Source organism: Melitaea cinxia, chromosome 19 (assembly GCF_905220565.1).
Source record: "Melitaea cinxia chromosome 19, ilMelCinx1.1, whole genome shotgun sequence".
NCBI classification, from domain to species: domain Eukaryota; kingdom Metazoa; phylum Arthropoda; class Insecta; order Lepidoptera; family Nymphalidae; genus Melitaea; species Melitaea cinxia.
The window spans coordinates 2144104-2216192 of NC_059412.1; the positions used below are offsets into that span (position 1 = coordinate 2144104).

Sequence of the window (72089 nt, forward strand, 5' to 3'; positions counted from 1 at the left end):
TCGTTCACATTATAATACCCTACACATATCATTTCTTTCATTTCAACTCAATAACATATGAATATATTTTTTATCAGTAAACATGAATCAACGATATTGTTGCATAAAATAATTCATTGGAACTAAAATGAGGAAATCGACTTATTTTGTTATTTCCACATTCATAACTTACATTGACAGGTTTTATGTTCGAATGTCAGTATCATGTTGTTTCGAACGTTGTAGGTTTACCATGAATTGGAAAAAATATGGTATAATGATATTATTAATTTAAGAGAAATAAAAACATATTTTATGTTTCCTTAGCAAAGAAGTAATAAGCAATCAGTACCTGCTATTTACCTGTTATTGCAATTATTACCTGTAACAAAAAGATATTTGAAAAATATATAGGGAAAAAGCAGCTGTCGAAATTAATTTCTTTTCTTTTATAATTCTATATTATATTATTTAGGTTATTGGTAATGATATTTGTTCTACTGAGTCAAATCTGTTTCCCCATTAAGATTAGTATAATGTGCTCCTTCAGTCAGTCAGTTAGTTCAGTCTATTGCAGTCCACTGCTGGACATAGTCTTGCCCAAGTCCGCGCCAGATATTCCGGCCAAAACAAAGTGTATCTCATTTCCAAGTGATTTCTGTAGCCGATGGATCCTTGCAACACTGAGAGTATAACAAGCGTTGCCTCTTAATAATTATCATTGGTACACCTTTTCGCATCATTCTCTTCAAATCCTTTGCCCAAATGATGTGTGAAAGAGATCGTTCTTTCAGCGACAAGGCCTTTTGTACATTTCTATATTTTGTTACTGTTTTATTCTTTTTTTGTCTATAATAAAGGAAATTTATAAGCGCGTTGCTTAAACTTACCACTCTTTCAATATAGTTTATTCACAGGAGATGTATGATACTTTATGTATTTCAAAATATCTTGAACGTATCCAAAAACTAGGTGTAAAATGGCGACACTATTTGATATGATATGGATTGAAATCAGGAAATGAAAGTTAGTTCCGATATAATATAGATATACGACAACGTGAAAATGACGTAAATAATTGTATACGAGTATGTGTTGTATTTATATTTACTAGTGGTAACCTAGTGGTCGAAAGTCGACCATAAATAATTAATTTAATTATTTTATATATTTATTTATACGTTATTATACACCAGATTTTTTATTATTATATCTTTGATAATGTAAAATATTGTGTAATGCGATGGGTGCACTGATGATTTATTAGTAATTTCTTCCAGAAATCCAAACTTTATCTTTCTTAGTCACAAGTCGTTATGAAACGTTTTAGCATAATGCCATAACTCGCTATAAATCTTTAAGTAAAACTGCAATGCGATGTAAACTACATACGAATATACCGTGACTTCCTAAGACTAGTAAGCAATTTCTATAGTAATATATACAAAGCTTTTCTAAAAAAACTCATTGACATATAAAATTATTGGCTGACACTATTTATACGTGAACTCATGTGTGTTGCCCATAGTCACCACGCCGGACAGGCGGGTTGGTGACCGTAGGGCTGGCTTTGTCGCACTGAAGACGCGAGAAACACATGAGTTCACGTCATTTCTGGCGTAAACTTGTGGAGGCTTATGTCCAGCAGTGGACTGTATAGGCTGTAATGATGATGATGATGATGAACGACTATTTATACAACTTTTTTTCTTTCTTTTGACTAACTAGCCCGTTGGTGCAGTTTGTAGTGACCCTCCTTTCTGCTCCAGATGTTGTCAGTTCGATTCCCACCCCGAGTCTGAGTGTAATATATATATATATATTTATTTATATGCATATTTATAGAAAAAAAAATGTAGCTATACCAGTCGGCTGTTACCTACAACACAAGCATTAAGTTGCTTACTTTAGAAACATATGACCGTGTGTGTATGTTGTAAATATTTAATTATTTATTCATTAAATATCAAACTCTGTGTAGTATTTATGAGGATCTCATAATTTATCGCTTCCGTAATGTTCAATAATTTATTAAATATCATTGAGTTGGAATTATGGTCCCTTGAGGATTATATTGAAGACGGATTAAGGGACTTTATGAAGATCAGAAGCTGTAAAAAACGACGATGACAAATATTAATGAACAATATTAATCGTTCGAATCCCGCTGGAGCGGTCAATTTTTGATATGATATTCAAAAATGTTTAGAACAATATTAAGTTTAAAATAACTTTTTTAAACTCTATTAATATATAGTAGCAATTCGTGCGATTTATTTTTGTGCTACCCCACACATTAGGGAATTCTAAGCAATTTTTAAAATCATATCAAAAATGGACTGTTCCAGCGGGGATCAAATTGCATCTGCGACTTACCGTGTCGGCGCTCTAGCCAATTAAGCTATGGAACGATGTACCCGTTAGACCGAAATTTTTGATATGATGATTTTCTATACACGGTCCTAAGCGACGGTGGCGCCGTCTATAGTGAGTTCTTTATAAAACTCGTAACTATTCAAAGTTTCATATTACAATGAAAATTTTGAGACGACGCCGGTTCATTAGTTGACCAAACAATGACATTCAACAAGGCGTCTGCAACATCTCCGAATATTGGAATTCTTAAAACAATAAACATGTTACGACAATTTCTATGCTACTTTGGCTTTGGTGCAAACCCTCAGGAAACAATGAAAATAACTGTAGCTGTTTACTATTTCTGCCATTCCTTTGTCTTAACCTAGGTTTTACAAAATGTTGAATGTAAATTGAAAGTATACAAAAGGTTGTCTGCCAAAATTTAGTAGGTGTTGTAAAAATCACCTTTAAAACTTTGTAAACTTAATAGTAAACGTAACACTAGATACCTTACCGGATAAGTTTTGTAAAATTTTAAGGCGTCAGAAAATAAATTTCAACCTTGTCTCTTTCAGATGTAAATAGGTCTTAGTAATCTCGGACGTCGCGTTCCCGCAACGGTTACAGCCATGGTTTGTACCTGTTGCGCTGGCGGTTGCGGGTTAGATCCCCGCACATGACAAACATTTGTATTGGGCATACAGGTATTTGCCGTGGTCTGGATGTTTGTGCAGTCCTTGTTGGTCTCCCCACCGTACCTCGGAGAGCACGTTAAGCCGTCGGTCCCGGTTGTTATCACGTACACCTGATCGCGATCGTTACTCATAGTAGAATATATCCACCAACCCTCATTGGAGCAGCGTGGTGGATTAAGCTCTAATCCTTCTCCTACATGGGGAAACATTAGAAAACAATATTATAATTATATCGATTGTTAACTTCATATAAATTTGCTTGCAAAGAAATCAGGAGACACATTATTTATACGTCTACTACGACTGTCTCTTGTACTGTTACTCGATTTAGTACTGCCAGCCCTCTCTACTACATACCTCGTTTTGGCAACATTTTTCATTGATACTCCACCTTTTTTTATTTTAGCGTGATATTATATAGCCTATAGTCTTCTGCGGTATGCACTAAAAGAATTTTTGCTACTGAAACCAGAAGTGCCTGAGATTATCTCGTTCAACCAAACAGATTCTTTAGATAATATAGTATTTACTTAGTAACTTTTTATCGTTTGCTTCCACTTTCAAGTCTGAGTCGAACCCCAATCGACGTGGAATCTTTCACGAAGGTAGCTTAAGACCCCAAAAGGGGTCAAATTGTTCACCCCGGAAAGATGAGTGGTTCCTTAGAGCAAGTGATAAATCGCTTAGCGTGAAACCTTGCATTGGTCCAGTATATTATGTGTGAGAACTAAAAGATCGCATTACTTTTATCGAAATAGAGAAAAAATCGTAGAAATATTGTACATATATACGAAGATCATATTTTTATAAATTCAATTTCTTAGTTACTTATTATTCAATATAGTTTCTAAAGCAAGTTTGTTTGTTTGTGCCATTTTCGTGATATAATATAAATTAATAGACGCTTCACACTCAACGGGCCCCAGTAGGATTTTCTCCTGTGTCGGGGATCCGGAAAAACACAATACACAAGCACAACGCCCAGACCACGACAAACATCTATATGGCCGATACAAATGTCTGTCGTTAGCGGGAATCGAACCCGCGACCGTCAGCGCAACAGCCAGTGCTATGACCGCTGCGCCAACTCGACGTCAGTATAATACCTACATTAATAATTTTTTTGACGTTTTAACGTCAGGCTTATTAGTTACTATTTTTTATATATATATATATATTTAAAAATGAACAACCACAGACTTTTTAATGCTCGTGCCTTTCGTTTAACAGCGTGCATTATAAATATGCTTATCCAGATGTTATTTTAACAGTTATTGAGATTGAGTTTCTTCACAACCTTTATGCAAAATTTAATCAAATTAGACTTAAACTTGTTATAATTAAGAAATAATACACACCTGAAGCAAAGGATAACGGTTATTTAAAATATTCTGATACCCATTTTTTAGGACTATTAATAATAATAATAATAATAATAACCTTTTCACTACCGGGATCACTCACTTAGCTCCTAAGTCCACCAACACCGCAGATCCCACCAACTACCGCCCCATAACGTGTCTGACCTCCATCTACAAGACACTGACGTCCGTTCTGAGCTGTAAGATCTCACGACATATTGGTGAGTTTAATATCTTGTCTGCAGCTCAGAACGGATGTCGTGGAGGCGGTCGCGGTACAAAGGAGCTCCTTCTCATCGACTCTGTGGCGGGCCAGCTTGTCAGACGCAACCGTCGGAACTTTTCGGCCGCCTGGATCGACTACAAAAAGGCTTTCGACTCGGTACCTCATTCATGGCTCCTGAGGGTCCTCGAGCTGTACAAGGTTGACCAGGCAGTTCGAGACTTCCTCGGAGTATGTATGGGGCAATGGAGCACGATCCTATCTCTCCAGGGCGAGCGACTGACGGGTGCGGATGACCCAATCAGGATACGGAGGGGTATTTTCCAGGGTGATTGCCTGAGTCCACTATGGTTCTGCTTGTCCTTGAACCCTCTAAGCACCCTGCTGGAGCGTTCGGGGACAGGCATTATTATTATTATTATTATTAAAATCACTACGGAGTTCAGCAGTTCCATCAGGATGCAGCTTGGAGTAGATAAGTGTGCGGTCGTGCATGTGGACAGGGGTCAGGTGACTCAATCGTCGCAGCTTAGTCTCGAATTAACATCATTCAAGACCCTTTCCGAAGCTGAATCTTACCGGTATCTGGGTATGTCACAATGCATAGGGGTGAAGGAAGTGGACATGAAACAGGCAGTTTGTGAAATCTTTTTTGGACGGCTGACAAAAGTTCTTCGGAGCTACTTGTCTGGAGCCAACAAGGTCCGAGCCTATAACGCTTGGGTCATGCCCACTCTCTTGTACACCTTTGGCATACTCAGATGGACTCAGACCGAACTTGACGCCCTGGACAGAAGAGTCCGCACAACTATGACGCACCATCGCATGCACCACCCTAAGTCGTCGGTCATGAGACTGTACATCTCGCGGAAGTGTGGTGGTCGAGGCATGTTAAGCGCTAAGACTATGCATAACCGCGAGGTGTGCAGCCTCAGGGCCTACTTTGAAACGAGACGGGACAGCGCTTTGCATGGTGACGTTTCAATGTGTGACAAAGGACTAACCCCCCTAGCCTTGGCCAAAGAGAACTGGCAGAAACCGGTCGTACTGAGCACCTCTGACCGGGAGACCGTATGGATGGAGAAGGAACTGCATGGACGGTTCTACAAGGCGCTTCACGCACCACACGTGGACAGTAAGGCCTCCGTGCAGTGGCTGCGATTCGGCGACCTCTTTGGGGAAACCGAAGGTTTTGTCTGTGCAATACAAGATCAGGTGGTCAAGACGAACAACTACCGAAAGCACGTCCTGAAGGATGGCACTCCCGACTTCTGTCGAGCCTGTCGTCATCCCGGTGAGTCACTCAGGCATGTGCTTTCGGGTTGTTCCGTGCTTGCTAATACTGAGTACTTGCACAGACACAACCAAGTGGCCAAGATTCTCCACCAAGAGCTTGCTCTTATGTACGGTCTCCTGGAACAGAGGATGCCGTATTACCAATACTCACCGGTGCCAGTACTCGAACGCGACGGAGTCCGGCTCTACTGGGACCTGCCTATCGCCACAAACAGGACGATACTGGCGAACAAGCCTGATATCGTGGTGATGGACAGGGCACGGTCGAGGGTATTTTTAGTGGACATCACCGTCCCGCATGACGAGAACCTCGTGAAAGCCGAGACTGAGAAAAAACGTAAATATCTGGATCTGGCGCACGAGCTTGTCGACATGTGGGGTGTGGGGTCTGCTGAAATAATCCCTATCATAATATCTGCCAATGGTTTGATCCCGGTTAGCCTCGCTCACCATCTGAGGCAACTGGGGATCCGGGACGGTTCGCTCGCAGCCAGGATGCAGAAGGCGGTGTTACTTGACTCGGCTAGGATTGTCCGTCGGTTTCTCAGCCTACAGCCCTAACCCCCGGCGTTTGATCTCCCTGCCGGGGCGTATTCCTCCACCCGCTTATATTTATATATGTAAGTATAAGTAAATTTACTATATTATTTATATAAGTAGTTATTATAATATATGTATCTATTATGTATTGGGCGGGCGGAGTGACATTCAGTATAATAATAATAATAATAATAACCCCCCCAAGGGACCACCTTGCCGTGGTGGGGGGGCTTAAGGAAGGCTTGAACAAATTGTCATTAACATCTTGACCATACCCTACCTCGTTGAAGTAGCAGGCACAAATACCTTACAAAGACACCAACACCTAGACACACCTTTCCAACCAACGGTCCCGACAACCCGTTCAATATGGAGACACGATCAATGAAGAAACGTAAAGGGCCGCTTCCCGGGGGCAATCGCCGGGGCACACCTGGAGCTGGCGCTGGGTGTTACAGCATGCGAACCGCCAGCGGTGAGGAGCTGAACAGGCGGGCTCCCACCGGGTCATCCGAAAATACTACAGCCGATGCTGACAGACTGACTGACAGGACAACTTCAACAGAACCCTATAGTCCAAGTACCATCTCATATACACCATCAATTCCCTCCTCACCCCTTTCAAACAGAGATTCACCCACACCGACCTTGGATGTTGCGCGGGAGGCAAGTGCCTTTTTACCCACGTCCACCAAAGCCGGTAAACCGAGAGTGCGCATGAAATGGAGTAAAGAAGTAAACCTATTTATCATGCGCACCTACTACTACATCACTAGATTAGAGACCGACCTAACCACCTACAGAAAACAATTGCACGAACTTTTTTTACGAAAATATCCGGAATTAAACGTCACAGAACAGAGAATCGCAGATCAAAGAAGAGCAATAGTAAAAAACAACCTTTTAAATCAGGAAGCTTTAAATATAATTAAAGAAGAAATAAAGTCACAACTAGAAACAGAAAATGAAAATCAAATCTATATTAATAGTAATGTATCAACAAACAATGATATTCAATGTTCCTCTACTCACCCAAAACCCAACACAAGGCACACTTCGCCATCAAACATATTCACATATAATACTCAGTCAACATGCACATTTTCTAATAACACTCAGACATCACACATGTCAACACAGACTGAATTTGTTACTATAATGATGGATAACGACATTGATACGGTATTAGACCATAACCTAGGAACGAACACTCAAATAGAAGAAATCTGTGACAAATTCAGGACAGCACTAACACAATATTCAGGAATGGACCCACGAGTCCGACCAAAATTACCTAAACTTAGATACAGTTCTCACCTATTTCAGCTAGTCAATATGTTTAATCAAGATATTCTGTTCCAATTTATTTCCGACGACACAAAACTAACCGACATACATACAATAGTGTATTGCGTAGCCTTAGTTATCTCCGAAGAACTTAACTATAAGGTCACAGAAAATATTAGAAGCACAAGGCCCAAAGACTGTAATAAACCACCATGGCAAATAAGATTAGAAAAGGACATAGAAAAACTCAGAGCAGACTGTGGGCGAGTCACACAGTACATAAATAACAATAGATCCCGTAAAATCATTAAGCATGTCAAAAGAATATTTGAAACAAGAAACACACACACTAAACACGAAAATAGGAATACAAAGCCGGAAGAGTTCTTAGACACTCTAAAACAAAAGTTAGCACTAAAAGTTCATAGACTTAAAAGATACAAAAAGGCACAGCAAAGGAAAAACGATAACACAATGTTTAGCAAAAATGAAAAAACTTTCTATAGAAACTTACACAAACCAAAAATAGACACAGATACAGTAAACAGTCCTATTATGCCCACACAAATACAACTGGAAACTTTTTGGTCAGGCATCTGGGAACAACAAGTACATCACAATGATAAAGCCGATTGGATAACCGAAGAAGAAAATAAATGGAATTCAATTGAAGAAATGGTATCACAGAAATAACTGAGACAGAAATAAATAACATTACAGCTAGATTACATAACTAGAAATCACCAGGAATAGATAAAATTCATAACTTTTGGTTCAAAAAATTATTTTCTTTACATAAGATCATTGCTAAAAATTTTACAGATATCATTATTGGTAAACAAAAAATTCCAGATTTCATTGCCACTGGAATAACCTATATGCTGCCTAAATCACAGATTTCTCCACAACCTTCACAATACCGACCTATTACATGCCTACCAACTATATACAAAATCTTAACATCAGCAATAACAACAAAAATAAATAAACATGTTGAACAATATAATATAATAGCGGAAGAACAAAAAGGATGCAGGCGAGGCCACATGGGATGTAAGGAACAGCTAATAATTGATTCTACTATTCACAAACATGCGACTTCAAAAAATAGAAACCTACATTGCACATATATAGATTATAAAAAAGCTTTTGACAGTATCCCACATTCTTGGCTAATTAAAATATTACAAATATACAAAATAAACCCGAAAATAATAAACTTTTTACGTGATATTATGTCCAGATGGAAAACCACACTTTACCTGACCGCGAATCGAACTAACATCACAACTAGAGAAATAATCATTAGAAAGGGGATCTATCAAGGCGATTCCTTGAGTCCTCTGTGGTTTTGCCTAGCCTTAAACCCCCTGTCATATTTGCTGCGTGGTTGTCGGGCCGGATATTGCCTCAAATACGATAAACAAGATACAATAGTTTCTCATCTCATATATATGGATGATATTAAGTTATATGGAAAAACAGAAATGGAAATGCAAAAATTAATAGATACTACAGCACAATTTAGCAAAGATATTAATATGGAATTTGGTTTGGATAAATGTAGAACACTTCACATTAAACGAGGCAAGATACGGCCAGGCCATTATGTAGTTAATGATACCGATATAATTACAGCCATGGAACCCACCGATTTGTATAAATACTTAGGATATAAACAACTTAAAGGATTAGATCACACAGAAATCAAAAACACTTTAACAATAGAATTTAAAAAACGAGTTAATGCTCTTTGTAAAACTAAACTAACAGGCAAACATCTCATTAAGTCTATAAATACATACGCTATCTCAATTCTTACTTCATTTGGTATAATAAAATGGACAAAAACAGACATAGAACAAATAGAGCGCACGATACGCACCACACTCACTAAACACAATAATCTACACCCAAAATCTGCAATAGAAAGACTTACTATCAAAAGAGAATATGGAGGAAGGGGCCTTATTGATTTGAATCATCTCTGTCAAAAACAAGTCGGCAATTTAAAAGCTTTTTTGCTCTTAAAATCACAGACTAGCGAAATACATAAAGCCATAGTTCAAAATGATTTTAACTATACTCCACTAAACTTACACGAAGATATAAGCTCTCTAAATACTGAAAGTAACGATCTTCAAACACAAAAACTAGATAGCTGGAAACGAAAAGTATTACACGGCTGCCATCCTCACGATCTAGAACAACCCCACATAAACACCGCAGCCTCAAACAAATGGCTTAAAATAGGAAACCTATTTCCAGAGACCGAAGGATTTATAATAGCGATACAGGATCAAATAGTCAACACTAAAAACTACAGAAAATTCATAATCAAAGACTCCTCAATACCAAACGATAAATGCCGCAAATGCCACGTTCAACCAGAGACCATCCAACACATTACCGGGGCATGTACAACACTTACACAAACAGATTACACACATAGACATAACCAAGTAGTCAACATAATTCACCAAAAGTTAGCACTAAAACACAAACTCATACAGAACACAAACACACCTTATTACAAATATAAGCCACAAACAGTCTTAGAAAACGACACACATAAGCTCTATTTTGATCGCGCAATACTTACAGACAGAACCATCCACTACAATAGACCGGATATAACGCTCCAAGATAAATTAAATAAAATAACCTATCTGATAGATATTGCTGTTCCCAACACTCATAACCTACAAAAAACAATTTCTGAAAAAATCAACAAGTATACTGAACTAAAGGAGGAAGTAGCTAGAATTTGGAACCAAAATAAAGTATACATAATCCCAATAGCTCTTTCCACGTCAGGTGTTATCCCAAACCATCTGTTACATAGTCTTAAACTACTAGAATTAAACGAAACTCTTTATATCACCTTACAAAAAGCCGCCATTTTAAATACATGCCGAATCGTAAGAAAGTTCTTGCAAATTGACGAACACGAAATCCCACACAACACATAATTTTAACACACCACACGCTGCATTTACTTGGTTTTGACCCGTAAATGCAGAAAAACCAGCCAAAGGCTGAGAAAAAAAAAATACCGAAAATAATAATAATAATAATATATTCTTTATTGTACACCAAAATATAAACAAACAGTAGTAATTACAAAATAAAAGATGTACAAAGGCGATCTTATCGCTGAAGAGCGATTTCTTCCAGATAACCTTTGGGCACAGGACATGATATAGTAGTGACGGATAGGAAGTGTACAATATTCTTAAGGATGAATAAAAATAGTGTATGATAGATTCATTAATTCATACAAATACACATATAAGTACAAATATCCATACATAAATAATCAAAATAGTATAAATATACGTGTATAAATGTAAAATATATATTGATAATATAAAATATGCATGTTAAAATCTGAATATTATTATGTGTTAAGGGACATATAGTACTTCTTTAGACGTTGCTTAAAACAGGCTGGAGTAGAAGCACGTCTTATTGAAAGCGGAAGAGAATTCCAAAGGCGGACAGCTTTAGCAGTGAAGGAATTAGAGTAGAAGGAGGATTTATGGGAAGGAACTTTTAGAAGTAAAGTGGAATCAGATCTAAGGGATCGCTCATGGGAATTGCAAAGATACGTGAACCGTTCTTTAAGATATTGAGGGGCATCAGGATTGAAAAGTACACAGTAAAGTAGGGAAAGTACATGAGTATTCCTGCGAAAACGAATCGGGAGCCACTTGAGTTTCTTGCGGAAATCGGAGACGTGGTCGTATTTGCGAAGCCCAAATACGAACCTTATACAAAGATTCTGGAGTCGCTCAAGCTTATTCAGTTGCTCCTCTGTAAGATCTAAGAAACATGCATCTGCATAGTCATGAATCGGTAAAAGGAGTGATTGGGCTAGTGCAATTTTAGTAGGCAAAGGAAGAAAGAACTGGAGACGACGAAGTGACCCGACGGCTGCGAATAACTTTCTACTAAGTTCAGTTAGTTGAGGTGACCAGGAGAGAAACTGATCTAGAGTTACTCCCAAATTCTTAACATTCTTGCTGTAGTTCAGAATTGTATTGTTAAATACTACAGGTGGTATAAGTGACCAGTCTATACAACTAATCATCTTTGGACTACCCACAATAATGACCTGGGACTTTGAAGGATTGACTTTTAACCCGAACGAGTTGCTCCATTTGTAAATGTTATTTAAGTCATTATTAAGTTGATTGATACCTGAGGGTAAGTCAGCCAGCTTAGAATGGGTATAAATTTGAAGATCGTCCGCATACAGGTGGTAGAGAGAAGAAATGTTTTTGCTGATTGAATTAATAAATAAAGAAAATAGGAGAGGAGACAACACGCCACCTTGCGGTACGCCGGTAATAATGTACATTTAAGCCGAAATTAGTACTTTTTTCACCATTTTTTTTTGTAATGGTTAACAATATTTTTACTAAAATGTCTTTTAATTTAGTGTTATTTTATTAAAAACTAGCTGCCCGAACAGAATTCGTTCTGTCAAAAATTAATAGTAATTTTTATTTTTTAGTATGAAAACCTCCCGTGGGCCTAACCTAAGGAACATACAAAAAAATAAGTTAGCCGAATTGGTCAAGCCATTTTCGAGTTATGCGCTTAGCAACATTCATTTTTATTTATATAGAATATAAAATGAATTTTGAAAAAAACATTAATATAATAAACAAATATAAAATTTACAACTACCTAAAATTAAACATTTCATGCACGAACAATACGTAATAATATATAGTAACAATAAAGAGTAATAATCGTAAAATAGTAGTTTTACTTGATTAATTAATCATATTTAAAAACGCAGACTCAAATATATTTGTTATTGCCGCCGTGTTGGTCAAAACTTTAGGCGAAGAGTTCGATCAATACCTTTGAAAAACTCTCGCTTAACAATTCGATCGAATTTAAAAGCAGTGTTGCTTGAAATGGTACCCATTTTAAGTATATTTTAAGTTCCCAGTGCCCTAGAACATAATCTGACATAGTTGTGTTTGCTCGCAAACTAAAAAAGACCGACTACAACTTCATCCATCAGTAAATACAAAGAGGGTAGACGAAAAAAATAGTTAAGTAAATACCCATTATGTGAGATAGCTCAAAAAGTACTTATCCGATATCAATCAATGTTAAAGGAGACTGTATGATAAGCACCAGCTCTTAATTTAAAAAAAGAATAAATGAAATCGGTTTACCTAGTACAATGTTATGAGATATAACACAACGTAGATGGACGAAATATTGTAAAATAAATACGCATTATTCGATATAACTAAAAAAGTACTTCTCAAATCTTGATTAAATTTTTATGACACATTATGTCAAGCAACACCTTTCTATTAAAAGAAGAATCATTGAAATAAGTTTTCCTGTTAAAAAGTTATGTGGTAACACACATAAAAAATACCTTTGAGTTGAGAACATGCTCCTTTTTTTAAGTCGGTTGAAAAAACAAAATCAAATAATATGAAAAAAAATTACCGGTTTTCGACAATCGAGACTACTTGAATTAATCAACTTGGATTAATCAACAATTTAAATTATAACATTTTAATGAAGTAATTTAAACAAAACAAAGCTTAATATACTACTTCTATTCATCTCATATTACAATACACGTCAATTCACAGATCGTTAGTTTCCGTTTTATTTACAAATATAATATGAATTTTTATAGCAAAATATCCTAACACAGCAATGACTAATAGCCATAGCGGTAACCAGGTGATGCAAAATTGATGCTCTGTCGCCTCCCTCGCGATAATTAAGGGTTAACTGCCATCACACGTTATACGTTACGTTGGAAACATTAACAGATTTATGATATAAGCTTCTATGTATGTTTGGCATATGGGTATTAGTTAAAATTTCAAATGTATGTATGGTTTTAATTACTGTAGATATTTTTTTCATACAATTAGGTCGGCAAACAAGCGTACGACTTACTTGATGGTAAGCAATTACCGTAGCTTTTAGGCTCCTGTAACACCAAAAGCATCGCAAGTGCGTTGCCAATCCTACCTTCAATCCCCCAGGAGCTCTGGTCACCTTATACACCACAGGAATACAACACTGCTTGAAAACAGCATTATAAAAAAAATCATACTTTAGCAAGAGTTACAAAATGCAGAAATATAACGGTTATTTAAAAAGTTATCTCATCAAGAAGATATTTTTCGCATTATTTCTTTTACATTTTATAATCTCATCTCTGTAGAAGATAGCTCTCCATAGAGCAGTGTGTTGAAATAATCTGAAGCAGTCAGTCCTACTGTTCTAAAATATCCATAGTACAACACACTCACTTCTTTTTTTGGAAAGGTGATATCCCTAGTTTGGTACCATGATAAGGAAACCAGGATCCGATGATGGAATCCCAGAGAAATCGAGAGAAAATCTCGAAAATCCGCAATAACTTTTTACTGGGAGTACCGATTTTGATAATTTTTAATTTAATCGAAAGCTGATGTCTATCATGTGGTCACATATAAATTTTATCGAGATCTGATAACTACTTTTTGAGTAATATTTAATAACGCGTAGTTACTTGACTATTTTTTTGTCGATCTACGTTGTATTACTCGTCGATGTAATTGAAGTCGGTTTTTTCGTTTGTGAGCAATCACAATTATATAAGTCATATCCACAATAGATATGCAAATTAATATTTATTGTAACAAGAAAAAGTAAAACGTATCACAGACAAAACTTATAATCACGTAAATCATGAAATTCCGCACGATCGTTTCTTGAAAGTTCTCGAAAATCCATCCCATATTTGTCCAATTAGGGATCGAAGATTTAAGATAAACTGTCAAAGTACCCACAACCGATAGCTGTTTTCGATCCCAATGGTGTTGCATTATACCATCAATTCTAACTACAGTTGTAAATGTTTCGATTGGTATTTGTCAAATAAATTTTGTGGCATTTAAATTTCTGCTTCTAATTTTATGTTTTAAATCATTTGATTTTGGAAGAATTTCTGCATATTAATTTTGTCTTTTATTCAACTTGAGAAAATTACTTTTTGCTGGCTGTACCGATTTTGAGGTTCTTTTTTTTAAAGTCAAAAACAGATGCTTGTCAGCCTGTCAGGTCCTACTGAAATCTAATTGAGATTCGACACTACTGTATACTTTTTGTATTATACTTAATAATGTGTATTTCATTATTGATTATTTTTTCGACTAACTAAGCTGCGTTAACTGCAATATATATTTTTATACAGACAAGTTTGTATATTTTTAGTTTCAAGTTTCCCGAAAGAGTAGAAAGATCACGACACTTTCTTCCGAATAATTAGTACTAATTTCGGACCCTTGCGGCATCCACTCGTAATAAACGTCATGAATTATAAGTCTACCCTCAATTGTAATTGAGGGTAGACTTATATTGTAATTATTCGAATATAAAGTTCGGTTTAATACAATTTATATTTAGATAACCTACAAACATTTATTTTGCACTAAATAGAAGTATTGACAGAAATATTCGGTAATAATATCGAGCAATTTTTTTAATTTTATGTTATTAGCCATAACATATTCTATTCTATACATATACCAATAAAGTTGTAAAATGCACAAACTAGTTACACTCAGATGAATGCGACAGAATGATAAAGAAAATAAACTTCAAAATAAAAAGAAGATAATAAATCATTTAGCAAATTATAAAATAATAAAGGAAGATTAAAGTCTGAAAGAACGTTGTTTAATATTTATATTGTTGAAGAAACTTCAGGATAGCAGGCATCAAAGTGTGGGTTTTTTTTTTTTTTCTAACGAGTAATCAAGCCTTCATTTAGGATGTAATTATCCGCCAATCCCCTGTGGAGAAGCGCGGTAATTTAAGCCTCAATCTTTCTTTTAGTTAAAGGAAATTTTTACCCGGAAATGGCATATATATTGGGTATTACAGTAAATAAATATTTAACTATAAGATTAAATATAAATTGTAAAAATAATTAACAATATTTTTCTATCATTGCAATAACTTTTACCTACACTAATTAGATTATAAAACGAAATAGTTTCTTTATTTGTTCAAGCGTGCTAATCTCAGGAACTACTGGTCCGAATTGAACAATTCTTTTTGAGTTGGATAGCCCACTTACCGAGAAAGGCTATAGGCTATTTTTGTTTCAAATTAACACATTTGAAACTGCGGGGCACAACTAGTCTAGAATTTAAGGTCTTATGGCCACGTTTTATATTTATACTAGCTGATCCCGCAAACATTGTTTTGCCATATATGTTATAACCCCCTTAATCCCCTCCCTTATAACTTTGGGGGATGAAAAATAGATGTTGTTCGATTCTCAGACCTACCCAATACGCACACAAAATTTCATGAGAATCGGTCAAGCCGTTTCGGAGGAGTTTAACTACAAAAACCTCGACACGAGAATTTTATATATTAGATGTTAAAATATAATTGGTTGTCATATAGTTATTGCTAAGTGCATAGTTATTAGTTACGTAATTTAATTACGTATTTTTAGCAATTTGGGATTTTCCTTTTAACTAAATGAGTTCTAAAGTTTCACTTACAATGTTTTTTCCTAATTTTATATTTGTTTTTTAATTATAAATACAACGGATTTTTTTAATGAGCTCATATGCGTTCCACCCACATTATTTGATCTCGAACCCGGGATTCCAGGATTGGTCAAACACGTTCCCGGGATCTTGGAGCAATCCCGGGATTATCAACGAGTAATAAACCAGGAGTTTATTATATGAATGCAGGTGTCCATAGTAACTGCTTGCAGGTAAGCGGTATGCTTGTTTGCCACTCTACTAATTAAAAAAAAGACCAAAACAAAAATGTTTCAGCTGTTTTAACTGTAATGACAAGAATAACTAGGAATCCCGGGATTGAATTCTTACCTTAAATTTTTATATAAGTTATATACATATACTATGAAGACTTCATTAGTGTATATCATTTTTTTCAAATTTTGTTATTTATATCACTAAAAACAATTTGTCTTTTAAATAAATAGAAAATCAAATTAAAATTAAATACATATACTATAGCTTACCTGGCGAACTTCGTACCGTTTTATTTTTTTTCTTAAATATATTAATTACATATATCAAAAATAAAATATAGCCTATCTTTCAATTTTCAAATTTGATAAAAATCGGTAAAGAAGTTTAGGAATCCATCGCGGACAAACAACGTGACGCATAATTTATATACATGTGTTGAGAAGATTCACCATAATATACCACAAACCCTATTATTTTCACATGTCTTGCATTATTAACTGCCTTATATCTAATAGGTGCTGCATTTGACAATAGCCGTGCTTTAATCCCTCGGTGTTTCAGGCAAAATTATCGATTAAACGCACCGACACTGCCTCATAGAGATTGGACTTAAAGCCAATATCAATACACTACAAAATAGTTGGACCAAGCTTATGTTACAGAAGTGATAAATCAGTGGTAGCAGGTAAAGTTTCAAACTAAGTAACGCTGTAGCCCGTTTACAAAATGTCGAGACGATGTTTCTTAAACAAATATTGCATCTGTGATATTATTCACAAAAATATAAAACCTTGCCTAAAGGGACTCCTTTTAATAATATTTTTTAGTTATTATATTATGTATATATATATATATACAATACTTAAGGTTTTTTTTTTTAGTTTAATGTAATTTATCTGTTAAATATATATTTTTCTGATAAAAAAATATATATGAAATAAAATATAGATAATAAAATATAGAAAAATAGTTTTAAATGGACATTTGCGAGATAGTTTGTTTCTTATTATAAGAAATATTTATTGATGTACTCCGTACATCCATAAAATCAAAATCAAAACAAGCTTTATTCGAATAGGCTTCAAAGGTGCTTTCAAATCGTTATTTAACAAATTAAAAATTTTATAGTCATTATTAGTTTTTCAAAGTAAAGCTCGGCCACCGATTCGGAATGTAGATTCTGCAGAGAGATATGGAGTAATGACCAGATCGTTGGTGGTTGTAATGACCTTGCTTTTTGCTCGGAGGTTGTGATTATCGCCCCGAGTGTATTTGTAATACATATGTATTATTTATTTGTATAAATTTGTATCTATATCACGCGGCAATTACCATAAACACGAGTATTAAGTTAACTTATGAATTTATGACTGTGTGCGTGTGCTTAGCGTCCTCCCAACACAAATCGCTGAGTAATAGATTTTTTTTTGTTATGCTGTGTAAAATTTTTGATTTCTATTAATAACTAGTATAAAACTGAATTAAAGTATATGCCCGCAAAATATGGAAAGCATTATTATTGTATTGGTCGTAGCACATCACTATTAATCTCTAATTAAATATTCCTCTTATATTTAAATTATTTTATTTTTATGATATATTTTTTCTTTTTTTATATATATTTTTAGGATCGTTCCGATGTTTTTCGAACGGTCACCGATCCGCTATAGAGGCGCGATATCCTTTGAATTATGACTCACTCGCATTACACTTGGATCGTTGCCATAGTATATTGATTGCCACTACGGGAATTTTCAAACGTGATATATTGGACGAGATAAGAAAAATACAGTTGTTACAATTGCGAGTAATGGCTTGTAAATTGAATGCAAATCAATCAACTATAATTATGTTATTATTCTTCTTATATATTAAGGAAAGAGATACAATACATTACACAGTATAATATTTTCTCAGTGAAAAAAATCTACTATTTTCCGAAGTTACACTTTTACCGTGTACACCATTGCCACACACAACTTTTTTATTTACATATTTATATATGTGTTATTTATCACTCATTTAAAGTTAACGCTATATCAGCCAGCTGTTATCTAAAGAGTAGGCTTAAGTAACATATCATAAATACAGACGACTGCGTATGTGTGTTAAATGTGTTTGTTCAGAATTTCTAGACATACATATAGAAATGAATTAATTTTAATCTATTTCCTTCTTATATTTTTATATTTAGTATTAGAAATACGAAAGTTTCTTTTGATATTTGTAACTCTTCCAAAGTAAAAACTTCTCAAGTGACTACAATGGCTACGGTATACTATATATAACTGACAATTCAGAGAAATATTTTGGCTATATTTCATCCTAATATACCAGCAAATTAGAAAGTTTCGTGGGTAAAAGCGCGAGATGAAGCTAGTAGCTAATAGTTTTACGTTTGTGATTACTGCTGCATCAGATGCTAATCAAAAATATAAAACTTCGACTTGATTAATGAGAAAAAAAATATATAACTTTGACTTGATTAATGACATAATTAATGTTGTATTATTTCCCCGAGACCAAGAAAATTTCATCAAAATTAGTAACTCTATACCAGCTACGCCCACTGTTTAGTTGTTCAGGCGTTATTATTATTTTAAGCTTATAATACCAAAACCCACTTGAAAATAAAATTATATTCTAATAATGATAACTCGACAAACAAACATAAAATTAAATGTCAAATGACGTGATTTTAAACAACTACTGTATATAAATTTTTTTCACCTGCCGTTGGGAGACGACTTTTCAAACATTGTAAACTTACATATTTTGGTACGACACTCAAAAAAAAATTTTTTTTTTAGGCTACCCTAACCGTGTGTGTTGTAAGAGGCGACTGAGGGATAACACAGTTCCACTTCCACCTTGGAACTTAAAAAGCCAAATAGCAAAAAGCTTAATAATGATTTTATATACAGTTCTAAACAACCGTGGCGCCGTCTTTCGTGAGTTCTTTACAGAAACCCGTAACTATTCAAAGTTTCATGTTACAATGAATTTGATAGGAGACAACACCATGCTATTTTTAATTCGTACGATTTTATTTTTGTGTTACCCACACATTAGAGAATTCTAAACTTTTCAAATATCATATCAAAAATCGAACGCTCTTCTTTCTTTTCAGTTACCTCAGTTAAGTTGTCCGATAATATGATCGTTAAGCTAAAATTTGTCAACAAACTTTTGTCAAATTGATGTTCGGGATAAATTATTTACGAGTTCATCTCGAAGTATGAAGTCTCGAAGAAATTCGGAAGATTTGATTTAACTTCGTAATCTGATACAATGTTACGTAAATGTTCAAGCTCTTTAACTTTTAAGGATTACACATATCTCTGGAAAGAATTCAAATGTACGCAATGTCAGTATATTCATATATTAATTTTCAAACGGCCAACTGTAGTAGCAATGTTCGTGATATAACAGACGTCTACTGGCTACAACGACTGTTTACTGTTGGTTAACTATACTTATTTAAAAGTGATTTAAAAATATAAAAGTATATTTATTTTGATTTGTGAACTATGAAAGGACTACAGGAAAAGATTATAACGACTGTGCTAATATAAATGACTAAACGTATATATGTATGTATATGTAAACAATGTATCTATATATGTATGTATATTATGTCTATTCAATGAGTTGTTTAACACTATTTTCTATAATATGAAACTATACACCTACACCTTCAATATATCATCTTTGTCTTAAGGTTGCCTGGAACTTCCAGGCTGGAAGAGATTGCTTTTTAGCAATAAGGCCACCTTTTGTACATTTTTCTACTAATTATTGTTAATGTTGCTTATTTATTTCGTTTATTTTTTGGTGTCCAATCAAGTTTTATTATTATTATTAAACGTCCACTGTGACTTGTTGGGGTTTGGATTAGCAACAGTAGGTTGTAGTGGTTTATAAGCTATGGTGCCTATGTACCATCAGGCTTACCTTACGCTGGTTTACTGCTCCTTAATGGTTTGGAAAAAATCATTACTAGAGTACTTTAATATATTCTGAAATTTAAATAATTGTATTTGCAGGCAAACGAAGAAAATACGACTTCAATTACATCGACAAGTAATACAACGTAGGTACACAAAAAAATAGTCAAGTAAATACGCATTATCAAAGATTACTCCGAAAGTTGTAATCAGATCTCGATGAAATTGACATGTGGCCACATGATAAACATCGGCTTTCGATTAAATTAAAAATTATCAAAATCGGTACACCCAGTAAAAAGTTATGCGGATTTTCGAGAGTTTCCCTCGATTTCTCTGGGATTCCATCATCAGATCCTGGTTTCCTTATCATGGTACCAAACTAGGGATATCTCCTTTCCAACAAAAAAAAAAGAATTATCAAAATCGGTTCATAAACGACGGAGTTATCCCTGAACATACATGAAAAATATATATATATATATATATATATATACATATATCGAATTGAGTAACCCCCTCCTTTTTTTGAAGTCGGCTAACAAAATGAAGGTATCTTCTTTCGATACATAGATGCATCGTTAAACATCGAAACTTAACGATGGATCGAATCAACGATTGTAGTAAACATTGATGTACTTATATCGAGCCTCGCTAATAGTAAATGTATCTTATTTTTTATTTCTAGTGCAGTGACATATCTCCTACGTAAGAAAGAGGTCTATGCCCAGCCGTGGGATATTACAGGCTGAATCGTGGCAGAGACTATAACCTACTATTCTTCTACATGGCACGAGATAGAGAGAGTGGGAGAAAGCGTTACATTTTGACTTGATTCAGGCAATTTAGAACTTGTACATTGAAGTTATTTTTTTTTTGTTATTTAAAAAAAAAGCTATGAATTAAGATAGTATTTTTTTTATAACATACACACACGGTCGTCTGTTCCTAAAGTAAGTAACTTAATGCTTGTGTTACAGGTAACAGCCGACTGTCATAACTATTTTTTTTTATAAATATAAATAGAAATAATACATATATAAATATCAATACAAATATTATACCCAGACTCAGGTGGGAATCGAACCCGCAACCCGCGGAACAGAAAGCAGGCCCACTACAAACTGCGCCAACGGGCTAGTCATATGATTTTTATTTATATAAATTATATATTTATATCGTAAAAGTGTTTCGCCTCCGAATTCAAAGAACGTATAAAACCACGGCTACACTTACGCGACCAAGCGTTTTCAAATTCTCTTTGTTGTAGTTCTCTCGATTGGTCGCACATGTATCACCGTACCCTTACGCTTTGGTTGCTTTCGCTTCGCTTCATCAGGCAAGTGTGTTTGATTCCAGAGTCAATGATTATTTCTGTTTTGTTAGCATTATTTACAAAAAAGAAATTCTTTAGTTATATCTATAGAAAAAATGACTGTGTGGTTACGGCAGCAAAGAATAAAGCCACCCCCTCTCTTTCCGTTGGTGTCGTAAAAGGCGACTAAGGGATAACACAGTTCCACTACCTCCTTGGAACTTAAAAAAGCCGATCAATGGCGGGATAACCATCCAACTTTGAAACTTGGACTTGGCTTTGAAATACACAGACCGAAGACGGGCAGCAGCGTCTTCGGTGCGACAAAGCCTGCCCTGCGGTCACTAACCCGCCTGCCCAGCGTGGTGAAATTTATTCGTAATCATAATAATAAAACGAAAGTCATAACTTGATACTATTTTCAACGCACTAAGGTAACAAACATACAAACTATTCGCCCAATGGTAAGTTAACTTAGCCTATGAACTCAGCATCCTCGGAAGCTCAAAAAATGTCACTTCAGAGCAGTGTGGTTAGGTTGTGATGTCCTGTAAGGTTGTTTTCTCATTTGGGATGCTCCTAATTTAAAGCAGGATATTTATATATTATTAATGTATACTTTTTTAATAAAAATATAATTAATAACATTATTTTCTATTCTATGATCGAGGTGGATTAAGATACTATATAATTTTTAGAGCATTTATTTATTTATAATTTATAAAAATAATGAATAATAGGGAAATTAGTGAACTAATAATATTTTTTTTTTTTATTTTAGTTTTAAATACTAAAGTTTATTTTTAGTATGAAAATTCATATTAATTTTATTTATTTATGCTTCATTGTACATCAAAATACAGATATATAAATACAGAATACAGGAGATGTATTTTATATATATTATTTCTATGTATATTTATTAAAAAAAATATTTAGTTGGAACAGTCGACTGTTACCTGTAACAGTATATGTGTGTGTGTGTGTTATAAGATATTTATTTATTATTTATTTATTATTCATTAAAATTTTGAAATGCATTATTCCTCATCATCCAAAATGAACTAACTTCCTCTTGGCCACAAACAAGTTAAAGTCAAATTACCTTCCTAAAAGTATCCTATTACACGTGACAGATAAAAAACCGCATTACAAAAGACAAAGAAGATAGTCAAGATGTGACTCGAAACGAGAAAAGACAAGTTGTCTATTGTGAAAGAAAGACAAAGTCTCTTTCTACACTGATTCAAAGGATAGCCGAAACAAAGCTTTCATTTTACTTTCTATCCTTAGCTTACTAGCTACAGATATAATTTTACGAAAATTTCTAACATAGAGAGTTCTAGTCACAGTAACTGAATATTTCCCTAACAAACGCAAATTTCGAATTTGAATTTCGGTCTAAACTCGTAAAAAAGCGTTTCAGAAGATGTTTACGAGTATGCGACGTGTCGTTACACGATCAGTCGCTAGGTCTAAAAGAAAAATCTGCTAAAAACTGTTTTAATTCTTACATGGTATACACTACGTTAATATACCAAGTCCATGTGACTTACAAAATACATGGTACACTAAAAAAACTCTTAAAACTTTATTGATTAAATTTCTAATGATGGACTAAAGCGGATTGATTTGAAAATTGATTTTAATTAGTTTGTAAAGAGGACGAAGATGGGTAGCAGCGTCTTCGGTGCGACAAAGCCAGCCCTGCGGTCACCAACCCGCCTGCCCAGCCTGGTGACTACGACGTGGCAATGACATTCATCAATTTGAATTTTGAAGAAAAGAAAAATCTGATTAGGTTTTTATTTTCTTCAAAATTTAGAAACAGAGCTGTTAATTCAGTAATAAGGTTAAATTATATATTCTAATCAACATAATGGTGTTGTGTCATGACCGAATAAAGCAGGTCCCATTAATTTTAAATCAGAAAAACGTAATTTGCTTAGTCATGTATAATTAATTAAATTGTCTTTGGAGTAACCGAACAGAGTCACTCGGTACTCATTGAAGTCGTCATTAGTACATTGACATGTTATTAATTTTGTACTAAAACACAGTTTATATATTATTTTTCAAAAAAAATAGCTGCGAAGTTTCTTGTCGATTCTTCTCTGCAGAATCTACATTCCGAATCGGTGGTAGCTTCACTTTTACGAATATAATAATTGATTTTTAAAGTTTTAATTTGTAAAATGACGATTCGAAAGTGCTCTTGGAGCCTATTTGAATAAAGCTGTTTTTGATTTTGATTTTGAATGATACGGATAAATTTAATTTAAAATAACCCTTACTCTTTCGCCGTTTACTTTAGTATATCATGTACTAATTTAATAAAGTGTATTTATTTTATCCTTTTATGACTTTTTTTAAAACAACGAAATTCTATCCAAAAAAATTATGTAAGAAAATTAATGATCATCAACCACTATTTGTAGTTATAATCAAAGTTGGCTATCAATTAAAAGTTGTTATCCAGTAATAAGAAAACCTTGGAAATATTCACTCAACACGTCTAATCCACTGTAAGAGAGATATATTTTCTCCTATTTCTCTGTAGGCACTATCACAAACATAATTGTGGTCGAATCTTTCATATTACTTGCCCCACTGCGGATAAATCATACAAACAGGTTTCTTCATATTATAATCATTTACAAACGCACGAAATCATTGCAAAATAATACATATATTAGGAACTTAGCAGATCTTGCCTAGAATTGGAATCTAAACTCTTACTATAAGATTCACAAATATTGTCAATAAAAATGTCGTAACATACACGTGTAAACCATTTCTGATTATTTTCTATTAACAAGATCAAATACAAAATCAAATAACAAACTTCAATATAACCTATCATTTCCATCTGAACATGATTGAAATAATCACCCCGTTCACAAAAGATCAAACGAAACTAATCAACTAGTTTTATCATATAATGTTTATATAGGTCTGGCATCCACTCGGGAATCAATTCAACCCGAACATCCTCTCGTTTTAATAAATTCGTCCTCATTTGTTTAATATTAGGGCACGTGTCAGCACAAGGATGTTTCGAGCACTTATTGAGTGGATTTGAATTAACTCTATGGATGATTTAATTTATGCGTGAATTATTTTGCTTAATACCTCATTTGCTTAGTAGAATATAACACCAGAATTATAACTACATTAAAATATATTAATTTTTCGAAAAAGTTTTCAATTTTTTTTTTTTTTTTTGTAACAATAACAAACTAAAGACTGACTAAACTCACAGATATAACAGTATTTTATAAATAAGGATAAAAATATTGTGTTTTTTTTTATAAAACTAGGTCGGCAAACAAGCGTACGACTCACCTGGTGGAAAGCGATTACCGTAGTTTATAGACGTATGCAACACCAAAAGCATCGCAAACGCGTTGCCCCCTATCCCCCATTTTCTCAGGAGCTTTGGCCACCTTACTCACCAACAGGAACCCAACACTGCTTGAAAACAGTACTATTTAGCTGTGATCTTTTGTAAAATCGAGATACTACCCCAGTCCGGCTGCTCCATATTTTGAGCAGGTAATTTCGAAAAGGCTGTGCCCGCCTCTATCAAATAATTGTGGTATACAGCAATCCTTCAATAGTATTAATTATCTAGTATAGATACTAAGGGCAAGCTTCGAATATGTATGTATTAGGTACACAAAGAGGACTCAAACTCAAAGCGAATGACATACGTTGCCAATCAACTGCCATTCATCGGAACCGCGGTGTTCACGCTGTTTACTTGAATTTGCATATTACGATGTATTTGTATGAAAAGACATTTTGATGCAATAGCGAATCAAATACGGCGAATATTTGCATCTAATTCAAATAAAGATAATATTAATAATATCTACAATATAAACACACGGTCGTCTGTTCATGAAGTAAGCAACTTAATGCTTGTGTTATTATTTTATATTTTCAATAAACATACATATAAATCGCCTACACAGCGTGGTGACTATGGGCAAAACACATGAGTTCACGCCATTTTTGGCGCGAGCTTGTGGAGGCCTATGTCCAGCAGTGGACTGTATTAGGCTGAAATGATGATGATGATGATGATGATGAACGATACATATAAATATAACATATGGAAATATATATATATATTAGATCTATTTATATATATATTAGATCTATTTATATTTCAAGTTGTGGTGGTCATCGCTATCACTGAACAATTGCAGCATTAGAGGTGGCACAGATATTTTTATAGATATCTCTATAGTGAACAACTAGGTAGCGGGTATCATCAAGCAGAGACTCTGCTTGATGATACCCGCTACCCGCAGAGAAATCTCTCTTCCTCCTCCGTAAGATCCGTAAAAACGTTCAATATAAAATGAATAACGGACAATAATTATATATACAATATATCTGATGCCTAGACTAGTTTTTTATAATACAGAAACACGTACAATATACAAGGACAAACGCTCGGACCATTACTGCTACTTACTATTGCCACTTATGCAACTACTGGCGCTTCAAAATAATGTTTTTTTTTTTTTTGTATTTTACCTCTGGACTATTTACTGTGAGGGTCGATATCAATGATTCTTGTTTAAATCGAAAGTTGGAGCTTGTCGTGTGGTGCTATTTAAATTTGATTGATACCTGATGACTACTTTTCGCGTAATATGTGGTAACGCGAATATTTGACTATTTTTTCGTTTACCTACGTTGTATTAATTGTCGATGTAATTAAAGACTGCTTTTTTGCAAGCAAACACAATTATTAATATTACATCTTATGTGTGAGAAGATCACAAAATAATAACACGAAAATAACACCAAGATACACGTTTTAATTATATTAACCCATATTGTCGACATTCATGAATTGGGGCGTGTCAGGGCAGATTAAATGCGCATATTGTAAGGATTAACACTTTATAGCGAGGCTTAGTTTCGCGATTGTGTATTTTGTTGTGTGTTCGTGTGTTTATGTTTGAACACGTTCGTGTGTTCTGTAAATATAATCAGTGGCTGGCTATGTAAAGTACGTGTAAGGGAAAACAAATTAATAACAATTTAGCGTATATCCACACATATACAAACTTTTTATATCAGAATAATAATCAGACCTCATTTTATGTTTTTTTTTTTTTAACAAAACTGTTTTTGATAGACGTCGAGTATTATAAAATTATATTTTAAAATTTTCTTTACAATTTTTATTTTACAATAATTAATTCTATCGTAGCAATATATTCTACGAGTAAGTTATTTTTGATTTGATTATTCTTTAGTAAAAAGTCGCCGGATATCGAAGATTTTATAATTACCATTTTCGTTATTATTATTTTCTTAAACTCATTTTTCATAATAAAAATTACAGTAATACACTTAAAAAATCGCAGAGATTTGTCCGGAGTGTTAAGTTTGAATACAGTTTATTTAGGCAATTAAAAATAAGGTGGGTAGTTCTACAAACTAGTAAGTAAGTAGGTATCTTTTAATTCGGTGTAAATGCGTACGCAGGGAAGGCGATCGAGACGCAAAACCGGTTTCGTAAAGAACTAATTTGTAAAGAACTCACTATAGACGGCGCCACGGTCGCTTAGCACCGAATATAAAATCATCATATTCAAAATTTCGCTCTAGTGGATACATCATTCCATAGCTTAATTGCCTAGAGCACCGAGATGGTCAATCGGAGATGCAGGTTCGATCCATGATTATCGATATCGCTCTGAAGAAACTGGCTATCAGCAGTCGAAGTTATACGCCTAAAGAATTTCAAGTCGTCGGTGAACATGTATACCTTGGAGTACCGGAAGTACGTTCCCATGTCGTTGATGAATATGTCGTTGATGTTTGTTACAAACAGGGGTCCCAAATGCGAGCCCTTAGGAACTCTAGAGTAGGCAACAAAAGGTTTGGAAGAGAAACCTGCAGCCACAACTACCGATCTTCTATTGGTTAAGTAAGATTGATACCAATTAAGGAGCGTGCTGTGTGGTTACGGTAGTTAGAATATAGCCAGCCCCTCTCTTCCCGTGGGTGTCGTAGGGGCGACTAAGGGATAACACAGTTCCACTACCACCTTGGAACTTAAAAAGCCAACCGATGGCGGGATGACCATCCAACTGCTGGCTTTGAAATACACAGGCCGAAGAGGTATAGCAACGTCTTCGGTGCGACAAAGTCAGCCCTGCGGTCACAGATCCGCCTGCCCAGCGTGATGACTATGGGCAAAACACATCCACAAGTTTGCACCATTTTTGGCGCGCAGCTTTTCGACTATACCAAAAAGGTTTAATTTGTGTAAGAGAATATCGTAATCGACTTTGTCAAAGGCCTTACTGAAATCAGTGTAAATAGCATCTGCCGTGTATCCGTGATCACGTGATGACCTCAATAAGGTCGACAAACGATGTTAAGTTGGTAGACGTGGATCTAGCCTATACGAATCCATGCTGTTCTGCAGTAATCAATTGTTTAAAGTGCCAAGATAAAATTGGGTACAATAACATTCCAAATACCTTTGCGAAGACTAATATGGGAAATAGGTCTATAATTTATGACTTTACAGACATTGCACCTTTTTAGTAATTATAATATGCAGGACTCTTTCTAGGCAGTTGGAAAAATGCCAGATGCTTAAAGATTTGTTGATTATTATGGAAAGAGACAAACCCAGATCACTAGCACATGTGACGATGAGGACTGTTGGTATGCCATCAGAACCGGCTCCCTTTCCAGAATCAAGTATTTTTAAAACCTTCAAGACCAGCTCCAAAAGATTGTGGAAACAGCATCGTACGACTGGGGTTGAAAAGACGAGTTGTTCCTATTATAAACGGAAGAAAAGTGGTCAGCAAAAAGTGCGCAAATATTATGGCCGTTATTTACTACTCGCGTATCGGAAGCCATTTCTGTGGGAAAAACAGAGGCTCCTACTTTTCTATGTTTGACGTATAACCAAATTAATTTAGGATTGGACTTAATGAATGACTCCAAGTGCTCTAAGTAGGTGGAGTAATTTTGGTCCAGAAGCTTAGCACAGCGACCCCTAATAAGTTTAAGCCGGAATTTCATTCTGTACTTTAGTTTCTCTTTAAGTGATCTAACTAACGCAGCGGAAAACCAAATAGAACACTGATTGTTGATTCGAGGCCTATCTCTGGCATGCTATAGAATATAAAGTATCCATACAGTACTCAGTATTAGTATCAAAAAAAAGTACCGATGGTTCTGGCCATTTTTTGCCCTTGTATTTTCAAATAAAGGACCTCACCTTGCAACAGCGTATTAATTTTTTAAAACCCGTAGAATAGGTGTAGTTTTCTTGGGTTGTACGAGTATTATAGTTAATTTTCTAGACTACAACCTAAACCACTTTCAAAGTTCACATAATTGCTGAACTGGACAATTAAAACTTTTCGTTATTCATCCGAAGTTGCATTCAATGATTAATGAATTTTTTAATGTGTGTAGTTTTATAAAGAATATTTCTTGCATTATATTATGGAAGAAAAAATCCTTCATAAGTTAGAAACAGTTTCAATAACGTCCGAGGCAACACACAGCCCATTCTATGCTTGTAATAATAATATTTATTTCTGGTCTGATTTTTTGAGTCTGTAGATTTTCCCTTTCGTGGCTCGAAGAGTAACTTAAGATGTCAGTCCCGATTGTCATTATAGACAGCTGATTAATCGACCTGATACAACTAGTATTACAGATTAAGCTCCAACACATCTATTTAGAAAAAGAGATCTGAAACTATGTTTTCCAGTGCTGAGTCGCTATAATAATCGGCTCTACTACGGTAACCCAGCCGTTCTTCATCTTTGCACCTAATATTTTTATTAATTGGATTACCAAACAAAAAAGAAAAAAAAAAGATTCAGAATGATGATACAGTGTGAAAAAATTTGTGACGCGTTCCTTTGACAATTTAATCCTTTTATACTATCATTCCTTCTTTTTATTATTTTTAATATAAACAGACTATTTGGTTTCGTAAATTACACTCCACAAATAGTTCTAAATATTAAATATTAAATTTCGAACATAAATTATAATTTAATCTTCAATAATATTATTACAATAATAATCTCGTTTAGATGCTCAAGAAAACTTCACAACTTAGCCGTTTATCTAACAGCGTTAATGTAAAATGAAAACTTAACTCAATAGTCTTAAGAAATAATAACACCAATATTTTCTTATGAAAATAGTCTTAAAATACATTATATAGGTGCATATTGCCTTTACTCTACTTTTCAATGAATACATAATTATATTATAAGATCCTCTATTTTATATTTTAAATAGTGTAAGCTAAACAATCCAGTTTAGCTGGCGGATTAGACAATAACTAATTTATGATATTTACTTTGATAATTACATGTAATTCCAATATTTATTCATAATATTTGGAATAATAGACGTGGGAGAATTTGTAATAGTTAATTATTCATATATTACTAATTTATGATAAATTTATAATTAGTTCATATTAATCCTGTATTAATATTGATTTGTTTAAAATTATAAGATTAGTAAAACAGTAAATGAACTATAAAGCGAGGCTAGTGAGGAAAAAATGATAATTACTATTAATTATTTTATGAATATCCAAACTTATTTTATAAGTAAGAGTATTTTCGAAATCAGACTTGAGATTAGTGCTTTCATCTATTTAATTTCGGAAGGTGTGTGTATAAGCACGCATGTGTGTGTGTGTGTGTGTGTGTGAGCTTGTTTTTTTTTTCGAGTTATCGGTAAAGATCCACAACTTGGACTGAAAAATGTCTGCTTGGAGTATAATGTCATCACGTTATCTATCTATATTAATATTATAAAGAGGTAAAGTTTATAACTTTGTTTGTACGTAGAGGGTAATCTTCGCAAATACTGATCCGATCATGAAAATTCTTTCACTAACAGAAAGCTACACTATTCGGGAGTGACATACGCTATATTTTATCGTAATTGAAAAAAAATCAGTAAATAAAAAAAAGATTAAAATATAATATCAAAATGGTGAATAAACTAGCGCCATCTATCGCTATTAGAAAACAATTTATTAGTCTTTCGACGTTATTAATTTAGTTTTATTTTAGCCTATCGATGACGTTTTCTCCATTTTTGATAGATGGCGTTAGAGCAACATATTATTTATTTAAGTGCTATAAAATTTGTTCTTTAAAGTATGTTATTTGGTTAATATAATAATAATTAACGCCCAACGAAGTGGGCACGGGTCGGTTAGTTTCTTATAAGCTGGATTTTCCTGACTGATAATGTACCTCAACCTGACAGAAGATCACAAAAAGTCCAGTCAGACCCAGAGCACCTGGAGATGTGCTAAGTTGGTAGCAAAATCAAAATAGCTTTATTCAAATAAACTTCTAAAGCACTTTCAAATCTTTATTTTAGAAATTAAAGTTTAATTATTTTAATTGTGAAGCTAGAAGCGATTCAGAAGATAGATTCTGCAGAGAAGGAACAGGAAGAAACTCTGCAGGTACTCTTTAAATAAAACTGTTTTAACAGAAAAGTAAGTAATATAATAAATACAGAATCAAGAAATCCATACATATTAATATTTTTTTATACAACTAGGCCGGCAAATAAGCGTACGGGTCGTCTGATGGTAGGCGATTACCGTAGCTTATAGACGTCTGCAACTTATAGAGACTTCTGCATATTGTTGACCCTACCTCCAATTCGCCCCCAAGGAGCTCTGGTGACCTTACTCACCACAGGAATACAACACTGCTTGAAAGTAGTATAATTTATCACTGATCTTCTGTAAGGTCAAGGTATTTCCGCAGTCGCACTGCTTCAGATTTTCAGCAGGATATTTCCTGCTTTATTCTAGCTCTGTTAAAATTATCCTCATTAGTTTACCCATTAACTCCGGCACCAAATAATAAGCTTTAGCTATTAATTACTTTTTATTACAAACTTTAAATGTATTTTGAGACAAATAGGTACAAAATTATTTTAATAATTTTATTATAACATGGGAACACCATAACCCAGCAAAGAAGCGTTTACTTTTGTGCATATTTTTTATTCCTTCTCGTATTTATACTGTGAATATAAATATATTTCGACGTAAATGTTAATATATCTAACTTATGAAAAACATCCCGCAGGGATACTCGAGCATCAAGATCGTAAATGCCACGGATAGCCCTTTCTTGCAAAATACACAGTCTTAATGTTTGCAGCATTACCGTACAGTAACAGACCGTAAGACACAGTACCGAAACTAAATACCGGCAAATCCATGTATAGCGTCTAGCTTATACATAAAATAGTTTCAGTAACGTAAACCATTTCTCTGTAAGCGAGACAAGAACATACGTTGAACTGCCTTCTTTGAGCTAGTACAGATATTTTACCTCGTTCAACTAAGCGACAAGTTGTTAGTCAGCCTCAACTGAAAAGGATATTCCGTAACTAACAATTTGCCTGAATGAGACAACATTGCTTATTTTGACGTCACAAACTTAACTAAGCTCTTCAATTTTACTACTTATACCCCATAAAATACATTTTTTTTTTTAGTATTTTGGTTAAAAATTGTTGAATAAGTTTGTTGATGCTTAAAGTATGTGCGGTGGAGTAAAATATTTTATTTACAGGAATCGTTTCGCTTAAATTATAAAATATATACGAACAGAAATATGATTAATTTTTTGGTACATAATGTGAAAATTAATGTCTAAATCTGCATATAAGAACTCTTTTGGCCTCTATAATTAAAAAAAAAGAAAAATATGATTTAAAAAAAAAGAAATTAAAAATGAGAAAGTTAAGTTTGAAAATAAAAATAATGTCGAAACTGATCTACGAAATCGCAAAATAGACTAGGTAAAAGGGTCTCTAGGGGGAATGTGACCATATGTGACAAGGACGGGAGGGGTAAAAAAATCGTAAAATTCGTATGACGTCATTTATTCCTGGCCCATTATTATGTGTATAATTTAATATTGATTTCCTGCAAGACTAGAGCGCTACTTCGCTGAAGACAGTTGCAATGTCACTATTGTTAAATGGGTACAGCTAACTCAACCACAATCAAATTTAGTCTAACTTACGGAGTGTTAGATTGAATTTTCGCGACACCTGAAATACAATTGACATCATGAATACCATTTAATACGTTTGTTGGATTATGTGTAACATTTTAAAATATTTTCAAAATTCTTTGTCACAGGTGTCCAACAATACAGATATATAACATGAATCTTGTTCAACGGCTTGAGAAAGATTTGCTAAACAGCGCTGGATTCGAGGATAAGCGTGCTAAAATTTACCTTCGATTTCTGTAACTCATGAGTTCAGCCTATTGTAGACCACTGCTAGGCATAGGCCTTCCCAAGTTCGCGCCAGACATCTCGGTTTTCTGCAATTCTCACCCAGCCTACGACGGCAATCTTACGTAGATCGTCGGTCCAGCGTGCTGGAAGTCATCCCACACTGCATTTGCCAAGACGCAGTCTCCACTCCAGAACACGTCTGCTCCATCGGCCATCGATCCTGGAACACAGGTGCGACAAGGAAATATATTATTTGTAAATTTAGCGATATTAATACTAATGTGGTATATAAATCTCGCAAAGTTTTATTTCACTATATCATCTCTGCTCTTCCTTATATCCCCTAGTCACCTAATTATAAAGAACAATTCTGCAATTGATTTTCTTATCGAATTAATACATATTATATTTCATTTACTATTGACATTTTCAAAATTGTATTATTTCTGTTTTACAATGGACCTTCGGTTCGGTTGTCAGAGCTACTAATTTCAAATTGAAATTTGTTTTATGAAATGATCTTATTATCGACTTTTATTAACTTAGTAGTCGTGAACTTAAATTTGACTTGATATTTTAAATTAACTGGGTGTCGTAAGAATTAATAGTCAATCTGCTTTTTATTTTTAATTACACGGCTTCAATTTCTTTATCTTTTTTGGTTTTAAACAAATCTTTTAAATATTAACTGTCCTTAATATAGGTAGTGAAAATAATACAATATTTTATTTTTTATTTATTAATACAATTATATAGTTTTAATATGACCACTTGGAAGTGACTAAATTACCATTTTATAGTATTAATACGCTTGCTTCAGCCTGTAATATCCCACTGTTGGGCATAGGCCTCTTTATCCATGTAGGAGAAGAATCAGAGCTTAATCCACCACGCTGCTCCAATGTGGGTTGGCGGATATATTCCCTACTATGAGTAACAATCATTATCAGGTGTACATGATAACAACCGGATCCGACGGCTTAGCGTGCTCTCTGGAGAATGGTGGAGAGACTCACAAGGACTAACAACCAGACCGAAAATAAATATTTGTATAATGACAAATATCCACTCCAAGCGGGAATCAAACCCGCGACCGTCACGACACGATATTATATAGTCAAGAAGGATTTATTTTTTTAATTCGAACTAGCTGTTACTGAGATTAGATTCTTTGACTTCATAACATTAGCACATATATGGCACGGTATCTAAACCCAAAAGGACTGCACAAACACCCAGACCACGGCAAACATGTGTATGGCCAATGTTTGTCACGTGGGACTGAACCCGCAACCGCCATCGCAACAGCCACAAACCAGTACCGTGACTGTTGCCTATTATCACTTGATAACACAATAAAAGTTTCAATCTGCATTAACAGAGTTAAGTATTCGACTTCCATTTACAGTTAATTACTGACTTGTTGAACTTACGACTTGTAATCCTTTAGTACTAAATCTAAACAACTTTAATTATACGTCCTAGGTAATGTTAAAAGTTTCGAATACGCTAAGGTCCAGACTGGATCTAGAAATAGTCTTTAAACTTAATATAAACTGATAATGACTGGCTCGTTAGCGCAGTTTGTGCTGGCCCTTCTCTCCGCTCCACTGGTTCCGGATTCGATTCCCGCCTTAGTCTAGGTATAATATAAATATGAAAAAAATATGGCTTCGTTAAGTGGTTTATCTGGTCATGCATAATAATATGATCCCGTAAGTCGGAGGTTGTCCTTACCTCAGATCCAAGGTATAAGAATAATGAAAAATGATGTATAAATCGATAAAATGCTCTTATTGTAATCTAAAGTTATAATGTAAATCCTTTTCAAATAACAATGTGTAGACAAATAAACACCTCACTTTCTCTTTTCGGAATTTAGTCACGATTAATATAATTATGGCTAATTAAATATTGGTCACAAGCGGCGATCGACCTTCACCAGTTACTAAGACTACAGCATATTAACTGAGGTAGGGCACATCAAGAAATATCCTGTTTGAAATTTAGAGCAGCCCAACTGGGGAAATACTTCGAGCTAACAGAAGATCACAACTAAATAACACTGTTTTAAACAGTATTTTGTTCCTGTAGTGAGTAAGGTGACCAGAACTCCTGATTTTGCAGGCGCTTACAAGCTTGTTAACATATTAGTATAGAAAAATATCCACGCACATTCTAAATCTAATATATAAATTTCTCGTGTCGCGGTGTTTGTAGTTAAACTCGTCCAAAACGGCATGATCGATTCTCATGAAATTTTGTGTGCATATTGGATAGGTCTGAAAATCGAACAACATCTATTTTTCATCCCCCTAAATGTTAAGGGCAGTCCACCCCAATTTTTTTTTAATTTTTAGATAAATTATGTATTTTTTTAATTTATTATGATTTGGCGTTAAAAAATACATACAACCCTGAATTTTCACCCTTCCACCACCAAGCCCTATTTCTAAATAGCGTTTAGCAGCAAGACAACGTTTGCCGAGTCAGCTAGTTTATAAATATACAACGGTTACAGTTGTGACATTAGTAGAGGACACCGAGAGGTTATTCACTCTATACGCTGTAGTCGAGTGAAAGAAGTCAATAAAATCGCAGGTCGTTTGCATTTAGAGCGCCTTCTAAGCTAAATAAGTAATCCATTGCTGTGTTGTGAGCTTTTAATTAAGTGATTTGTACGTCACAATCGTTCTAATGCTTTGTAAATAAGTTAATTGCCCTCTTTTATACCGTTTGGGAATGGATAAAAAGTTTTTTTTATTTTATTTTATGTCTAATAGATTTTGAATCTACTGAACCGATATAGTTACCAGTATCAAGGCAAGTAAAATGCGAAAAAGGTAACGTAGGATGTCTTAGTTGTCTATATTTCTACATCTCTACATATTACGTATAGAACGAATTCAAAAGCGGCTGGTTCGGCATTTAGTTTTCAATCATTACAGAGACAAGAAGTCACTCTCGTATAATGATATTTTAGAGTCACTGAAAATGCAAAGTTTAAACAGCCGACGTGACTTACTTGATCTCTGTTTTTTCTATAAAATTATGAGAAATTATCTAAGTTGCCCAGCTCTTTTGGAAAAATTTATGTTTAGAGTCCCTCTTCGGATACCTCGCAAGCCGGTTGAGCCACTCTTTCGTCCACTTCGTAGAACAGTTTTGGGTGCAAACTCGCCAATCTCACGAATTTGTACGCTCTATAATAGGTGTGGGGGATCGATTGACGTACACTGCATGTCTCTAACTAGATTTAAAACAGAAATTGCCAATAGGCTGACTTAGTGGTTATTGTAATTATTATTATTATTATTATTATTATTTTTGATTATTAGTCTTGGTGTTTAGCACATAATTTAGTTTCTAAGAAATTTTCTATTGTGTACATAATATAAAAAGCATGTGGAGTATACCTGTAACTGGTTGTGCAATTAGCACAAATAAATTAAATATTATATTGTAGATGTAAGTAACATTGTAACAATCGTTGGTGTACCAAATAAATAAATAAATAAATAAATAAATAAATCTCTAGTTTTCTCTTCAAATCCAGATAAATTTATAAGCTTTTTTGAAAAAAAAGAAAAACATAATTTGTCTAAAATGTATAGTATTTTGGTCTAGGTAGGTAGATCCATACAGCAATTTAAAACCAGATTTTGACTAGCAATAGATTTTGATTAAAAACCAAATTATCAAAATCAGTACACCCAGTAAAAAAGTATGAAGACATATAAAAAATTACATACAGTTGCATTGAGAATCTTCTCTTTTTTGGAGTCGGCACTTCATGTGGTGCAATTTAAAGTATATATATATATATATATACCATAAGTACCTGGAGCTGTAAAGCTACACGTCCTACTCGAGTAAACTTCAATTCAAGAGACAGCAACATAGCACCTCTGAAACTGTAAATGTCACTAACTGAAATTTCAACTGTCTCTAACTTAAGTTCAATGACACAACATTGCACAGAAAGTGTTCTGAAGTCAAAAATAACACAAAGGTTGTAAAACCTGTGGTCTTTTATAAGATCTTTTGGTCTCCGCCTAGTTCAGCTGTCAGATTTTTATTTATAATATATTTATAAATAATATATTATTTATAAACAAATAACTAACATTCAACAACCCTCAGTAGTATTTACTCCTGTACTGAAGGTCCGGAATATGGACAGTTCAGAGACAAACACCCGGACCATAGCAAATATCTATGAAATCTATCTTGTTTTTCATAAGTAGCAATGGAACCTATAAAACACTACACCATTGTCGTCTCGTCGACGTGTCGTCAAACATTTAAAAAGTAAAATGCACGATAAACCCAGAAAGATGTAATATTTTAAAGAAGTATACCAACAATATTTTGGTGTGTACGGAACCTAAAACGGCTTTTACGTAAAAAGTACTTTAATTGCAGACAAAACTCGAGACAGAATAACTGAATTTTTTTCAGATCTAGGACAGTTAGTATTTTACACCAGCCACGTTCGTGACGTTATTACATTAACAATTAGTACCGCCATTGTCTTACGATATTAACGAACTTGTTATAAGAATTTGAATATCTAGTTCAAATACCCTATTAGCAAACTTTTGAAAAGATATTGTTAAACAAAAAAATACTTTACAAGATAGTATAATACATATACTTCTTAAATGATTTAAAAAAGGAAATGTGTGTGAGTGTGAGTATTTGCGTATGTGTGTATGTTTGTTTGTAAGCATGAGTATGGATGTGTGTGTTATTCTTCTAGATTTCAGAATGCCTGAAATCAGTTCCGGTTTTATCGTTACCATTTAAGAGTCGTTAGACATTCAAACATCTAACAGAGACATTATTTGCAAACCCTCAGGAAAGAAACGTGACGGATTTATTTCCAGCATTTTATATTGAAGAAAATGCCTTTTAACATTCTGACATTTACGAATATACCTATTTTGGTTTTCTATGAATTCACAATTTTCTCGATTACTACAAAATTGACTAAATATTGAAACACGCACACATGGGAATATTTAAAAATATACTACATATAATTCTCCATACAAACAACTCATTGTACATTTTTATTCTCGATCGTAAAGTAACCACAAGCTTTACTAAAAGCCTTTTCTCACAAGCACTGAATAGGCTTTATCATATTATCTCACTATAAAAGGACAATAAATAAAGAGAATTCTGTGGCCATTGATAAACGTTCTTTTTACGAGAACAGCTGTAAAATGAAACGTTAAATAAAATTCTATTAACATTCGGGCTCAAAAGAGCTGTATCATTAGTGAGCCGAAATAATATAATGGTTTATCATCATTACAGCCTATACAGTCCACTGCTAGACATAGGCCTCCACAAGTTTACGCCAAAAATAACGTGAACTCATGTGTTTTGCCCATAGTCACCACGCTGGGCAGGCGGGTTGGTGACCGCAGGCTGGCTTTGTCGCACCGAAGACGCTGCTGCCCGTCATCGGCCTGTGTATTTCAAAGCCAGCAGTTGGATGGTTATCCCGTTATATAATGGTTTATATAAATATTAAATTTGTAGTTTTTCGCGGCTCATGTATGTATTTTACGAGAATATAAAAAAATATTTTAGAATGGCATAGAATAATCACTCACATATTATATATTTCATTACAATTACAATAATATTAATAATTTAAAACATGAAGTATTCGGTAGCAAACTATCGTATTTGATCATAAATCTTGAAAAAAATATTATTATGGTACACCATTTAAATATTTTAACAAAAACAAATTACAAAACAATCTCACAATCATAGCTAAGCATAAATGTAAAGTTATAATTAAAGTAAAGTTGGACGCTTCAGTTATTATAGTTAGTAAAGCTTTATACCCGGGTGGGTTACAAACATTCAAACAAGTTAATTATTGTTACAAGAGACTAATAGTATAATTTTGTAACAGTTAACTAACATTTTCGGCACTTAAAATAATTATATTCAAATATTTCAAATAATCTATATATGTATATAAATCACGATTCAGCCTCTAACATCCTTGGCATTGACCTCTTTCTCCGTGTAGGAGAAGGATTAGTTATTGATATATAAAGTAATATAAAATTACTATTAAAAATACTGCCATATTCATTTTTCAGGGAACGCTGACGGCAAAAGATTATGCGTTTGTTCACCAACAAGATGTACTGATCAAATTAAATACTTATCATCTCAGAATCTTTACACTGTCGTAAAAGACGTGCTAGACAGGATCCAGTTTTCAAGTAGCAATAATCGCACCTCGGATTAACCTCATTGGTTACGATATTGCCTCGGCGCAAAGTATTGGCAGAAAACGCGTGCTAGACAGGACCCAGTGCAGATAGATTATCCCCACCAGATACAATCCTGATGCTAAACCTCGATCCTCAAATTTGAGAGACCGAGTCCAAACAGTGAGAGATATTTATTTTACAACTTTAAATCATTTACATGTTTTAAAAATAGTTAATTAATTAACGTCGCTGATACATAATACAAAAACGATAAATATTTACTTACTATACTACTATAGATAATTAATTACGATACATTTAAAAATTAAGCAATTTTAGGAATTGGTAAGTGATGAACTGAAAATGTAAAAAAAAAGTTTAGTAAAATTGACAATGTCCAAAGAAGCTTAAACGGATATACACGGTTCACTGCAGTAAGCTAACAGGCTAATGTTCGGGTCATATGCAAAGGCAGTTTGCGACCCGGACATAACTTTGTTTGTTCGTCATCGGCTGCCTATCAATGGCTTAACACAGATGATTTGGGTTGAGCTTACGATCAGCAAGTATTTTGACAAATTTTATAATATTTTTTTCTGAACCATGCTATATATTATTTAAATGCACTTTATATCATTCTTATATCTATTAATTTCTGTGTGATCAAAGTCCCAATTCCCAGCGCAGCAGCCATAAATAACATAATTAAAGCCACTGTCATAGTTCCCTTCTATAATCATTTTTTTATGTACTCGTAGTTTATCTGAGGTGGAGCAGGATATTCCTGCTGAACATCTGGAGCGGCCCGACTGGGGAAGTACCTCGACCTTACAGAAGACCACAGTTAAATAATACTGCTTTCAAGCAATTCTATCTTCCAGTGATGAGTGAGATGATCAAATCTTCTGGGGGGATTAGAGTTAGAGTCAGAAATGCGCTTGCAGTGCTTTTGGTGTTGCAGGTGTCCAAGCTTCTAGCTTATAAACTACAGTAATCACTTGCCATCGAGTGAGCCGTACACTTGTTTACTAAAGTAATTTGATTAAAATAAAATGTAGATTACTTTATCATACTGCCCTTTATAGCATTTTCAAGGGAGGGAGAGAGGCCGTATACTTAAACTTGGTGGGGAACTATTTTAACAAAAGAGATCAATGCCTACTTTAGTGTTAAGATTGACATATATCCTTAGTTTTTTTATTTTTATTTAAATGGAAATCAGATTCAAACCTTTATCGAGACGGGGGAGGGTACTATGGCGACGATAAATATTACCTGGTAACTTTTCACATCTAAGCGTGCACGGACTGTTGAAAAATCGGACCACCTTTCGCTGCCATAAAATTATGTGTCCTGGTGTCGCCGTCTCATTTTTAATACATTTACTCCGCTTATTTTTTTTTTCGTATTAAAAAAAGAAAATGTTATTAAAGGTAATAATGTGTATGGTAGTTAAAATCTGGGGGCACGGTAGTGCCCCCGCCAAGACGAACCAAAAAAAAAAAATAACGAAAAAACGAACAAAAAAAAAAAAAAAACGAAAAGCACTACCTATCTTTTCTCGAAGTGCTTCGTCGTTTTTTTGAACCCTCATAACTTGGGTTTGGATTATACCAGATAAACAAAATTCTGGGGATATGATGTCAATAGTGAACTTATTAAACATGTAAAGTTTCAATTGCATAGCTTTTATACTTTAGATTTTATTGATATCTAAAAAACCCCGATTTCGTCACTCACTGATGATCATCAAAATTCTTAGAGTACTTCCTGAAGTCCCAGAAAGCTGAAATTTGGTATGTAAGCTAGTATTAGTACACAAACAACAAAAAAATTCTAAAACTTGGAACTTTTACCCCCCAACCCCTTAAACTAGGGGATGGAAGTTTGTATGAGACTTCCGCAAATTTTGATACTAGAGATCTGAAAATTGATATAGGGACTCCTTGTTATTAACAATAATAATAAAGTACATAAAAAATAATAATCGGTTATTAGTTTATGTCGAAAATTTACATTTTGTAATTTTGGTATTTACGTTTTGGCGGAGATCACCGTTTGCATATCAGTTCAACATAAACTCAAAAACAGCGTGCTTAAACCGAATATGGTGAAGATTGGATGAAATTTATAGTATAAAATGTGTCGGAGGTAAAATGCAACTATAATATTGTCATAAGCAACTTACAAAAAGAAGTGAAATCCCACCAAAAACATTTTCATGTAAAATGTTGCCAAGACGAGATCATATGGCTCGCACTGTCAAAAAGTTATCAGATCTCATGTAGAGCCAAGCTTCTAACTCTACACGCCCTAACTCTACAAGCCCTAACTTCGCAAACTCTACACCTTAGTCAAAATATGCGGCTTGGCCGTTTCGTTACTACCGGCTGCCGATGTTGTAGTTGACGAATTTCCTGTCTCATTTATATAAATATATTTTCTCTTTTTATTTTTATTTGTATTATATGTATATCAATTATTCTTCTTCTTTTTTTTTTAATAGAACTATTGTATGACAGAAAAGTAAAAAACAGTGAAAAAAATTTTCACCTTACGTCCACGTGACGGTAGCGAAACGGCCAAGCCACATATTTTGACTAAGGTGTAGAGTTTGTGAAGTTAGGGCTTGTAGAGTTAGGGCGTGTAGAGTTAGAAGCTTGGCTCTACATGAGATCTGATAACTTTTTGACAGTGCGAGCCATATGATCTCGTCTTGGCAACATTTTACATGAAAATGTTTTTGGTGGGATTTACTTATTTATAAGAGGCAGAACTTTGCGTCAAGTAATAAAAATCTAAAGACACGAAAATCGCGTAGAAAGACTTAAGTATTACAAAAGATATGGTTCAAAGAATATATGACGGTAGTAACCGTTAAACAATGTAAAGCTACATTCTGTCATAAATTCAAGTCACGAAAGGTCAAGCTAGACATCAGTGGCGGACACAAACGATTTATGAGTCTCCAATCACAGCGATGGACAAGTTACGAGCGTCATAAGCGACATAATGGTGTCAACACATTAGGTCACAATAGGTTTCGCTTCATACAATAGATTACAAAATCTTGATCTCTAAATGATACTAAATAAGCTCACTATCCGCTTCTGTCTCGTATTCTCCTTTCGTTTTTTTTTTTTTTTTTTTTTGTATCACTTTTTAATTTATTTTGCTAGTAAATACGTAGCGAAAGATATTTAATTATTTTATAAGATTATAAATACTTATATAAATGATTGACAATAAATAAATACAACTGCAACTATTGTTGTAAGTCTGATCTTTTTCCATTGATGAATTTTGATTGCACGTATGATTTTGAAACATTAATTTTGGAATTTACCGTTGAATCAACTAATACATAATTTAATCAATTGTATGGTTTTTAGTAAAACAAACAATATTTCCGTCAGCTATACTGTTATAAAAAGTTTGTATTACGAGTACAAAAAAAAAAAAAAACAAAAACTTATTTTAAAATAATGAACAGATGTAAATATAATTAAAGAAATAAAAGTACGTCGTTATTCAAAATAAATTTACGCTAAATACACACTTATACATTCCGAAATACGTCATAAAACACGGAGATAATTTTTTGTCCTTTCGCAAACGTTAATATTTTTTCTAGTCCACAATTATCATAATGAAACATAAATAAGAAAAGCATATTTCGCAAAAAGAATATTATAACAAGTCGCCAATTAAATGAACATAAAAGAGTCCCTTATTGTATTAGCAGACGTCTTAGGCGGCACTTTAATTTTTCATGATAATCTAATAACATCTCGAGGTGTAGTCGCTTAGCTAGCCACACTTATTGCTTGACGGGTATTAAATTTACAATTGGGTAGGAAAATATTTGTTGTATTTTTTTTTTCATTATACGTAATTCTAATTTAATTATAACTTTACGTATGTTTTGTAAATTTAAACGTTATTAAGACAAGCATCGAGATTGAAATTCACAAATTAAAAAAAATATATATATTAATAAATATTCAAGTAGAAAGAATGAGTGCGATTTGAGTTATTCAGAAAATAAAAAAAATATATAATGTCAGTTAAAAGGTGGTGTGACGTCATTTAAAAATAAAAGAAAACACAAAAACCATTATTATTTAATTACCGTATGAAGAATGTATGTGCGGGAAAAAATTCAAAAAAAAGTGGAGGTTCTCAATTCAATTGTATTTTTTAACCGACTTTCAAAAAAGGAGGAGGTTCTCAATTCGACTGTATTTTTTTTTTAATGTATAATATGTTTTTTTTTAATTTATGTAATGTTACATCAGAACTTTTGACCGGATGGACCTCGACAAATTTTGATGGATTTCGACAAATTTTGTTTTAATCGAAAGGTGGTGTGTGCCAATTGGTCCCATTTAAATTTATTTGAGATCTAACAACTACTTTTGAGTTATATCTAATAATGCGTTTTTACTTGACGCTTTTTTCGTCGACCTACTTTGTATTATACCGCATAACTTTCTACTGGATGTACCGATTTTGATATTTCTTTTTTTGTTGGAAAGAAGATATCCTTAATTTGGTACCATGATAAGGAAACCAGGATCTGATGATGGGTTCCCAGAGAAATCGAGGGAACTTCTTAAAAATCCGCAATAACTTTTTACTGGGTGTACCGATTTTAATACCGATTTTAATTTAATCGAAAGCTGATGTTTGTCATGTGGTCACATGTAAATTTTATTAAGATCTGATAACTACTTTTTGAGTAATCTTTGATAACGCGTAGCGTACTTGACAATTTTTTCGTCGATCTACGTTGTATTTACTCGTCGATGTAATTGAAGTCGGTTTTTTTTTCGTTTGCGAGCAAACACAATTATTAGTGTATATTAACGTCAGAACTTTTGACTAGGTACCGATTTCGATGATTTTTTTTTAAATCGAAATATTGTGCGTGTCATGTGGTAACGTCCCATTTAAATTTTGAGTTATTGAGTTATCGCTAATAATGCGTATTTACTTGGTTATTGATCGTCGATCTACGTTTTATTTATTTCGTTTTTTTATTTCTTATTATCGGACCGATTTTGACGTTTCTTTTTATAAACTGGTCACTGTCACGTGGTCCCGTTAAAATTTGATCATGATCTGACTAGTGATTTTGAGTTACTACTAATAATGCGCGTTTTTTTGAATATTTTTTCATCTACCTTCAGCCCATGTATATTAATTGAAGTCAGTTTTTTTTCATTTGCAATCAAACACAATAATACGTGTTTCGTGACCATAGTTTCTGTAAAGTATCCGAACTATCGGGCTGCTGAAAAAAGTTGTTTCATTATAATGAGTAAAATTCGCGTAAACATTAGAATACAATACTAAGTTTTTGTACTTTTTTACTTACATTAATCTTTTTATTTTGTTAGAGTGAAAGAAATAAATATATTTTTCATCATAATCAACTCGTATTGAAGGATAACTGTACATTTTATTTACGGAATTCAATTACGCCGCAAACCCAAACGCAATGCTATGGAGAACAAAATAAATCTAAGACTGAACAAAATCGAAGGTGAGTAACCTAATAAGTGAAGCCTGAGAATATCAAGAGCGAACAGTATAGAAAAATAAGTTCCGTACATTTCCATATTAAATATGACATTTTATTTCAACCAACCTAGCTTGGGTCAGAGAGGGTTTTGTAAAAAATGTTCTAATAAATATAGTACATAATATAAGTCTAGATCAAAATATATACCATAATACCTGAATAGAGTTTCTTTACATAATTATAACAAATATTGTAACAATTGCATTCAGTACGTCGTGATATAGTATTAAGAATATTTTTTATATATTATGTTAATGTGCTAATATTATGAAGTCAAAGAATCTTATCTAACAGAAACAGCTAGTACGAATTTAAAAAAAAAAAACTTCTTGACTTTATAATATCGTGTCGTGACGGTCTCGAGTTCGATTCCCGCTCGGAGTGGATATTTGTGCTTATACAAACATTTATTTTCGGTCTGGTTGTTAGTCCTTGAGGGTCTCTCTCACCGTTCGTGCATCGCGTTAAGCTGTCGGTCCCGGTTGTCATCATAAATATCTGATAGCGTTATATATCTGATTACTCAAAGTAAGGAATATATCCGCCAACCCACATTGGAACAGCGTGGTGGATTAAGCTCTGGTTCTTCTCCTACATAGTGAAAGAGGCCTATGCCCAGTAGTGGAATATTACAGGCCGAAGCGATATAACATCACTCAATCAATCATCAATGAAATAATCGAGTATAATATGCGAAATGTGTGTATTATATTTAATAACTGGCAAATAACTGCACCAAATTAGGTAATTCGTTCGTCATTGATAGGGCTAGTTTTGTATACAGGGAAATTAAAATATATATATACCTATTCACAAAAAAAAAACATAAGAATCAAATACATTACAAATAATTAATAAGTCAATTCGAAAAAAATATGTTTTCAGAAAAAAAATAAACAATTTTTATCGGGCCAGCGGGTTAAAAATATTTTTATTGTTTTCCCTAAGTGAACCCTAAAGGCGATTCGTCTTGTAGAGTCACTGAGTCGACGGAACGTGAGGCGAGGTCTGTACGTGACGCCGGGACAGAGCGGCTATCTCGTACCGAAGAGCCAGACGAAGAATCAATATTGGATTATTGAGATTAAATAAGTCAATTAACTGTTGCGATGAGGTTAATGAAAACTTTCATTTGTTTCATCTTGATGACATAGCAAGTTCCTATTTCGGTTTTTAAGTCTATTTAATAATTAATAACAAAGCCATATAATTATAATAATAATAATAAATAACTTTATTTCACACAGTAACATATAACAATTACATAAGAATAGTTACTAAAGTATTTTAGATTTAAAAGGCATTTAATGCTGAACACAATAAATCCATTCAAACTATTTTAAATCTAATCAAACGTAGGTTTTTTTGGTTTTTACTTTTGTTCCACAAGTGGTGACGTTAGCGACATGACAACATTGTTATTAAAACATAGGATGTATATTTTTAGAATTTCAGTTTGTGTAAAAAAAACGTGTTCATATTTTATTTTATATTACTGACAACTCGTTAGCGCAGTATGCAGAGACTCCTTTACATACGAGGGTAATTGGTTTCATTCCCGTCCTGAGTCTAGGTGTAACATTTATTTATATGTACAAAAACAATCATAAATATGTGTATCGTTCGACTGCTACGTAAAACAAATGTTAAACAATTTTATTTTAAAACAACATTATTTAAGATTTTTTATTTTTGAAATTTTTAAACAAATATTAAAATTATTATCAAAGTCAATAATGATAGTAATATTGCACATTAATATGATAATACAAAAAAAAATCGACGTGATAATTTCGGAATTCAGCAGGTTCTGATGTGTGTGCGTGTGTGTGTGTTACAAAATATGTATTACAAAATAAATTTATTTCATTGAGGCTTAGCTGGATATATCCTTCTCAAACTAGAACAACCTCTCTGGGGAACGTCAACCTTACAGAAGAATACAGCTAAATAGCTTGGTTCTCAAGTGGCGTTGTGCTTTTGTGGCGAATAAGGTAAGAGCTCCTGGGCAGGGTCGAGAGTAAGCTCGTCAACGCACTTGTGATGCTCACGGTAAATGATAGCTACGGTACTAGCTTACCATCAGGTGGGCCGTACACTCGTGTAAGGACCAAGTTAAATAAAAATACTTTTTTTAGACAAACAAGCCAGCGGCTCATCTGATGGTAGGCGATTACCGTAGCTTATGGACGTCCGCAACACCATAAGCATCGCAAGCACGTTGCCGACCTTATCCCAGACTCCGAGCTCCGGTCACCTTATTCACCAGCAGCACTTATTTGATGAAATGTATATTTGTTTTAAAATTAATTGAAAATGTATTTTAGTTATAATCAGTTATATTCAGACCGGACGACACGACTCCACACGTCTGAGGGGTAACCTTGTTGTGAGTGAGGCCACCAACTTTGTGCCGGGGCCCGGAGGTTACGTCCGGGCCTACCGCCAAGGTGAGGTCGCGAATACTAGCGCGACCCCATCTCGCCCCACCTAGGCGTATGACTGCTTACAGGTGGTGGTGGTTCTAGGTAAGTAAAAGTCTGACATAGCCTTCCCGGTATCCATGAGGATTTTCCCATTTTGCCCACGTAAAAAAAAAGAAGTCACTTGTTTCGCTTTACTTATCTTTAAGCTAAGGTGGAAATCTGGTTTTATTCTGTCAAATGTCGGAACAGCTATTGAATAAATTCTTCATTTAAAGTTTTAACGTCGTCGCGGCGGAAAATTAAGACTTGTGACCAACTTCTGACATCCGGAACTACTTTATATCATTTGTCTTTACAAACTTTTGCACTTTTGTTAACTTTTTTTTATAATTATCAAATGACAAAGTAGATACCAATTCGACGACGCGTTGGCGTAGCAGTCACAGGTTGATTCCCGCTCACGACAGATATTTGTATCGGCCTTATGCTTGTGTATTGTGTGTGCTTCCGAATACCCAACACATGAGAATACTGGGCGCAGTTGACTGTGAAGTGTTTATATAGTAATTACTATTATTATAATTTAAGCGATTTCTAAGCGATTTAGCCACCCCCTCTCTTCCCGTGGGTGTCGTAAGAGGCGACTGAGGGATAACAAGGTTCCACAACCACCTTGGAACTTAAGAAGCCGACCGATGGCGGGATAGCCATCCAACTGCTGGCTTTGAAATACACAGGCCGAAGACGGGCAGCAGCGTCTTCGGTGCGACAAAGCCAGTACTGCGGTCACCAACCCGCCTGCCCAGCGTGGTGACTATGGGCAAAACACATGAGTTCACGTTATTTTTGGCGTAAACTTGTGGAGGCCTATGTCCAGCAGTGGACTGTATAGGCTGTAATGATTGATAATGATTGAAGCGATTTTAGTTTTATTTTATATAGTAAGACTAATGTTAGTAATTGCTAACCAAATGTACTTTAATTATAAAAGAATAAATAAAATAACAACAATCCTCTGGGCCAACTCTTCTTTAACAAGAAGAAAGAGGTTATAACCAGCAGTGGGATGCTACAGGTGAACTTAATTGACCTGCTGATCTGCCAACAAGCGCATGGTTCACTTGATAATAAGCGATTACAGTAGCTTCAAGACGCCTGCAACACGAGAAGCATCGCAAGCACGTTTTCGACACTACCCTACTACTCCTGGGGGAGGGGGATTGGGTCGGCAACGCGCTTGCGATGCTTCTGGTGTTGCAGGTGTCTATAAGCTACGGTAATCGCTTACCATCAGGTGAGCCGTACGCTTGTTTGCTGACCTAGTGATATAAAAAAAAAACCCCCAACCTCCCCAGGATCTCTGGTCACCTTGTTCACCACAGGGACACAGCACTGCTTGAAAGCAGTATTATTTAACTATGATCTTCTATAAGGTCGAGGTACTTCCTCAGTCGGGCTGCTCCAGATTTTGAGCAGGACATTTCCTGCTGTGCCCTACCTTTGTTATTTCTTGACATAGCAAACACAATCATTACAAGAAGTAAATAACTATATAATATATATGCAGTAATTACAAAGCGTTCTCGTGATATAGAACTGTAGTTAAAACTGAACCTGTGAGGGATATAGCTGATCTATACATATGATAAAATAGTAGAAAAGTCAAAACTGTACATTGAATATTTTTTTAAAAGAATACTTGGGGTGTGATCTACAATCGATACCGAAGCCAAAAATATAGTTTTTAGAATTTTTGTCTGTTTGTCTGTATGTATTTCTGAAATAAACTCAAAAAGTACTGCATGGCTTGACTTCAAATTTGGCACGAATATTATTAAGAAGTCGGGTCAACATATAGGCTACAAATTATCACGCTATCACCTACGGGAAACGAGCAGTGAACTTTTATTTCTTCAACGCATTCTGTAACAACGTGTAATCTAACGACGTATATTTGAATGTTGTTATTATGTTAATAACCATGCTATAAGCTAGCTTCATACTATAAATAAAGACATTCTGTAGTATATTTAATATCAGCATTGCACCCGTGCGAAGCCGGGGCGGGTCGCTAGTGTAATATAAATCTATATTACGAAATATCAAAACAGTACAAAATAGGTCAGTACAGTAAGATTACGTTAACAAAACAAACAGTATACCAAGCAGTGCGTATTTATTTATACGCTCTTTATAACACTGTATTAATCGTATATTTGGTAAAAAAGAAACATAAACCGTGTTTTCATAAACCCCGCGTTTTTAATGGGTTTGTTCTTTATTTTTCATGAAATCACGCCTAAACCGTTAATGGAAATAGTGGAATATATTTTTAACCGACTTCAAAAAAGGAGGAGGTTACTAAATTCGTCCGTATATATATATATATATATATGTATTTTCGGCGATAACTTCGTCGTTTATGGACCGATTATGAAAATTCTTTTTTTGTTGGCAATGAGATATCCCTGGTGCGGTACCATGATAAGGAAACTAGGATCTGACGATGGAATCCCAGAGAAAACGAGGGAAGCGAGGGTTAGGTTACATTTAAAATCAATTTTAGTAATTTTTTATTACTTTATGACTTTATTTGTTTTAGTCAATAAGTACAGTGACGTGATTACTGTGACAGCCATTTTATGAGAACATTGTCCACCTACCCGATAATATACACCCACTAGATAATATGAAACAATACTGATATGGTCGAAAGACTATATTTATTTATATTCAGTAATGTTTTTATAATTTTCTTTTAGTAATTACAGATTAATTAACCTTGCCTAATAAGAAGTAGCCGCATGATATGAAGTATAGAAAACGCACATAATAAATTGCAACATGGTCTAAATGTGTTACTAATGAATTCACAAAATATGTAACTCAAATTATAACTTTAAATATTATGTTAATGTTAGGCTTTCGCGTTCGACAAGTAAGTCAGTTCAGTTCAGCCTATTCCAATCTACTGCTGGACATAGGTCTCCCAAGTTCGCGCCAGACATCCCGGTTTTCCGCAATCCTCATCCAGCCTACACCGGCAATCTTACGTAGATTAAAATAAAATAAATAATAAAATAATAATAGATGGACAAGTAAATTAAAATAAAAAATTAAAATACGACACAGTTTTGTCTTTCCACAGTCAAATCTGTTTCTATACTTTATTTATACAAAAGTTAAACAGACACGTTTTTAATAAATCAAGTTTAATATACTAGTTACTGTTAAAACAATGAAAACGGAATGTAACGAGAAAACTCGTAAACGTAGTCTTAACAAACTCAAAAATAACAGTTAAGTAAATACACGAAACTTCGTATAAAATTTGGTTCACAGAATCAACGTTCACGTCAATAATTATTTGCTAATGTTTACATGAATTTCACTCATTTATGATGATACCATTTTTTCTGATTTTTCGGATACTTTACAGCAGTCTTCCGGTAACCATGGTTGCTGTAAAGTATTGGGAACGTCGGGCATTTAAAAAAATTAATAAACCGCGATAAAATCAGAAAAAGTTGTATAATTATAATTCAAGAAAATTCTGAATTCTAAATAATTAAGTGTAAGTTATGTGTTTATTAACTCCATAAAATACTGTGTCTTGTAGGCCTCTGAAATAAAAAAGAACAGAACAAATAAGAAATATTAACATAGTTAATACATTTTATTAATAAGTTTGAGTTGACGTTCTTTTCTGATTCATTTAAGAAATTCTGAAATGTATTTTTAACATTTTTTATAAAATTATAAAATAAAGAGTAATTATAAAGCAACTAAAAGACGGAACACACACTTGTTAGAAAAAGTACAATGAAGTTCAGCAACTTGCACTTAATTTCAATAATCACTGTCTTATGATTAACGAGCAATATTTATGACATTTTTCACCATCGGTGGGTACCGGGTAAGAAGAAAATACGTGTTTAAGTAGTGTTTAAATAGTCTTTTAGTGTACGAATTTTATTCTCTATATTGTTATTATTTTATAAATAAATATATATTCGACTAGCCCGTTGGCGCAGTTTGTGGTGACCCTGCTTTCTGCTCCGAGGGTTGTGGGTTCGATTCCCACCCCGAGTCTGGGTGTAATATAAATATTTATTTATATATGTATTATTTATAAGTATGTTTATCGAAAAAAAAATATACTATAGCAGTCGGCTGTTAACTATAACACAAGCATTAAGTTGCTTACTTTAGGAACAGACGACCGTGTGTGTATTGTGTAGATATTTATTTATTTATTTATTTATATGATCAATATTTTAGTAATTTTAAAGGAACTGTAAGTAAAAGTTTATACAAAGATATGTTATTATTTATAGTTTTCTAGAACAATTTTTATGGTACAGTATGCGGTAACAAAAGTAGATTTCCCAATGCTAAACGACCTTCTAATTTCGGGGTCATATCATTATAGATGATCAAAGAAACCACTTAACTGATGTATGGCACAGTTGGAAATATTCTGCTCATAATCTAGAGCATCACGACAAGGGAAGTACCTTAACCATAAAAAAGATCACGGCTAAATGATACAGCCTTCAATTAATGTTCTGATCCTGTGGTGAGAAAGGTGACCAGAGCTCCTAGGGGGTACGAGGGTAAGGGCAACACGCTTGTGATTCTTCGGGTATTGCAGGTGTCTATAAGCTACGGTAATCGCTTACCATAAGGTGAGCGGTACGCTTGTTTGGCGACCTAGTTGCTTAAAAAAGAGATGGGGGGGTAAGTTAGCTGATAACTTAAGCAGCATTACGTCCACATGAATAGGTAAGAGAAAGAAGAAAATGAGAAGAGTTTGTACTGTGTGGCTACGGTACTAAATAATATAGTCACCCCCTCTCTTCCCGTGGGTGTCGTAAGAGGCGACTAAGGGATAACACAGTTCCACTACCACCTTGGAACTTAAAAAGCCGACCGGTGGCGGGATAACCATCCAGCTGCTGGCTTTGAAATACACAGGCGGAAGACGGGTAGCAGCGTCTTCGGTGCGACAAAGCCAGCCCTGCGGTCACCAACCTGCCTGCCCAGCGTGGTGAATATGGGCAGAACACATGAGTTCATGTTATTTTTGGCGTAAACTTGTGGAGGCCTATGTCCAGCAGTGGACTGTATAGGCTGTAATGATGATAATGATGAGAAGAGTTTTGCCTGACTCTCTCACTCTAAAATAGCAGTAGTAGCTAAGAAATCAGCTGCTGCCTTAAACAAAACTATGTAATCGTGAACAAATGTAGTTGAAATAAATAAGAAAACAGAGGGAGATTTTAATTTCTAAACATCAAAGGAACTATTACATATATGCTTGCCTAAATAGTATTATTTTGGTATTTTTAGATATAAGAAAAAAAAGAAGAATTGGTAGAAAATACTCTAGTTACTTTCTATTCCTCTTAGACTGTAGTCCTAATTTTTTGTATCATTTAGAATATGAAACCGGGTAGAGCATCTAGTATAACTTTAAAAGTAATATTGAAATAAATCAATGTAACTTTAGGCTACAATATCGACAGACGTAAGCCTGACTGTAAATTGACTAAACTTTTTCAATCATTGCTGTTATTGTACGGAAAGTATCTGACTTTGTACGAAATTGGATCTCATTCTGTTTATTACGATTTTAGACATTGTTTATTCACTTTATCAATTTAATTTATACTCTTAATATTTCGTGAAAGTAAAAGTAGATTTTTTTTCTATAATGTTTTCAATAGTGTTAATTAGGTGCTTTTCTCTTTTTACTAGCTGTGCCCGTGATTTCGTCCGCGTGGAATTTAACAAAAAAGTAATAAAGTATTGTTCAGTTCGCAGAGTAAAAAAATAAATTAATTTCTAAAATAAAAGTAGCCTATGTTACTCCTTATAACATCAGCTATCTGCCAGTGAGAATCCCGTCAAAATTGGCCAGACATTTCAGAGATTAGCTGGAACAAACAGACGACAGACAAACAAAAATTGTAAAAGATGTTATTTTGGTATATGTGCCGTGTATACATTCTGTGTATACATCTATGCATTTAGTAAAAAGCGACTATTTTAATATTACAAACAGACACTCCAATTTTATTTATTTGTATAAATTATTTAATAGAACAAGTCTCTTCAAAAATTCGTCATTGTTAAAAATTAAGTGCCGAATTTAATATATAAGGAGGTAACCATGCACGTAAATTGGTATTCATCATCATCATCTCCCTGCCCTTGTCCCACCTATATAGGGTCGGCACAACATGTTTTCCTCTTTCATTCCTCTTCATTATTCGTCACTTCAACGCTTACCCCTTAATTTCTTTAGTACGTGTTTAATTCTCCAAAAAGAGCTGTGCAAGTGTTCTCTATGTAAGGTTATCGAAGTACGAATTAGGTGTATATCGGAGGCGTTAAAATGGATATCGTATAAGTAAAAATTTAGTATATTTCCATTTTTTTGTAAACAGTATGACTTTGTTATTTCTTTAATTACTTTAAATGCAAAATTGTGTAATCGATTCAGCTTGTAATATCCCACTACTGAGCATAGGCCTCTTTCACCATGGAGGGGAAGGATCAGAGCTTAATCCACCACGCTGCTCCAATGCGGGTTGGCGGATAAATTGTGTAAAATAATATTTAAATGTACAATGCGTCATGCTTTAATGTAACACAATAAGCTCCTGTGGGCCACCATAAGACATATCGGCACTTTTGCAAACGCCACAGGGGTGCGATTGTGATCTCAAAATGACTCAAACTGACCTACAACAATAACATTTTAAACATTCCGTTTTACATATAAATCTTACACTTTAACCTTAGCAAGTAACTAAATAAAATGTAAAAACTAAAAACTCGTATGCTGTACTTTGAAATATTGTATAGTAATTATTACTTATTATATTTATTACTGGGTGCATTTTCGGTGGATTTAAAAATATCTTCCGACGTTACATTGCAACATTGGAATGAAATAAAGACTTTGAAGGAGAGATAATATCTGATTTTATGTAACGGTATTTAATTACGTCATTATTATTGTTTTTATATTAAGTCATGACCTTATAGCAAGTCAAATCAGCAGTGGAAGTGGAAAATAATAATATACAGATAAAATAATTTTAATTTCAATCGCTATCATAAAACTATTCAGAGAAATACATTTTTGTATATACACTATTCGCTTCAGCCTGTAATATCCCACTACTGGGCATAGGCCTCTTTCGCCATGTAGGAGAAAGATCAGAGCTTAATCCACCACGCTGCTCCAATGCGGGTTGGCGGATATATTCCCTACTATGAGTAACGATCGCTATCAGGTGTACATGATAACAACCGGGACCGACGGCTTAACGTGCTCTCCGAGGCACGGTGGGGAGACCCACTAGGACTGCACAAACACCCAATAAGGCTGAAGCGATATACACTATATTAAAACTATTTACATTACTTTTTTACTGTAAACAGTACCACAAAATTATCTTACCGTCTTGTAAAACATTTCAAACAAAACCCGCAAATCAACTCGCATTTTGATATTCACGTTTCAAACCTTTGAAATACAACGCCATAATTATTTTGGCACATACAATCTTCTAAGCCATAACGAGCTTAAGTCTGCAAACATCATAATTAAAACATAATCAATTTTCACTTTTCTCTTCCTTAATCTTGTGTGACGTTTACATGTCAGCATGAAAGGGAATTATTATCACGTGTGGATTACATATGTAATCCACCCATAGAAAATCGACAATTACTAAAAATCGACGGAGTTACCGTCGTGTGCTTCCGGTTACATTCACATGAATATTCGATCAACGTACTCAGTAGAGCACGAGACCTAGCTTCATTTGGTTGTGCCACAGGATCCAACTAACGTAACGTAACTTTTGTTACTCGATCACTACAGGGTTAATTATAATTAAATAACTATATCATCATTACAGCCTATACAGTCCACTGCTGCACATAAGCCTCCAAAAGTTTACGCCAAAAATAACGTGAAATCATGTGCTTTGCCCATAGTCACCACGCTGGGCAGGCGGGTTGCTGACCGCAGGACTGGCTTTGTCGCATCGAAGACGCTGCTGCCCGTCTTCGGCCTGTGTATTTCAAAGCCAGCAGTTGGCTTTTTAAGTTTCAAGGTGGTAGCTGAACTGTGTTATCTCTTAGTCGCCTCTTACGACACCCACGGGAAAAGAAGGGGTGGCTATATTATTTAGTACCGTAGCGACACAATACCTATATAACTATATGTGTAACTAAATAACTATATGTGTTTCTTTTTTTATTCAAATTATAGATTATAGTTGTCTGTATTACTTTTTCTAACATTTGAGATTAATCAAAACATGTTACCTTTAGTAGATTACGGATATTCATATTTGAAGCTTTTATAAGTAATTTTTGTTACAAAGCAAGCGAATTAATTTTTGGAACAAAAGATAAAAAAATCTAAACAAAAAAAGCTTATATTTATATGCTAATGACATATTTAAGGTAAGCGTGCGATTTATTGTAGACCCTTTGGGCTCAAAAGCTCAAATCGACCGACCACGGCAAAAATGCCACTCGAATGAATCTTCTCACGATTAGAATCATATCTAGATTATATATATTGTTTTTTAATTTTTTTTAAGGTCATCTAACCTAGTTAGTAGTTAATATTTTATTAATTATTATTTGACTTTAAAATCTCAATCCTGAGTAAATCTTTTATAATAATAATGTATTAATTTTGAAAACCTTACTGTGGCTATTATAATAGATACAATATGAATAATAAGACGAATAAAATAATTAGATTAATTTTTTTAAGTGTTAGAATGAAGTGAGCAAATTTACGTCTCAATTTTAAATAAATTAATTTTTTAATACCCACGAAACGATTAAAATAGTTTTCTGTAATTTGACGCGGTGCTAAGAGGGCGTTACAATATCAGATTTACTGTTGATAAAAATATCTTTCGTTAAAAATAGAATATATATTATACACTTCGTATCTATACACATATATCTAGATTCTAGATAGACGTTATTAAAAAAAATTAGACGCTTTTAAACTGAAACTTTTATTCTATCGTCCCTTTTTTCATTCATCTATCGCATGTCGCATGTCGCAAGTATTCCGCGGTATTTGTGTGTTTTGATCTGAGTATTCATGTAAATGTTGTCATTTACTAAAACTTCACTTGCATCGTGGTTTCATAAAACCACACAATTCTTTTTTTTCTAATACTGTTTTTTTTATTAATTATATTAAGCTGTAAATATTTCAAATTATAATACTAAACTAATATTATATTCTCGAATGAAACTCAAATAGACCTATATCAAAACTTTACTTTTACTATCTGTACTAATATTATAAAGCTGCAGAGTTGGTTTGTACAAACAAACAATTGTTTAAACACGGTAATTTGGGGCTAATCAAATTGAAATATTATTTTTGCGTTGTATAATCCATTTCCAGACGAAGACTATAGGCTATATAGCACCACGCTACGACTAATAGGAGCTGAGCATTTATAAGACATATTACGAAAACGTGGAGAAGTGTGTGTGTCAGCTCCGACGCTCGACTGGAGTTTACTCCTTCAGATCGACTGTCTAAATAGGCACAAGGCTTACTAGTCTACACAGTTAAAACAAAAACCGAATTTTTTTATAAAAAAAAAAATTCAAACGTTTCATAACCCTTCCTAAATTATCTGTTCCGTGTTTACCTGTGACGCTAAAGACAAGGATGTGATTGATCGCTTATATAATTATAGAGAGATCATTCTAAAGAGATTCGATAAAGGAACAGCTGGTCCTCGAGCCGAAGCATTTACATTTTGAATTCTTTTTATAAAATTGTTTAAAATAACAATACGATACGATTATCGATTGAGTAAAAATGCATTCAGCCTGTATAATCCCACAGCTGGGCATTGGTCTCTTTCTCCATGTCTTCTACTGTGGGTAGCGGATATGTTCCCTACTATGAGTAACGATTGCTTTTATGTATTTATGGAGGCTAATTGACAAACTCTGGAGTAGAGAGCAATGTCACTACAAATTACACATATTATAGGTTAGTAGAATTTTATTTATGTTAAAATTAACTCTTATTTAAACCTATTATGATCGAAGATAATATACGTTCTTTTTTAGATTCATTGAGTCATTTACGTCCCTAAAATGACTATTACAACTGTATACCCACACGTATTTAGTAGAGGTAGGGCACAGGAAGAATATCGTGTTTGAAATCTAGAGTAACTTAACTGGTGAAGTTCCTCGACCTCACAGAAGATCACAGCTAAATAATATAGCTTTCAAGCAGCGTTGTGTTCCTGTGAAGAGTAAGGTGACCAGATTTCCTGGGAATGGATTGGAGGTAGGGTTGGCAACGCGCTTGCGATGCTTCAATGTTGCAGGCGTCTATAAACTACGGTGATCGCTTACCGGTGAACCGTACGCATGCTGGCAGACCTTCTTAAAAAAAAACTTGAAATAAATAAGAGAAAAAAAGGTAAACAGTGAGTCTGTATGAACAAACAGAACCGCAGGCACACAGTACATAATTGTAGAAGTTAAGTCTCACTTTTACAACGCGCCCAGGTGTATTATCATTTATTAAGATTAAACAACGGTCGCCCATTACCACTAACAGCTTCCATGTTTTGAAATTTACGTTAAGATTCTGAGGACTGTGAGATATAAATTAGGTGTTACACTCTTCTGTACTTATCTAATATATAAAATTGTCTTGTCGCAGTGTTTGTAGTTAAACTCCTCCGATACGGCTTGACCGATTCTCATGAAATTTTGTGTGCATATTGGGTAGGTCTGAGAATCGAACATCTATTTTTCATCCCCCTAAAGGTTAAGGGTAGTCCACCCCGATTTTTTTTGTAATTTTGGGATAAATTATTTATTTTTTATTTTATTATGATTTGGCGTTGTAAAATACATACAACCCTAAATTTTCACTCTTCTACCACCAACCCCTATTTTTAAATAGCGTTTAGCGGCAAGATAATAAATAACCCATTATTCTTCACTTTTGTACATGTCGGTGATTTTATTAAGTATGTCAATTGTTTGTCGCAATATTCCAACAGAGAAAAATACTAGTAACTATATATATTATATATACTCGTAAATAAAAAGCAGGTTTTTTATTTGTTTATACTGCGAAAACTACTGAACCGATCGGTATAATACTTATACGATAAGATGCAGCGTGTTTCGGAGAAGGTTTTAGTAGATGATATGTTGGTGATTACTTTTCGTGTAAAAAATATTTTATAATATACACACACGGTCGTCTGGTTCTAAGGTAAGCAACTTAACGCTTGTGTTATAAGGTAACAGCTGGGTGACATAGCTAAATACTTTTTTGATGAATATACATAAAAATATTACATAAATATATAAATACAAATATTATACCCAGACTCAGGAGAGAATCCAATCCGCAACCTGAGGAGCAGAAAGCAGGGTCATAAAAAACTGCGCCAACGAGCTAGTCAGACAGAGGTCGCTAGTATAAAATAAACTCTAGTGAACTCAATTTTTTTTATTGTTAAATCTACTGTATTATCATGTTTTATAAATCTACTTAACATCTACTATAAATATATCTACTAGCTTAGACTATCTTATATCAAAATTCTAAAATAATATCATAATTAAATGATAAGTGATAAGTGGCGTTGTGCTCATGTAGTGAATCAGGTAACCAGAGCTCCTGGAAAGTGGAGAAAGAGGTCGATAACGTACTTTCGATGCTTCTGGAACTGCAGGCGTCTATATAGTACGATAACCGCTTAGCACCAGGTTGCCATTATAGTCAAATAAAAAACATAATATTTTTCTTTATATATTTAATTTTATATACGAAAAGTTACTAAACATACTTTTCCGGATTGAAACACGTTATTTGAACAATCTATTTCAAAACACAGTTTCAAAAGTAATTAAGAGAATTCCTTCCAACTATTTGGATCAGAATCTCAATGATAACAGTGGTTCCCGGTTTTAGTTATAAGCTTCTTGTAGTGAATAGCATACACTTAAAATTCTTTTTAATTGAATCATTATTTTATAATTAAATGTTTGCATTTAAAATGCTTTATTAAAATAAAGCCGCATATTGAATTCTTTGGAAAATCTTCACAGTAGGATTTCATTTCATTTATTTGTAAATTTGATTCAATATTTTAATGATAAATCGATAAATCGTTATAAATTACCTGATATTAAATAAAAAAATGCTTAAATTACTTTTTTTAATTGTTTTTTTTTTTTTTTTGAACAAAGTTCATTATAGGGCGTTGCGGAAGGGTACCCAAGCCAGTAAAAAAAGTCCTTAACGTTAATAAAATAATAATTAAAAAAAAAAAAAAAAAAAAAACCCGCCTGCGTGAAGAACAACTAATAGAAAATCAACTGAAAAAGCTGGAACAAGATAAAAATTCAATATGCACACAAAGTCAGCGAAATAAGTAGAAACAATATCAAACATTTTGTGCTGTACATTTAAAATATATTAATACGGTAGTCTTTCGAAACTTTATGCAACGTCGTACATAACATGCAGTCGGAGACATGCACAAAGAGAGAATGATTTATTAGTTGTTCTTCACGCAGGCGGGTTTTTTGTTTTTTTTTTTTAATTATTATTTTATTTATGTCTTTTTAGTCAGACAAATTACGTAATCGGTTCAATTCATTAAAACAGTTTACATCATGTGGTTGATTAAGTAATTTTTTAGGGTCAAGAGAACTGATAGCAAACCCGGAGAAAGATCTCACTCTGCTCAAAGCAACGTAAGCCTGACCTTTAGAAAATAGGTGACTGCTTAAGTCAACAACTATTAGTTTTAATATAATGAAATTATCATTAAAATTATTTGTTTGTATTTGGTAGTATGTATTTGTTATTGATTTTATTAATGTAATTGTAAATTGGTGTGACATTTATTAATTTTTATTTGTAATTTTAATTGTATGTTTTTTTTTAACCATTGTATTTTATTAGAAAGGCTACACCCCGAAGTTGATCGTCGCCTAGGAGGCGAGTTTGGCATGGTATAGGCGTGGGAAAGAGCAAAGTCCACATTTTTTAAACTTTAATATTGTATTTCTTTATTAGTATTACGGTAATAATAATCATGATATACCTTTTTAAAATCCTTGTATTATGTCCTTCAATTTGATACCCATATTGTAGTATTCGAGAAAAAAAATTTTTTTTCATTTACTACAATGGCTTCGCGCAGCCGCCATGTTTGATTTTTTTTAATGTCACTTATCTAAGAACACTTGGGCAGCTAAGACGAACCTAAAGATACCTCAATTATGTAAATCCGTTCAGTGGTTCTGGAAATATGAGGTAGTAAAGAATATTACATACAAATATACATACATACAAGATACGCGCGAAAAACATAACCCTTCCTTGGCAGTCGGGTAAAAAAGGGTAAGATTTGACTGACGGCTATACAGTGTCTAATGTATAGTCTACGTGATAACTGTTATTATTATTGCAGTTCTTTATTATTATTATATCATTCGATAATTGTTACTTTTATAAGTTATTTAAAATAAAGGTGTTAAGATAATTTTGTGAAGTCATTTTTTTTTCTATTTTTATCGATAGCAAAATCATAATAAAAAATGTAGGTATACCCGAATAATTATTTTCTTTATACGTAAAAAAGAACTTGAAATTAATATTTTATATTAAGGGACATCGTTTTTTTCTGGTATTCATTTACTATAATTATTGTTATCGTTAATTACAGTAGGAAATATATCCGCCAACCCGCAGTGGAGCAGCGTGGTGGATTAAGATCTGATCCTCTTCCTACATGGAGAGCCCATGCGCAGCAGTGCGATATTACAGGTTGGAGCGAATGCTTTTAAACTTTTAATCTTATGCTATTTTGATGTTACTAATCACAAGTGTTGTGGCCTTATTCACCTCCTCAATCAAGTTTAGTATCTATACATATAATAAAATGGTAGGAAAGTCAAAACTGTACATTGAATATTTTTTTTAAAAGAATCTTGGGGTGTGATCTACAATCGATACCGAAGCCAAAAATATAGTATTTAGAATTTTTGACTGTTTGTCTCTTTGTCTGTTTGTCTGTATGTATGTCCGGGATAAACTCAAAAAGTACTGCATGGATTTACTTCAAATTTGGCACGAATATTATTAAGAAGTCGGGTCAACATATAGGCTACAAATTATCACGCTATCACCTACGGGAAACGAGCAGTGAACCTTTATTTCTTCAACGCATTCTGTAACAACGTGTAATCAAACGACGCATAATTGAATGTTGTTGTTTTTATTAATAACCATGCTATAAGCTATCTTCATACTATAAATAAAGACATTCTGTAGTATATTTAGTATCAGCATTGCACCCGTGCGAAGCCGGGGCGGGTCGCTAGTGGACTAAAAAACATCGACTACTGCTTGACTTGCGTGTTATGAAATCAACGTAATCCAATATTTTGTACCAAATAAATTGACGATGGTCGTCAAAGTAAATTGTCATAAAATCGTAAAAGGCAACAAATTTAAATCAGATTATTATTCTATTCTATAAAAAGTATAAATCGTGTAACGCCAGAGGTGGTACAAGGTCCGATATTTACAAAAATTAATTCGACATGTCATTTATTAAAAATATACAATTGTATTTTACAGGATAACAAGCTATACCTGTAACTTTGTATGCGGTAACACACTTTTGGTTTCCATTTCTTCTGGTAAGAGAATCATGATATAATTAACTATATAGATATATTGAGGAAATAATATAAAGATTTTTGATATAGATAACATACAGACAGACATAACTATGGCCAAAAAGAAAAATTCAAAATACAATACATTTGGTGCAGTAACAATCATAATATATCATAAAATAACATTTTGTTGTATTATCTTGTATTATAATTCATTATGTTTTATGTTACGTTATATTGTATTATTTTATTACATTATATTATTTGTATTTTTTTTATTGTACACCTACACACTATACTTTCTTGCACATACCAAGGTTGGCTGGTAGAAAATGCATTAGCGTTAAGCCCGCCTTTTGTACACACTCGTATTAGTGTATTTATTGTTCAATAAAGAATTAAATTAAATAAAAATAAATAGTAAAATTAAGTGCAATCAAAAAAAAAATCATAATATCTTCATACGCGTTACGCTATTGGACCTGCTGTAGTTTTCTTATAAGTAGGTAACAAAGTGTTTGTAAATACGTAGTAGAATTTTGACTAGGTGACAAATTCGTGTTAGAGAGTTGATTTAGTTCAATTTAATTTTATCAACCTCAAGAAATTAGTAGCTGAGATTAAATTTATTCTCTTGAACTATAAATAATCTTATTGCCTGTTATATCACCTTATTTGTGGTTATTAAAAGTCAAATTTCATTTATGAAATAATCATTTATAAAATAAGTGAATGAAATAGTAGAAATAACAGTAATGGTAACAAATAAAATCAAATATTGACATGGTATTATTGTCATAAAACTTTTTGCAATTTTTAAACGCTTCACCTTGTTTCTTTTCTAGCTTTTTAGCTATCATCATCATTACTGTTTTGTACCTGATGGTAAGTAATTACCGTAGCTTATAGATTCCTGCAACACCAGAATCATCGCAATCCCCCAGGACCTCTGGTCACCTTACTCACCAACAGGGACACCACACTGCTTGAAAGCAGTATTATTTAGTTGGGATCTTCTGTGAGGTCGTGCGTGGTACTTCCACAGAAAAAATATACAAAGACAAAACATAAACAATAAAACAAACAAAAAAAAATTAACAACGTCGTGACAAAAAAAAATAATAACAATATAATAATAATTAACGTGACAACGCAATTAAAATACGAGTAGTAATATAGTTACACATATACATACATAATTATAGTAACAAAGACTTACCAAATTATAATTATAGTAACGAAACGTTATACCTCAAAATAAATTAATTTATATCTTCAATAGGTTATAATTTAAGTACCAACCTTTTAATATCAAATGAATCTAAATTTCTAATTCCGGAGCCATTATTCGAAATTAATTCTTCGGAATGAGTTTCAATATAAAAATGTTTCGAAATTTCGCGTTTTTACGAAATGCTACATTAGCAGATTCCCGCTGATAAAATAAATCCGAATATTTTCTTGTCCTATTTTCTAAGCATTAATTGGTTCTCGGAGATAAAAATGGAGGAACCGCGGTGAAGAGATATTACAACGTTTAAAATCTTTTATCGTAAAACCTTTATAGATCTAAAAGGTATACGCATTTTTTTTCATTTATTCAAGACAACGAAGTATTTTTTTTTGCTAGAACTAAAACTCTTGAAAATATATGTATAAGGTCTTGATTCTAATATCTATAATTTATAGGTGACATATAGAATCAAATTATGATGAGGACTCAAAAATTGTAATATAAATAGCGGCAGTGCGAATTTAATATTTTTTTAACTGAGGTAGGGCACAGCAGGAATTTCCTGCTCAAAATATGGAGCAGCCTCAAAATATGGACCTTACAGAAGATCACAGCAAAATAATACTGTTTTCAAGCAGTATTGTGTTCCTGTTGGTGAGTAAGGTGACCAAAGCTCCTGGGGGGATTGGGGATTGGGTCGGCAACGCTCGGGTCGAGCCAATTAAATAAATAAAAAATAAAAAAAAAATAAAAAATAAAAAAAAAATTCAGTAATTATCTACAAACTCCACAAATAATGAAAATAAAATCAAAACCGGAGTACCTTACTAACAACAGAGAAAGATTAATTATCTTTAATTTAAAGTTAAAACTGCACACTCAACATAACGTCGAAAACAAACAAGTTTTATACAATAAGTCTAGACTATAATTAAGACCTGACATCGCTAAACACAGGGAATGGTATATAATATATATAGTAGTCTATGTTTGTTAGAAACATGTTTATTTAAAACATCGAGAGCCCCGAAAAGATCATTAGTAATATGGCGGCCTGTGACTGACGCAAAACTATTATGAATAATCATCATATTTTATTATTTTGTATCGGAGTATAAAAATGTGTAAATAAATAAATAAATAACAAAATATATATAAAATTCTCGTGTCACAATGTTAGTTACAATACTCTTTCGAAACGGCTAAACCGATTTTTATGACATTTTGTGTGAATATCAGGTAGGTCTGAGTATCGGCCGATAGCTATTTTTCATACCTCGATCACAAGAAAACTGTTCAAAGGAAAAAATCTGTAATATTACATAGCAATTAATCTACAAACAACTGAAAAATCTGGAACAAGATAAAAATTCAGTATGCACACAAAGTCAGCGAAATAAATAGAAACAATACCAAACATTTTGTGCTGTACATTTAAAATATATTAATACGGTAGTCCTTCGAAACTTTATGCAACGTCGTACATAACATGCAGTCGGAGACATGCACAAAGAGAGAATGATTTGACTTATCCTTCAATTTCATGCCTCCGAATGCATATTATCTACGACGTTGCATAAAGTTTCGAAGGACTACCGTATTAATATATTTTAAATGTACAGCACAAAATGTTTGGTATTGTTTCTATTTATTTCGCTGACTTTGTGTGCATACTGAATTTTTATCTTGTTCCAGATTTTTCAGTTGATTTTCTATTAGTTGTTCTTCACGCAGGCGGGTTTTTTGTTTATTTTTAATTATTATTTTATTTATGTCTTTTTAGTCAGACAAATTACGTAATCGGTTCAATTCATTAAAACAGTTTACATCATGTGGTTGATTGAGTAATTTTTTAGGGTCAAGGGAACTGATAGCAAGCCCGGAGAAAGATCTCACTCTGCTCAAAGCAACGTAAGCCTGACCTTTAGCAAATAGGTGACTGCTTAAGTCAACAACTATTAGTTTTAATATAATGAAATTATTATTAAAATTATTTGTTTTTATTTGGTATTATGTATTTGTTATTGATTTTATTAATGTAATTGTAAATTGGTGTGACATTTATTAATTTTTATTTGTAATTTTAATTGTATGTTTTTTTTAACCATTGTATTTTATTAGAAAGGCTTACACCCCGAAGTTGATCGTCGCCTAGGAGGCGAGTTTGGCATGGCATAGGCGTGAGAAAGAGCAAAGTCCACATTTTTTAAACTTTAATATTGTATTTCTTTATTAGTATTACGATAATAATAATCATGATATACCTTTTTAAAATCCTTGTATTGTGCCCTTCAATTTGATATCCATATTGTAGTATTCGAGAAAAAAAAATTTTTTTCTTTAACTACAATGGCCTCGCGCAGCCGCCATGTTTGATTTTTTTTAATGTCACCTATCTAAGAACACTTGGGCAGCTAAGACGAACCTAACGATACCTCAATTATGTAAATCCGTTCAGTAGTTCTGGAAATATGAGGTAGTAAAGAATATTACATACAAATATACATAAATACATACAAGATACGCGCGAAAAACATTACCCTTCCTTGGCAGTCGGGTAAAAATTAAAAAGCAGCCCAAAGTAAACACTTGCACATAACTGACGCTGACGCTAAGACGAGCTTAATGACTCCCTCGCTAAGTGAAATTGGCTTATCACTCATCCACTACAAGTCTAGATTAGTTAACATTGTTTATTTTCTTACATGAACGTTTGAAATTATTTTAATTAGTACAGCTCGGTTGAAAAATGTTAAAATTTAAAAATAAATTTAAACTTCGAAATAAAACAATTGTGTTTGCTCGCAAACGAAGAAGAACCGACTTCAATTACGTCCACAAGTAACACAACTTAGGTAGACGAAAAAATAGTAAAGTATCAAAGTTTACTCAAAAAATACTCTTTATCTCGATCATATTTCGATGGGACCACATGACATGTATTAACTATTGATTTATACAACAAACATCAAAATTGGGGCACCCAGTTATACGGTATAATATAACGTAGGGTGACGAAACAGTCAAATAAATACGCATTATTAGATATAACCCGAAAAGTACTTATCAAATCTCGATTAAATTTAAAAGGGACCATAATTTTGACGATTATCAGCTTTCGACTTAAACAAGAATCATTTAAATTGGTGCACCCAATGATAAGTTATGCGGTCGACGAAAATCGAAGTCGACGAAAAATTAGTCAAGTAAATACGCGTTATTATATATAACTCAAAAATTACTTTTTAGATCTCATTTACATGAGTTTAAATGGAACTACATGACACACACCTCCTCTCGATTAAAAGAACAATCATCGAAATCGCTCCCAGTCAAAAGTTCAGAGGTAACATTATATAAAAAATAAAAAAAAAATACAGTCGAGTAACAGTAACCTAATCCTTTTTTTGGAAGTTGGTTAAAAAAATGTTGACTCAAATATCAATCGGTAATAAAAATATTCAACAGAAATTAATTTACTATACTTTATTTTTTAGTTTTTAGAGATATTTAATTATTGGTATAATTCCTAGGCTCCTCAAAGTAACGTCGCGGAAGATTTTTGCCCACACGGACAAAACGAGTGCATACTCCAATGGCTTATGTGGCATCGAGACCTGCACGGCGGGTACATCCGATTATTATGAAATCTAATATATAAAATTCTCGTGTCACAGTTTGCGAAACGGCTTGACCGATTTTGATGAAATTTTTTGTGCTTATCCGGTATCTATGAGAATCGGCCAACATCTATTTTTCATCCCCATAAATGTTAGGGGTAGTCCACCCCTAATTTTTTTTTTTTTTAGACAAAATTTTTAATTTCTATTTTTTTATGATACAACATTAAAAAATACATACAACCCTAAATTTTCAACCCTCTACCATCAACCTCTATTTTTAATAGCGTTTAGCGGCAAGACAACGATTGCCGGGTCAGCTAGTGCTAATATATATACACTATATCTACTATCTACTATAAACAAGCCTAACATAGTAGATTCGTAACTGAGACATGTATCCCATCGAGGCAACTATCCGGCTTTACCCTATATGTAAATAAAACCACTACTATATTTTAATGTTCACACGGGGATTAATGCGAACAAAATTTTTTAAGGTAAAATATATTACCTTGAGGCCTGACGTTTCGGCCAGGATACACCAGCCGTGGTCGCAGGCAGACAGTCTGCCTGCGACCAACCTGCTGTCAAGGTAATATATTTTACCTTAAAAAAATTTGTTCGCGTTAATCCCCGTGTGAACATTAAAATATAATAATGCAACGCGAAAGTTTAAAAGTTGTTAAAACCACTATTATATTAGAAGACATTTTTGAAATTGACTGTATGTACTTTTACATATTTTATCAGGTGAATACTCTGGATGCTGTTGCTTTAATTATATTTTAAACTGTATCCATTTATAAAACTACACTAATTATAATCACAATAAAAGATAGATAAAAGAAAGAGTTTGGTGATTTTATTTTAGACTAGCTGTGCCCACGACTTCGTCTGCGTGGAACCTAACAAAAAAGTTATTGTTCAGTTCGCAGAGTTATAAAATAAATTGCTAAAATAAAAGTAGCCTAAGTCACTCCCTATTACATCAGCTATCTGCCAATGAAAGCCCCGTCAAAATCGGCCAAGCCGTTTCAGAGATTAGTCGGAACAAACAGACAGAAAGACAGAAAAAATAGTAAAAAAATGCCGTGTATATGTTATGCCGTGTGGTGTCGGCCGAGTAAAATAGCACCACCCTAAACACGTATTTATATTCCATATTATCTTCTTAAAAGATGAAAAATCGTAGCCCAGAGGACATCGCTTAGTCTGAATTATATTGTACAAAGAATTATTTAATCAGTAACGATAATTAACATTAAAAAAGGAATAAATAACAGTCAATTTTTGTAACCATAAGGTTCTAACCATCTTCGCTAAATAAACTATCCAACACAAAAATAATTTACAGTTGCAACCAGTAGTTCAGAATCAAACTTTTCAGCTTCATAATATTAGTATAAATAGTAGATTTATAAAATAAAACGTCAGCAACGCGCTTGCGATGAAGTGTTCGGGTGTTGCAGTACGCTTGTTTGCCAATCTTATTGATTAAAAAAAAACTATCTTGTATTCCCTCTACAAATATTTTTATACACAAAAAATTAAGATAACCAACAAAAAATAAATAATTTCAAGTTTAATACTAAAGTAGTCAATTACCGTTGCCTCATTGCCATTACCGCCTTCGACTTCATCGTCTTCTTGATTTCGTATTTCAATTCTCAGACCAAAAGCTTTAAGGCCAGTAGACCAGTCCTTCATTTTCTCCATTAAACCTAAAAAACTTATAAATATACTTATATTTGAAAGGAAAACAATGACGAAGAGTAATTAAATTAAACATAAAAGTAACGGCAATACAGTGTAAATTAAACAAAGAAAAACAACGAAACACTTAATAAGCCTCGAGCAAAATCACTCGAAACTTACGTCATTAAGAAAGTTAATTAAGAAAAGAGGCTTTATCAGAAAGTTCTTGATTCATGCCGCTATGTAGGTTCCATTAAAAATTGAATTGACTGAGGAAGTTGGTATATCTTTATGATAATGAGAAATAATTTATTGGGAGAAACTCATTTGCTTGTATAAGTATAAAAGAAAAATATTTTCTTTATCAATTTTCTTGACAAAGGTGAAGCATTTGTTTGGATTTGTAAAAAGTCATTAGTACTAATAAAAAATGAATTATGTAATCTATAAAGAAGGAAGAAAACTTGGAGCTACAAATCTACGAAGTAAAGATGTTTAAGGTGAACAATAATAATTAAAGTTATGTGGTTGAGCGTAAGCTAGAAACCGAAGCCAGAAAACTATTGTGCACCGTAAGAGGGGCAAACACATATACGCACCACCTGACTGTAAAGGTTACTGGAGCATATGGATGCCTGCAACACCGCAATCATTACAAATGCTTTGCCGGTGTTACCTCCACTATCAATACGGTGTATGATCAGGAACATTGGCTGCCTTTTCAAATTGTTAAACCACAGGAACATAACACAACCTAAGACCAATATAATTAGGTTAGGATCTTCTCCAGCAGATCTGGTCCGGATATTGAGTATCTCCTGTTCTGCTCAGCCGTATATCACTGTCGTCAGATGATTTCTGAAAGAATATTTAAACTGTAGCCCTAAGCTGTCCTCCACTTAACCTATTGTCCACATGAAGATCAAGTCAGGCCAATAGAAAAAAAAAAGTTCTAACGTTATTTAATAGTCTATTACCATTCCAATAAGTTTCTTGAAGAATTTTATTAAATTAAATAAATAAATTAAATTAATTAAATTTTCAATATTTATTTAGGTTATGGTTGTTTAAACTTCAGTTTCTGTTTTGTATAAACCGTAAAAGTATCTCATAACGAACAGGAAAGATCATATATCGTTTTATTGCTTAATTTATGTTTAAATTATGTCCTGCTATAATTATGTGTATATTGCTATAATGTACGTCATTGGCAATTAAAACAATTCGAAAAATCGTCAGCATATTTTCATTCAAACAACTTCTATGATCAACTTCACTTGAAAAACTGTTAACACATAAAAAACGATTTTCATTCAACTGCATCAAGTCCTCGGACTCTTTTAATAACTACAAATTACAGTATATTTGATTAAAGACTCTATGCTGTTGGGTTAAGATTGAGTGTAGCTTATATGAAGGATGTGTTAAGTCGTTTTGGCACGGAAGGTGTGTTATGACCGATTTTCAATGTATCTCGCCTCATTCTGCTCAGGTAAGGCTTCGCACGTCACGCTATGATTTAGGTCTTCATGGTGCATTATATATGGTTTAGGGTATGACTTTTATATGCTTACCGAGATTCAATTTGTTTGAACGAATTAATTTGAAAAGAAAAGAGATGTATCAATCCTTTCAGTCTAACTTTTTGATCTTTTCATCGATCTTTGAATTCGTTCTACAGAAGTATAACATTTAATCCTCCTGCTGAGTAGACTTCATATCTAGTAGTATTATTATACCTCTGAAGGAGTGGTATTAGAGGTCTGTCACATTATTTAATTACGATTTGACACATACACGCGAACTTCTGACATGCTATTACTAATGATATTTTTATAACCGTAAATTTTAAATTTTGTAGTTACCTAGATTTAAAGAAATAAACTTGGAAATATACCTTGCACTGTAGAAGAAAATTTATACATAGTACATTTTAGTTATTACTAACATTTTAGCTAAAAATTTATTTTTACACAATTCGTGAAATAACTTACTTGTAAGATAAAAATGGAAAACTAGGACAATGTAATGTAGACTATATTATAACTAAATAATAATTGTTTGTTATGGTCTAAGTGTTTGTGCTCGTGTACTGCATGTCTTTTGATTTCCTGGCACAAGATTGTCACCCTTGTGGAGGCTGTTTAGTGTAACACATTTATTTGTTGTGATTTATAGATTTTTCCTTTTACACAATCCAAGTGATTACTCTTTTAATCTGACCTCATTTTCAAATCGAATAAGTTCAGCAGTTAATAATTTTCGAAGTCCAATTTGAAAATAAAATAGTTAAAAATGAACTTCTAATTTCTAGCACACTTTTTTTGCCTAAGTTATTTTCTCTCTGTTTCCGCTCCGATAGTAAATTATTGTTTTTTGCTGAGCAAGCAGCCGTGACTAGAATAAGCCGGCTTAAATTTGCGCATAAAAAAATTGTAACGGATTTTAGCATATGGAGAGAACTAAAAATACACGATTTTTTTTCTCTTTTTTTTTTACTAAGTCTTCTCAGAGTTTTATGTCTTTAATTACAATGGGTTTATTGTGAATATAAATATGTTTCTGTAATATTGTAAATATTCTATATTCACAACACTACAAAAAAATACAAAAATTTATATTTTTTATCTATACTTATATTATAAACCTAAAAGAGTTTGTTTGTAAACGCTCTTATTTCAGAAACTACTGCTTGGAATTAAAAAATTATTTTTGTATCGGATACTCCATCTACAGAGAAATGTTTATAGAAAGGCTGTATAATATTTTAGTACATTTTTTCCTCAAAATGACGCGCGTGAAACCGCGGAGCTAAAGTCTATCACGCTTCCTTCCTGTGAATAATAAAAAGATTTTAACAACATTTTGCGACTAAAATAGTGCATTCCACGTTAGGAATTTCACATTCCTCGTCATTGTATGCTACAATAGTAGGTCAAACAACTCATATTAACTACCAACGAAATTGTATAAATTATTATTTACGTAAAACAAAATGTGCGAAGATGAAACTGTGACTAGTGCTGGAACGTGTAGTCAATTACACGATAAATTAAATGTACAGATGCTAATATGTCTACTGTACTTTTTACAAATGATCCTCTTGAATTCATAATTAAGGTCCAGTTCAGGTCAGCCCTTCATTAATCCTTTGAAGTCAAAAAGATCAGAAATAAATAGATTATAACTTTACACTAACTTTATTCTGCTTTCAGGACTTCATGGAACCTTAAAATATAAAATTACTAGCTGACTCCGCAAACGTTGTTTTGCCATATATGTTATTAACCCCCTTGATCCAACCCCCTTACAACTTAGGGGTATGAAAAATAGATGTTGGACGATTCTCAGACCTACCCAATATGCACACAAAATTTCATAAAAATCGGTCCAGCCGCCAGCAGATTGTAATACGAGAATATATAAGATTTG

The 72089-nt window shown here is 33.5% G+C and overlaps 1 protein-coding gene and 1 non-coding gene across 2 annotated transcripts; one reads left to right on the forward strand and one right to left on the reverse strand.

The window, feature by feature from the left end:
* Positions 1 to 6821: 6821 nt before the first annotated feature.
* On the forward strand, positions 6822 to 31995 carry LOC123663047. The gene is given in 5 exon segments (XM_045597787.1): positions 6822 to 8415; positions 8418 to 10224; positions 28395 to 28641; positions 31236 to 31292; positions 31930 to 31995. Coding segments are annotated over 5 exon segments (3771 nt in total).
* Positions 31996 to 39274: 7279 nt separating this feature from the next.
* Positions 39275 to 39417, reverse strand: LOC123663117. Its single transcript, XR_006744617.1, has one exon. It is a non-coding gene; the product is annotated as a U4 spliceosomal RNA (small nuclear RNA).
* Between the last annotated feature and the right edge of the window lie 32672 nt (positions 39418 to 72089).